This window comes from Primulina eburnea, chromosome 4, assembly GCF_022965805.1.
Source record: "Primulina eburnea isolate SZY01 chromosome 4, ASM2296580v1, whole genome shotgun sequence".
NCBI classification, from domain to species: Eukaryota; Viridiplantae; Streptophyta; class Magnoliopsida; order Lamiales; family Gesneriaceae; genus Primulina; species Primulina eburnea.
This window is the reverse complement of record NC_133104.1, coordinates 38,755,228-38,827,316: the sequence shown is the minus strand read 5'-3', so window position 1 is coordinate 38,827,316 and position 72,089 is coordinate 38,755,228. Positions and strand designations below refer to the sequence as shown.

Sequence of the window (72,089 nt, the reverse complement as noted above, 5' to 3'; positions counted from 1 at the left end):
AACGTATATTTGATAAACACTGACGCTCGGGCAGTCAAAAAATACCGCTCGGACGCCAGACTCTCTGTCCCCAAGTTATGCAATTCGTATACTTGGCTCGATTTGGTCTCGTAATGGCCCGCCCCTAATCACATTAGCTCAACTTCAATAATCTCATGTTAATATAATTAAAATCTCATATTAACAGAATCAAGATCTTGGCCCTTACATGAGGGGTGTATGAAACCATTTTCTGAAAAACAATGGAAGGCTTACAAAATGATAAGGTCGTAAATAAACATCAAACGATAAAATTTCAGAGTCATCTCATTCGAGGTTTGATTCAGAAATGGTTTTACTGAATATTTTTTTCAAAGATGGAAAATTCGAGAATTGAAGTATGGTTTGAATATTATACACCGAGAGCAGTTCAGAATAAATAATGGAATCAAATTCTTGAGTTTCCTATGAGAATTCACAATTTTCAAATCTAAGATTGGGGTGGATATGAATTATTAAGTTTTTGCCAAAATCTAACTTCGTCAAATTTTGTCTATCGAAATCCGCAGCTGGATTATGAACCTGGCAGCTCTGATACCACTTAAATGTCACTCCCCGAGACCGGGGTTAGTCGATACCGGTGTTGTTCAACAATCACATAATTTCCAAAAAACAAGCCTCGTAGTTCAGTATACACCAAAGCCAGTCTATTTCATAATTAACTCAAAATAATCTTGTCTTACAGTGATAAATTCCAAAAAAAAATAAAATGTGCGGAAGCGTTGTACAACTTGAATCGAAACTTAGGAAGAACATAAGCGAAAAATCTTCATATCTCGAAACTTCATCACCAACTCCAAAGCATGTTTTATTCATCCTCGTCTACTTGATCGTCATTCTTATCTGGGGAGAGATGTAATGGGTGAATGTTTTGGTAAACACTCAGCAAGTGGGAGCCGATCGATTACCACAAATATATATAAATAAAATTTAAAACCCATATTGCAAACTGATTTTCAAAACGTAGTATCTCATATCAGATCAGAAAAGGAATCGAAATGCGAAACAAAGATTATCAGACAATTTAGAACAGAACGAATCAGAACAAACGAAAACATTGTTATTCATCTCGTTCTCCATGGTCAAATGTCCACCATATGTTAGTCCTCTAAGGGTGAGGCCAGAACACAGTTTTATACCCACTGATAGTAGGGGTGTCAATCGTGTCGGGTGGGTCGGGTTTCGGGTCAACTAGCGAAATTTTTTTATTGTTTTTTTTCAACCCGAAACAACCCGAAAACCACTAATCCGAACACGAACCCGTCTAACCCGACTCAACCCGTCTAACCCGCTTAACCCGAATTTTATTTATTTTAAAAAAAATTAATGAAAAAAATTCAAAAAATTAAAAAATAATAATAATTTAATTTAAACACATAATAATAAAATTTTTTTATTTAAATTTGAAAGTTTGATTGTAGAAAATTAAAAGTGTATTTACTTAATAAAATAAACAATTATTAGAAAAATAAAAATATATACAAAATAAATATTAAATGATGAAAATTTATCATACAAATATACAATAAATTTTGTTCAAACATACAATATATAAAAATATAGGTAATATTTTCAAAAAAAAAATATTCAGGTCAACCCGTGACCCAACCCGAAACCCGTCTAACCTTGCACTAACCCGAACCCGAAAACCCCAACCCGAACATGATTTTTTCCGTATTGGGTCGTATCGGGTTGATGGGTCGTATTGTATTTTGACTCTCCTAACTGATAGGGGCCATACAGAACACAGTTTTGTACTCACTGATGGGGCTAGAACACAGTTTTATACCCACTGATGGGAGCCATATATAATTTACAATCGTCGTTCCATATTCCACTCGAATCATAACAGTGCACCACAGAATCAGATGTATCAAACAACACTTATCGGAATTTTTGAATGAACTCAGCAGAATCAAAGAACATCGGAAATAGAAGAACATATCGTACATCGATCGAGATTTTATAAAATATGTAATAGCATTTTCCGAAAATGATTTGACACACATATACGAATATTATGAAATACTTATACAAAGTTTAAGTTACAAAGAAATACATAGCAAATGCCCATTACTCTTGGTTCAAATGTACGATTCCAACTTAACCGATACTTGGGTAAAACTTGCGTCGAACACGAGCAGAATTTGGGTAGCACCTCAGTCACGATTTGGGCAGCAATTTGACAACGCTACAATGGCCGAATGCACCCTCTCCTCTTTCTTGGAGTGGTCGAGACTTATGAGTGATTTGAGAGGATTTTTTGTGTCATTTTACACTAAACCAAAGCCACTATTTATAGGTCTTCAAGGGTAAGGTGAAGGGTCACTACACTCAATGTCATTTATCTCACCTTAAATTTCATTATTCATGGTCATTAACCTCCTCTTAGTGACACATATTCATGACCATTAACCTTATATTTAAAACACCTATTCATGGTCATTAACCTCATCTTAATGACACTTATTCATGATCATTAACGTCATATTTAAAATATCTATTCATGGTCATTAAAATCTTCTTAATTATCATTATTTTACTTTTAATATAAGTAGTTTAATGACTGGTTTATTGTGGTCTAAATTAGTCATTAAAATGGTGATAAATTGTCAATAATGAAAGAAAAATGATTATTGAAATTTTCAAGATTATGATTGCATTGAACTAAAAAATTTTGTGCGAAAATGAGCTAAAATTTCCTATGACATATACAGGTTTTCTCGTTGCAAGATTTCGGGTTTCATAGCATGTCATAACCTTAAATCTCCATCTCCTTGTAATCGAATTGCAACGCGTAAGTTTATTAATTATTATCATATTCATATACGGATATATATTATATAATAACAAAATTATATTATCCATTGCACTTAATTATATGTTCATGTTGGAATATTATAAGTTTCAGAGTTTGACAAATTAATTCGTAAGAATATTGAAGAATCTAACTGATCGAACAATCGAGTAATAGTAACTAGGGGTGGGCAACAGTCGGTTTGGTCCAGTTTTACTCTACAATGGTTCGGTTTTCGGTTTTGAATATCTCTAGTCCAAAACCGAACAATTTTATTACTGTTCAGTTCGGTTATTTTGTAGAACGGTTCGGTTTATACGGCCGGTTATATACAGTTAGCTAAAATTTGTTACGAAATAAAATTATACATCACTTTATGCCTTTAAATTATAAATCATAGTATTTTTCAAACATTTAATTTGTGGGACTTAATTTTTTATATAAAAAATTTAAGAAATATATACAGAAAATAAAAGAAAACATCGACTGGTGAGTGGTGAGAAAGAAGAAAAAACGATCGGATTGAAAATTGAGGGTTAATGACACTAAGTTCTTAATCCTAATAGGCCCATTATACATAAAAAGTCTTATACCTAACAATAATACGACCCATTATACATAAAAACCTTCTACTTAACAATAATATGGTCGGTTCGATTTTTCGGGGATTCAAATCGAAAATCGAACCGAAAAACCGAATTTCATAAATTTTAAAATCATAACCGACCGAAAAATCGATAAAACCGAACCATTTAAACCGAATTATTCGATTCGGTCGGTTTTTTCGGATTTTATGCCCACCCCTAATAGTAACTGAAGACTTCATTTGAGCTGAACGGGAAAAAACCTTATCAACTGAAGAATTTGTAACTAATAGGACATCGGTTAGAACTGATAATATCCAGCTGAACTGATCGATTGATCAGTTGACTTCTAATCAGTTGGTCATGTCATCAATTGAAGTATCGTCAGACAGACTGACAGATCGTACCAAAGCAAAACAAATGAATCAGAACATGACAGTCTGAATATCTCTGACTACTATCAGATAAAGTAACTAGACGACGATTCAACATATATTTGTCATTAAATGTATTCAATACAACCGTTGAGATCGAAGACCATATGTAGCTGATTGAATCAGTTGGAGAAGGTTACTGGTAGTGAGTGAATATACACAAAACAATCAAGCTACAATCTTCAATCAGTTTCGATACATATTTCGAGTATTTTCTCAGTTTATAAATCGTACACTCAAGCTCCACATTCATTGTATTTATTCGTAGCATTCAAGCTACTTATTAAGAGCTTTTTCAGTTAATCACTGTATAAGTGTTGTTAAACTAAGAGTTTCAGTTTGGCTGTGTGTAAGACCAGTTGAAGTGGATTATTACAATCTGTTGTAATATATCAAAGTCTTTTAGTAAAATCATATCCTCGTGTAGAAGGGTTGATGTAGTAGCATTTGAAGTCTCCAAACATCCATAAAAATCCGTGTGTTCGTTTCAATTACTATTTCAGTTTTATACTATATGATCAACACTAAGTATTCAATATATATTTCAGTCTTATTCACACTATATTATCAGTTGACTGATTTATATCGACAAACAAAAATTTTAAGATCAGTTCCTCAAAGAAATGATTCACATATTTGAAAAGAATACAAAAATATCAAGTATTTATTTAATCCCTCTTCTAAACACTTGAACTACCTTAACAGATCCTATCAATTCCGGAATTCATATTATATTTAAGCATCCCTAATTTTTACAACCAACAATATGATTTTTAATTACATAATATATATTTTATTTTTTAGTTTCTTTTTAATAAAATAATATTTAATTTTTGAGTCAACATAGCGAACTACTTTAAACCACGAACGTCGTTGCAAATTTACCGCGTCTTTTGATATTTCTCACTTAACTTTCTTTGTTTGGAAGCCCGGAGATTTTCTTTATTGATTTGTAAATCTTGTGATCAATGATATTTTTCAATCTCAATAATATTATAAGTTTGGAGTAAAAAAAATATGTAATTTTTAAATTCCCTGAAGTTGTAATTATAGCTCGGCGTCAATAGTTATTAACTGAAGTTCATGAGTTAATAGTTATTAACTGATGTTCATGAGTTTTATATATATATATATATATATATATATATATATATATATTCAATTACAATCTGCATATTTCTGTAAGGAGAATCGCACTGTAAACTATAACCTAAAGGTGGGGGGAGAAAGAACCTTTTTTCTGTATCATCACATCCTTGACAATAAAGAGAAACCCCCACACCTTTTTATATTTTTTATTTGTATTCTTTCAGTCTTTTATTTGGGATGTCTTTCAACATTTTTTAGGGCTTCGTTCAAAAGATTCTCAAAAACTCCAACGGAAGTGATGTGACGACAGATACATCACTTCACATGGTGAAAAGACATTACCCCAACCTTTTCATTTCATATATAAATTAATATTAATTATGCAGCTACAGAATTAAACAGGTGAAAGGTGAAATTATTTGAATCTATATGTATATGTAGCTAAAGTATGACTTTCTAAGAATATATATTTTTTACAAACTCTCCTTTTGCATGATTTATGCAGGCATATTGACATTACAATATTTTTTATGGAAATTATACGTTTATCAATTTAATTTAATTATTTAAACAGAGTACAAGAATTAATCCACTTTAATTTAACATGGAACCGGTCTGTAACCCACCTTTCTAACTTACTGTATTAGTTTCACACATCACTGAAGTTATAAAGGTTAAAAATCATTAATGTTTTTAGGCACTGAATATATATAATATATTTTTAAAATCGCATCGAACAATTTTATAACTCCTGATTTTTTCATGCCGCCAATGTTTACAATAAAATTGATTAGTATAATGAAGATTTCTACGTATATTTCGTACAAGAGCTTAGTGGCTTCATGAAAAGAAGTTTGGAGCATAGTTTTCCACTTGGACTATGAACCTTTGAAATGGGTCGGAAGTAACAGCAACTTGGATACCGAAGCCATCTGTGTGCATACATGTGTTGTTTATTTAGCATTTAAAAAAGAAAAGAATACAGCTAACTTTTAATTAAATTGCATTTCATCTGTGCAGGAAGCCAGAGATGAAGAGGGACATTGTGGTAATTGCACCGGCCGAGCAGAAGACATGCCTGGGAACTTGTTGCTACCAGTGAGCTGCGAGCCCCCAGATACCACTGTCTTCAAAGAATTTGTTCTTCAGTTCTTGATCTTCACGAAACCCTAATTTGCAGATATTTACTGCTAACGAATATTGTTCATCATCTGCAAAGAAAAATATTCAAATATTCACTAGGGTTAATTGATTGGGTAATCAATACTCCTCAGCAAGATGAGTCTGTACACGGACAAGCAAGAAGTAGGACAAAACTCTCAATCTGCAGATAAAATTTTGAAGATTGTAAACCTGTGCTCCATACTGTCTAATCTGCAAGAAGATGCAAAGTTATTTTTTTAAAATAAGATGATGCAAATGCTTAAAAACAAGTATATGTATAAATAATAAGGAGACAAAGGATAATCCATATGAAAAAACCTAACAAATTAATCGAGGGAGCTCCCTTCAGTCCAAGAACAAGAAGTTTAAGATCCAACTTGACTCCCGCTTCATTTACTCAGCTACTGAATAAAACTGATCATGATATTCAGCATTTGGATGAATGAGTCGGCAGCAAATTGAATCCCATACACATCCCTAGTATTAGACTAAAGGAAGCTCTCTTCAAAACAAGAGAATCCATAAAAAAAAAAAAAAAAGAAGAAGAAGAAATAACCCTTTTGTCAAGAATCAAAACTATTCTTGGCCATCAGTTCAGAAAAAAATAAAACTAATTCGGCTTTGTACCCAAATTAGAGAATATAGCACCCAAAACCTCAAGAAACCCTGTAGTTATATAGGCACGGCGCGGGTTGAAGTTACCGGCCGGCCCATTTCCTATTATCTTTTCGAAGGTAATATTCAAACTTTACTTAGAAGTAATCAGAGGAATCTGCTTTGTAGAAGACAGAAGACAGAAGAAGAGCGGTGGTTGTTGTTAATGAAATATTGGACGAAACACTGGCTTTTATAGCGAGAGAAAGATGAGAATTAGACAACATTATAGCTAGATAATTAACAAATGGCAATTAGTAGGTGTGGAAGAAAGATTCATATTCTTCGCTTCTAGCTACTGTTTATAGTAACAGCGCGTCACTTCCATATACAGGAGAGCTTTATTAATTAAAACTGTATATAAAATAATGATTATTAGTGTGTAATTATTTTTTATAACAGAGTTGCTCTTACATGTGATCTTGCTTTCCAAAGTTACCGGTGATATCTGTAGAGTGATGCTCATGTGAGATCGTCTCACGGATCATAATATGTGAGACGGATCAATTATACTCATATTCACAATAAAAAGTAATACTCTCTGTAGAGTGATGCTAAGGTGAGATCGTCTCACGGATCATAATATGTGAGATGGATCAACTATACTCATATTCACAATAAAAATTAATACTCTTAGCATAAAAATTAATACTTTTTCATGGTTGACCCAAATAAAAGATCCGTATCACAAATACGACCCGTGAGCCTGTCTCACACAAGTTTTGCCATATCTGTATACACCTACATCATCTCTTCCCACTTTAATTTTTTTATCTTATTTTCTAGATATAGTTTTGGGGCATTTAATTAATTCTTAATTAGTATGATTTATTTATTTCCAGTTAATGTTAAGAATAAATTGATAAATACTATTGTTATATCAAAGTGTAAAGTCAACAGGGATCATCCTAATTAATGTTAGGGAAAACTACACTTGTAGTTTAAATTATTAACTTTTGGGATTTAATTATTATCTATTTTTTCAATTTTCAATCTTAGGTTTTTTTTTTTTTGCAGTTTTAATTTTTTATGACGTGAAACTGATGTGATGTTGACGTTTGTAGTAACAAATCAGCATTTCAAATGAAAAAAATACTAAATTTATTTAAAATTTGAAGATACAACACTAACACTGAAATTGGATAATATAGATGACCAAAAACCGTAAAAAAAACAAATATATATGACCAAATATACAATTTTATCTCAATGTTACGAATCATCTAGTGATTGCTTGATATTAAGAGAAAAAACATCAATGTTTGGCTACTGAGTATTAAATAGTAATTGTCTTCCGAAACGATACAAGGGTTGTGACGACCTATCGTGTAAACAAGTAGGCCGATACACAACAAAATTAATTATCTGGAGTTGCAAGGTTGAAGTGTGTTAGAGGAGTAAACTTGTTATACTAAATACAAATAATATTATGTATATACCTTAGTGATGGAGACATTGTGACTCTAAACATTAATAAACAATAGTAAGCCATCTATCTGTATTCTATTATATATATATATATATATATATATATATATATATATATATATATATATATATATATATATATATATGCAAACCCTAGATAGGTACAGTTCAACATTTTTGTAAAACCAAGGATGTTGAAAGTACATTTGTATCTATATTTTTTTTCATAAATAGGCCAAACTAGGATTTTTGTGCTGTGGCATACTCAAGATTCCATAATTGGAAATAGAATTTAACCCTTGCACATGACATCACATTTGAGAAGTCCCTATTTTTAATAACTAAAATTACAAAATTATTAAAACACAATTCATTTACCTTATCTCATGATATCCTAGAAATGTTAATGGAACTGATATGATTAGACTCAAGATCCATCCATAAAAAAAATTTTGACTCATTATCCGTCTCATATTCGGGCGTGTCTAAAAAATTAGACACGAGACCCGTCCCATAACCTATTTAGTATGCTCAAACTCTCTCTGAATGGTACGAGTTTATTGCGGATCTAGGTAAAACTCGAACTCATCAACATCCATGTATCTCCTTTGTCCCAAACATTGGGACATTGAAATTAACTACATGTTTCGATAATGGATCTAAAACAATGTTCTAACAAAAAATCGAATGTTATTTTGACATATGTATCCCTGAAGATTGATTGGTTGCTTGTTTTAATCTATCTTGAGTAAGAATATTCAGCAACGCATCAAAATTTGAAATGAATGTTAATTCCTTCGCTTGCAAGAATTGGTTTAAGTAATGAATCCTGCAGTTTCAGTCGAGGATAGATCGGAGAATATATGCAATAAATTAGGAAGGGCCGGGGAATAATTGAATCGAGATCAATAGGAAAGGGCCAATGGGAATAGTACTCGCATCACGCTGTCTTGTCAAACCAGAAAGGCTCCATGTCAAATGGTGTTTTTAACTTAGGCTTACCCTTTTCACTTTCATGCCATTACTTTTTTATCAAATGTACCTCCTCTTTTATCCTCTATCAAATCCATCCATCACAAGATTACAATTATATTTGCTATAAAAAAAATATTACAATCTGAAAAAATATAATAATAAATAAATAAACGTAAAACACACAAGTAAAAAAAAAAATCAACATGACGTGGACAAGCGGCTAGCCATCTATTTTTGTTGGAACTTGGAAATAATTATTTGACAGCCAAAATTATGTCGGGAGAATTTGTAAACTCGATGTCCCTACTCATAATTGTAGTTCTCCCGTTCATCCATTCCGATCTCTCCATTATTTATTTGTTTTTGAAAAGTCTTCTATTTTTTATTTTGAAATCCGTATATATGGTAAATTCTTTTGCCCATTTTTTTGCGGAGTTAAAGCTTGCACTCTCAATAATATGATATAATTAAATTTAATATAATCAAACCACATGATCAGTACTGATATGGTCTTAATCTCTCTCGAAATTTAATATAAAAATATTAATCTCAAATTTACTGAAAGTAACTGAATAGGCGGTGTTAAAAGAGAGAGAGAGAGAGATACTCCCTTCATAGACGGGAGGAGTGGAAGAGAGAAACTTGGATAGATTCAGACACAGACTGCTTCAGCTTACAATTCCCCATTCATTTTATTGGACAATCCGCTTATGAGATGACCTTGCTTCGAGTAAACAGCTGTTTCTTGCCTTTTTCTCAGTACAATTAATATAATATAATATATACATACGTACATTAGTCTGCAGCATCCATGATTCGTATAAATAATACATTACTGTTGTGTGGCTGGAGAGTTGTCCGATTTGATTGACCGAGGTTTTTCTGGCATTGTAAATTTTCAAATAAAATTACATTTTTATGTTCAAATAAATTGTAAATTTACTAATCGAATTATAGTATAATGTACTGTATATAGATAATGTCTAATAGATATCGTCTCACACAATTGTTATTTTCACAAATCAGTTTTAATAGAGTGTAAAAAATATATTGGTTTGTAATTTATTCCAATATCAAATTGAAATATGCTTCATATATTAAATGAAAATAATTGATATAAAAATAAATGTTAAGAATCAATTTAAAACGAATTTATTGGGAATTCGGTTCATTTACCCCCTTACTAGTTCATAAAATTAAACTCGACTTTAATTCAGGTTTTGGATAAAATTTCCTAAATTATTAACAATCTCTATCAATATATGTTAAACTAACTTGACATAATGAAATAATCAAACGTCTTTTAACTATTTATTGAAGGTAAGTTGCATACATGATTCATGGAATCCTCTAACTTTTGACTTATTGGACCGAGACTAACAACGTGTATTTAATTTCATATGTTTATGCAAATTGTAAATCTACAGGTTGTGTTACTCGTTCCTATTGCAAACTACTCTTTCGACTTTATTCACAATATAAGAAACATTATCAAAATTAGTGATACTTCAATAATTAAAAGAGAAATAATAATACAATCAAGCATAACTAAAAATTCGAATGTCTAATCATATAAAATAATATTGGCAAAAACTTGTGTGAGACGATCTCACGGATCGTATTCGTGAGACGAATCTCTTATTTGGATCACTCATGAAAAAGTATTACTTTTTATGCTAAGAGTATTACATTTTATTGTGAATATGGGTAGGGTTGACCCGTCTCACAGATTATGATCCGTGAGACGGTCTCACATGAGACTCACTCAATAATATTTGGGGTAGAATCTCTTAAATCCCAATAAATAAGAATTTTAGCTTCTAAACGATATAATAAAATCATAAAACAATAATTAAACTAAGATTCTTAATCTTGAAATACTAAAAGAAATAAAGAAGAAAAAGAACATTGTGCGAAATCCCAAGTTTTTCGTTTGCCTCATTGACTATGTATGTCTTTTTCTCTCCTTCATCTATCCCAGTGCAATCTTTGCGCATATGTATTTCTTCCGTGTCACTCACGCTGCTAGGCCGGCTGAAATGGCCCGCCCTAACGTGCTATGCTCGCAAATTCATTGTTTTCTTCTTATTCTCGTTTGGAACGAGTAAGCTTGACCTCCTTGGCGTCCACTCCTCGAATTTCAACTCTAACACTCGTCTTTTTTGATCAAATCACCTATAATTCAACCCAAACACATGAGGAACAATTACTATGCAGAATATTTAATAAAACAATTAAATATATACACAATACAAACAAAACATGCATGAATGAGATTCAAAATGACATAATAAAACGCTAAAAAATGATACACATCATTGTTGGATTATGTGTGCATTTGACGGTTGATCAGAAGTTCGATTCTTCTTACCAACATTTTTTCGAGCGAGATTTACCTACCTATCGTGGTTTACATGTTATTTCGTGATCCCAAGGTTTATCCCATGCGAACCGAAAAAAAGCGGCTGCGGATTTCAACGTAATCAAAAAAATATATTGTTATATGATTTTTAATAAAAAAAAATTAATTGAACATATATCGTCTGGCTATCAAAATAAAAGGAAAAATTAGGACAACTAATTCAGGAAGAATTTGATCAGATATCAAAACTCTTCGCAGCTAGAGAGTATAATATATTGTAGATTATATTTCATTTACAATGTAAATAAAGCTTATTTTTGTACCTGATTACTTTCGGTTACATCTTAAAAAACATATATATATATACATACATATATATATGTATATATATGTATATATAATTCATGAATTTCCCGTGACAGTGGACATGATGGGATCCCATGCTCAATTTGTATCAATTGCTACGTTGAAACAAACAGTGGCGGAGCTACAAAGTCCTCCTAATTTTTATTTTTTTAATTTATATGTAAATTTTTGTATAAATTTGATATTAACTCGAATAGATCAACTTAAAATATTAAAAGATTTTAGATTTAAAATTATAATTCGGATAGAATCGTATTCCTGACTCCACCAATGAAAACAAACAAAGCGCAAAATTTTCTTTTTACAAGTATATTTATATTTATACACACAAAGTGGTCAACCCTTACCATCACCAATTTGAAGATTAAATAATTAATTAATCAAAAATTCTAAATTCTAAAGATGAAAACTGACACAACAAAATGCAAGTAACAGCTTTTTCTTTAAACGTTGGAAGAAATATTTTGTTTTTAATTAATTTTGTCTTTTATATAATATGAAAATAAGAGTTTTGTATTATAAATATTTATTTGATTTAATCTAATCTTGACATTTATTCTTTATTATTTATTTTTGGCATTTATCCCTAGATATATTATCTTAGGTTTGAATAAATTTTTATTTCTATTAAACTCTTGTTCCCATATTTGTAAAATTGATTTTATTGGAAGATAAATAGGTCAAGATATAGGGAAATATGTATATTCAGAGAAGAGGCGTGTAGCTAGAGCTGCTGGAGTTTTTCTGAGCATGCATAGGTTACGTTATCGGTTTTCTCGTGTCCAAATCGCAGCTCAAGGTTTAAAATTAATATTAAAAATTTTTTTGTACACTCGTATGATTTAAATTAAATAAACATACAAATGATGTTTAGTAATTTACATTTAGTGAATTAATTCACTCGACTTCAACTATTCTGGTGTTAGCGGATATAGTTCTTGTTGAAAATCCCTACGAACTTTCTTCAAATTTCCTTCTTTAATCTTCGAATCAGGTCACGGTCGGATTACTAGTTCATCTTCTAACATGCACTAGAAAATATAGAAGATATTTTACGCAGAGATAGAACACGAAGAAGAAATCGACTCAATATTATTAATTAGTAGAAGCCCATTTTTTCTTGCAAGGGAAAATATATGACTTTTAGAGCTGAAATTTTTGTTTCGTTTTTTTTTTAAAAAAAAAACTTTCGAATGCTTCCAATGCAATAAAAATAATAAAATCCTCGTTATAATTCTAATCCATCATTTGCTTAATTAATTAGATTAATTAAATTAATTAATTCTAATTGCATGCCATATCAAAGACCAATCTCGATTTTAATGAATATATATATATATATATATATATATATATATATATATATATATATATATATATATATTGAGAATATCATGCATTAATATTATATTGCTTTGTGTGCAAGTTAACAAGTTTTTTAAAATTATGGTATCATGAATATTTTCATATTACATAAATCAATATAATATTTTATAAAAACTTAATGAGCTATATTTTAACTAAAGCAAAATATAATTTAATTATTAAAGTTCATTTGAATTTTAACAATTTAGCATGATGGTCTTATACTCTTACAAGTCCATGATCAATATCCATTATATTAATCTCGTCATAATCTCGATCGACGAAATAATATCATCGATATGACAATTTCAACTTGTTCATTATTAGGTTGCACACTGTAATTTCGAGATCACCAATATCTAAGTAAGACATGTGCACTCTCTTTGACTATCTTTAGCAGTCATGCTCTCAAAATTTCTATAAGCTTTTATAAACTTTATTTATAAAATTATCTATTGATCATATCAAATTCATTTCTTATAAATTCAGCTCATTGAATTTATTATCTCAAAACGAGAACAAGTAAGCCAGTGCTTGTGTGACCCTCAATGGTTCAGGGATACAGCTAGCTGTGGGTTCACAAATCTTTGTGATTCAAAACAATTTCTTTTATTCGGGCTTACCCTAATTTACCTCATTCCATGCACCAATATTTGATCATGAGAATGTCAGAAATAATTTTCTGATTAAACTAATTGAATCATGGTAAGAGCGTCTAGTAGGATCGCTCCATGATTCCCTAGGTATCACTTATAGTGTCTGCAAGAACCAGTCGATCATGATTAACGTACAGTACAGTCTCTTCATCTCATATATCCCGATCGAATCTGCAACCATTGGTTCATCGAGGGTTGCATATTAAATTTGATAATGTGATACAATCATGAAATATTCATATTGTCATCGCATGTACAATTAGAGAACTCTTTCCCTAATGTACACCTCATACTCTGACTAGAGATTTTATGCACTACTATTTCGTTAGATAATATAGGATATCCACATCCGTAGGTGTGAGTGAATCTCCTACTATAATGCACTGGCTCCTACACATTTCACAATTGCACCCAATCTCGCCATCTTGTGACCCTCGTGGAGTCGGTAAACGAGTCAAAGCACAATTTTAGTATGTAGAGCCTCGGTGTTGTCTCGGGTCGTAAGGACTAATCACGTACAATCACAACCACGGACTTTTCCTCTCGATAAATGTTAACCACTTGGAAAGTCCGAAGGAGTGTTGTTCGGTACAATCATCGTATGATTACACATCTGCATGATTGGACATCTCTATGCCCTCACCATGAAACATGGTATACAACATCACATATGCTAGTCTCAATCTCAAGTGACTTTTATCCTTGTTGTAGGCGGATGAATCGACTAAGAATGATTTAAAATATACAGTGTTTACAAATTACTTTCAAGATCTTATTACGATTCATTTGCATTAAAATATAATCAATGACTTTATCAATGATTATTGCATGAATATACAGATAAAGTAAAATGAAACCATGAAAAGTTAAATTATATTGAAATAAAGATTGTTTATTACACTCGAGTCAATAAATTTTCTAGCCAACAGTTGGCTTACAGGACATTTACTCTAACAACATAAAGTTCAAAGTTGGAGATTCTCTTGTGAAGTATTTGTGTGATTGATTCACTGACTTACTGTGTTGCTGATTGATGTTGACGACACTCAAGAACAACAATCCATGAAGTGTTGGGTGAAAAGTAGTTTCGTTTAGTTTTACGCAATACCTTTTCTTTTGTTTTTATGCATCTTGTATTTGGTTTGTGTTTTTAATGCATTTTAATTTCTTGGAGTGTCTAGAAATTTGGTTTTGTTAATCTCACTATTATTGTTTAGTGTAAACGATTTACATTTTTTTCTAGTGAATTTTTGAGACATTGTGCAAGTATTCGTATTTGTGCATAATTTAATCTGTATTATTCTGGTTGTTAAAATTTATGTGTGTTAAGTAATTAATTTTCGCTGCATGTTGTGTGCTGCTGTTGACAACACTAGAGCATAACACTAACTTCTGATACACACATTATTTTATTTCAGGTTCGTTTATGATCAACAATATCCTTTCAAATACAATAATTAAACAAATTCCATTAACTTAATTTTTAAAATTATTAATTTGCACCTCGAAAATTTTAATTTTTAGGATGTATATCACATACTGATTTTTCGCTCGTGATCACAAAAAATTCCCATCCATTCCTAACTCGGAAGAAAGAATAACGAGTAAATACTATCAAGCTTCCGAAAAATGGATTCTTGAGATGCCTTTCTTAAGCTATATATTACAATAATAAGAAGAATATCGACGTCTGATGCAAATTTCGATCCTACTATAGGGGAAGATATACCTAAGCATTATCCCCTAAGCTCCAGAATAATGGGCATAAAATTATAAATAAACCACCATTTAATTCTTCCTGTCGGAAATTATAAATAAATTATTTAGATCTCATTCCAAAGCACATGAGGGGACATCACTAAATTTATTTTTAATATTTTATTTAATAACAAAGAATACATGCAATAAAATATTACTTATAAATATATTAACTTGAGGAGAAAGGTGGAAGCCAACATCCCAATTAGCAATTTGCCAAGGATCAAACTTGGCAAACACAATTCATATATTCTATCCTAAATGATATTTAATAATCTACTTTGCACATCTGTCAAATCACACATAGAAAAATGGAATGATTAATGTAACCATATTTTTTTCAGAAACATATGTTAAAATTGGAACTTGGACTTAACTTAACCCCAAAAGCTAGCTCAAAGGGAGAGAATTGTCCAAGTCAATATATACAACTCCCAGGTTATCTATCCAACCGATGTGGGATAATTAACACACCCCTCTCACGCTCATGAATGAATATCTGGAACGTGGAGTTTACAAATTACCCAATTATGGGTAGAACGAGTTGGCCTAATTATAGGTAGTCCAACACATAACGGTGGAACCCGGGCTCTGATACCATGTTAAGATTGGAACTTGGACCTAACTCAACCCCAAAAGCTAGCTCAAGGGGGGAGAATTGTCCAAACCAATATATACAACTCTCAGGTTATCTATCCAACCGATGTGGGACAATTAACAACATCAATGTATACAAAGTCGTTAATGATGAAATCGGTGTACATGCGGCCATATTTGCGGAGTTTGGGGATTGACGGTGCGTAGGGGCAACAACATCAACGGCTGCTCATATGAGTTTATAAGCTGTATAATACAGTTGCATCAACAATAAATCTTATTTTTGTATCTCTCTTTGTCTCGGGATGAATTGTGTTATGAAACAGAATTTTGGGACAGTTAGGAGTTGGAAGCTCACGAAATCTATAGAAAAGATACCAGCATACCTAAAAAAAGAATTCATTTCTCGTGTCTTTTTCTTGATTTCCAATAACTTGGCAAATACATTGTTGCTCTACATGGACAACCAAAAAATATAAAAATATTTCGGTAATCCCTTTCTGCAGTTCCAACATTGTCCATACTGTAAGGTCTCGGATTCGACGATTGTCTTTACTGTACCGAGACGAGTTTTTCCATCGTATTTATGTCTCCATTCACACGGATCCTAAAAAACTTTCCACAAGGTCACTCATCCCAGAATTGCCACAAGTTAAGCACGCTTAACTTTGGAATTCTTATATGACGAACTTCTGAAAAAGAGATGCACCTTCTTGAGATGAGTAGTACTTATCAAATTTTTTTAAATACTCTTCAACCGCACAGTCTCATACCTGAACAGTATTGGAATTTCTCTTATTTCGATGTGAGATCGGTTCATTAATGTTCCCTTCACCTAGAAACATGCCGAGAGCCGATCATTGTTCATGCAACCTTATGGCATCGACGATCACCTCTTACCCTTTTCGGCACCCGGTATCACATGCCCACTAGCTTCCGTTTGGTTCGTTCCCAAACCATGCACTGTACTAAGAGAGGTCGCTTTGATACCAACTGAAACGCCCCAGATTCGACGACTGTCACCATTGTACCAAGACGAGTCTTTCCAGCGTGCTTATGTCCTCACTCATGCGCACCATAGGAAACTTTCCAGAAGGTCATCCACTCCAAAATTGTCCTAAGTCACGCATGCTTAACTTTGGAGTTCTTATGTGATAAGCTCCCGAAAAAAAGACGAATCTTCTTGATATGAGTAGAACCTATCAAATTTTTTCAAGCACTCCTCAACTGCACAGTCTCATACCTGAACAGTTTTGGAATATCTCTCATTCCAATGTGGGATCAGTTCATTCATGTTATTTTCGCCTAAAAGTCTATCATGAACCGTTAATTGTCCGTGCAACCACATGACACTGACGATCACCCCGAATTACACACACTGCTTAATTGACTCAAATAATTGTTGCCTGTGTAAATGTAACCGAGCTGCTGCCACAAGAGCACACTCAAACCAATCCCGATTGAAATACTTGTAATAAAAGGGTAAGCTAGAACAAATCCTATGGCCCGTATAGAAATGTCACTGTTCTTAAGAAAGCAAGAAATTAAAGTTGTCTTTTAAGAAATATGTGGATTGTTGGTCAGCAGCTTTTTGACGTAGAGCGGTAGAGGTGGCCAGATATGGAGCTTCGCGTATGAAATCATGGTGGTGGTATAATAAGTACTGATGACTGCAGATATGAGAAAGAAAATGAAGCTCCTGTGATTAGCCATGCAACATAGTTACCAATCTGCACTGAGGAAGAAACTATTGATATGGCAATTTACAATTGATATTATGTGAAAATTGGTCGAATAAAAATCTAGCACCTATGTATTTATTTCTGGTAATTTCAACTTTCAACATTTTCGGCTATGTTATTACAGAATGTAGCAAGTCACAAGAATCATCAGGTGTGGCTTCATTGGTTTTACCTTAATACTTAATGGGAACATCACTTATCTGATTTTCTCTGTAGTTAAATTACAGAGAGTTGCCTACTTGCCTTCAGCATCTCCATTTCTTTCAAAGAAAGTTGCCTTTGGATAAGTTTGTTTATTTCATAAAGGTTTGTTAAATACTGTCCTTTAGTTGCTTTAGCTGCTTTGTTGAGTGATTATTTTTTCAATGATAATATTTTCTGGTTTTTTAATTTTTTATTTATAAATTTGAGTGATTATTTTTTTAATGGTCTAATTGATTAAATTGTTGTGTACGTTCATAAACTTGAAGGAAATCTGTGTTAATTCTATATAAGTGGATTTCGAATAGAAGAAAAAAAATCTTTATCTCAACTTTTATTGTTTTTTGCTTATTTCTAAGTCTTATATTTTAATTTTTTCTTGATTGTCATTTTTCTTTTGTTTTACTAAAACGTGGTTGAGCATATTATATTATCATGAAACAACTTTCTGGATGTCAAAAAAGGAAATAAAGAAAAAAAAGAAGAGATAGTGTTAGCTAGTGTTAGTAGTAAGAATTGGGTCATCACAATAAATGTCATATTACGTTTCTTATATGGGTTCAGCTACTATAAATAGCTGTTGTTTATCTCTGTAAAGACTAATGCACGAATAAAAGATGTATTCTCAAAAATCATTTTTTTTTGCATTTTAACACGGTATCAGAGTCAGAAATTTTTCGTTTCTAGTGATTGATTTTTTTTTTCCGCCGGCAAGATCTCGCTCATCTTGCTGCAATTAGTTGAGTGTTCACCACATTGTATCGATTTTTGGAATCGGAATCAGGATCTAGCTCGCGATTGAGGAATTTCCTTTGGTGATCATCGCACAAAAAAATCTGGATCTAGCACGCGATTGAGGCGGTGCTCTTCACACAGCTTGATTGAAGTCCGACCTGCGCCGTTGTTTGCAGCCATTTGATTTATCTTTCCTGATTTCGTGATGGCAACCTCAAATACTTTCAATGATCCGCTATTTTTACATCCTTCGGACATGCCGGGGACGAATTTGGTGAATGATCAACTACTTGGAGTTGAGAATTATGGAGTCTGGAGTCGAGCTATGCTTATTGCGTTAAGAGCTAAAAATAAAATCAACTTCATCGATGGCTCATATCCACGACCGGAAATTGGACATGGATCTCTGAACCAATGGGAACGATGCAATGCTCTGGTTCTCTCCTGGATCATGAATACAATATCTAAAGAGATTTCTGGAGGCATTGTATACTGTGAGGTTGGTTATAGTAAGGCCTGGTCGGAATCGTTACTCGGTAAATTCTTTTTCCAGCCCGCAACAATGTCCCTGAGGGAGGAGTTTAGAGGCGGTAGGCTCGACCGGAAAGGCGGTGAAGGATGTTTACGAGAAGGACTCGTCGGCACTTTAGGGAAGAGGGTCTGCCTTTACTTTAGCAGCGTCCGGGTTCTTTCTGGTGCAGTCATAGTAGCGCCGGCCGGAAGTAGGAGGTGTAATCACTCTTTTTATAATGTTGTCTGGTTGAAAGCTGGCTAAGCCGACTTTCCCAAGATAACTTCTTCGGATTTGCGTGAACTAGCGGACCGATGCATCAGTTGTTTGGTCTGATTTGAAATAACAATTTGACAAGGTAAATGGATCACGAATCTTCTCTCTTCACCGTGATATTAGTCGTTTGGTTCAAGGAAATAATATTATCTCTGCCTATTACTCCAAACTCAAACATCTTTGGGACGAGTATGCTTCGTTAGTCACTCTTCCTTCTTGTGCGTGTGACACCGCAAGGCAGCACTTAAAACACGAACAACAACAGAGATTACTTCAGTTTCTTATAGGATTGAATGATAACTACATGCCAATTCGTAGCCAAGTTCTTATGATGACTCCACTTCCAACTGTTGGGCAAGCATTTTCTATTCTGTCACAAGAGGAAACACATCAATCTTTGGTTCCGATGGTTACACAACCAGCTTCTGTTTTCTATTCATCACAACACAAATACGAGGAGCCAAAGAAAAATCAGAATCAGAATCCAAATCACAATTACTGCGACTATTGCAACTGGACAAGACATACTAAAGCTACTTGTTACAAATTAGTTGGCTTTCCTCCGGGGCTTCGTTTATATGGGCAGCCACATCGTACTGATCATAAAAGGAATTTTAGAAGTTTTGGAAAGCCAATCATCCATTCCAACAATTAAGTACAATCAACAAAGAGAGTACACCTTCATTTTTTTTATTCTCGTTGTAATACTTTACAATTTCAGCATAATCTTGTTGTTTCTAAAAAGCTCTATTGACTGTGATGTTTGGCATAAGATATTAGGTCACATTTCACTCTCTCGAATGTTTTTGTTACCATTCTTATCAAAAGATCTATCGTTATCACATTGTGCGGTTTGTCCACAATCAAAACAAACAAGATTAACATTTCCTAAAGTAAGTACATCTAAGTCTTTCCATCCATTTCAGCTTATACACGCAGATATTTGGGGTCCCTTCCGTACACCTACTTATAATGGGGAGAAGTATTTCTTGATTATCGTTGATGATTTTTCTCGGGGCACTTGAGCATTTCTTATGCATTCTAAGTTTGATGTCTTTCAATTGCTCAAGAAAATTTTTGCTTTAGTAACATGTCAATTTTCTGCTCAAGTTGAGTCAATCCGAACTGATAATGCTATTGATTTTTTAAAACCCAAGTGTCGAGATTTCTTCTCTTCCCTTGGTGTGATTCATTACAGTTTTTGTCCATATACACCAGAACAAAATAGGGTTGTTGAAAGAAAGCACAGACACATTTTTGATATTGCACGAGTATTACGTTTTCAGTTTTCCCTTCCCCTTAAATTCTGGGGAGATTGTATGTTGACTGTTGTTTACCTTATAAAAAGAACACCAAGCCCATTTTTATGCAATAAGACGCCTTTTGAGTCACTCTTTCATAAAATTCCCTCTTACAATCATTTGAGAACACTTGGTTGTCTTTGTTACCTCCCCCAATCTTGATCATAAATTCTCTGCTCGTGCATCACCATGTGTTTTTCTGGGTTATTCCAATGTGCAAAAGGGATATATAGTCATGGATCCTCAGAGTAAGAAACTGCTTAGGTCGAGGGATATTGTTTTTCATTAGAACATATTTCCTTTTGCTCAAGATGTTCCTTTTGTTCCTCATTTTCCCTTTCATTCAACCAGTTCAGATTCTGTTGACTGTTCCTCACATGTCCTTTATCCTTCTGTCCCACCTTTACATGATCCTAATGCTTTCTCTCCTCTGCGCCGATCTTCTAGGACCCGCGTTCCCCCTCGTTGAACCCAGGATTTTTCATGTTCTCCTTTTCCCCAGAGTCATTATTCCCATTGTGATTATCCTCTATCTCGTCATCTGTCTTATTCTAAGTTTTCTCCCTCATATAAGTGTTTTGTGGCTTCCATTTCCTCTGTCCATGAACCTCGTTCTTATCATGAGGCAATTCAAGATTCTAGATGGAAACATGCCATGGATTCGGAACTTGCTGCCTTTGAATCAAACCACACTTGGGATGTGGTTGCTCTCCCACAGAATACTAAGCCCATTGGTTGTCGTTGGGTATACAAAGTTAAGTATAATCCAGATGCTTCAGTGGATAAATTCAAATTACGCTTAGTTGCGAAGGGTTATACTCAACAACCGGGTGTTGATTTCCATGATACATTTTCTCCCACATCTAAGATTGAAACTATTAGGTTCTTGTTGAGCTTAGCAGCTACCTATCATTGGCTTATTACCCAAATGGATGTGGCCAGTGCTTTTCTTCAAGGTGCTCTGGAAGAAGAGATATTCATGACACTTCAACTTGGTTACCATGTTTAAGACAAACGAAAGGCATGTCGATTGTGTAAGTCGTTGTATGGACTTAAGCAAGCCTCTCGGCAGTGGAATATCAAATTTGCTGGTATCATGAGTGTTGCAGGTTACACTCAATCCCAGCGCGATAACTTCTTATTCGTTTGAAAAAATTCTGACCATATCACGATCCTTGTGGTTTATGTAGCTTACAAATTATTACTGGAGTAATGAGCAAAGGATTTCTGCTTTGAAATACTTTCTACATTCTCAGTTGCAAATCCGTGATCTTGGGAGATTGAAATATTTTTTGGGAATTGAATTTGCTCGTTCCTGTGATGGCATCTATCTCAATCAACGGAAATATTCTCTTGAGCTTATTAACAATGTTGGTGTCTCCGGTAGCAAGCCTTTTGATACTCCAATGGAGCAACACAAGAAGTTAACCACAGTGGAATTAGATTCAATCATCACTCAGACTTCAGCTACACAACCAAATGATCCTTTGCTGCAAGATCGAGATGTTTATCAATGCCTGATTGGTCGATTGGTTTATCTTATCATCATAAAGCCAGATATTTGTTACGTTGTTAAACATCTCAGTCAGTTTATGCATTCTCCGAAAAAATCCCACATGGATGCTGTTGTTAGGTTGGTGAAGTACTTGAAAGGCTCCACTGGTTTTGGTATCTTGCTGCCTTCACAAAATTCTTTCACACTTTCTGCGTATTGCGATTCTGATTGGGCCTATTGTCTTATGTCTTGCCACTCGTTGACTGGTTTTTTTATTAAACTTGGTGGCTCTTTGTTATCCTGGCGCACCACGAAATAGAATACCGTTTCTAGATCTTCGGCTGAGGCTGAATATAGAGCCATGGCTACTACAGCTTGTGAGGTTGTTTGGATCTGTGGAGTTCGTACTGATATGGGTCTTACATTGTCCATTCCAGCAAGTTTATTATGTGATAATAAGGCTGCTCTGCACATTGCTGCCAACCCAATGTATCATGAACGAACTAAACATATCGAAATAGACTGTCATTTGATTGGAGAGAAAATCAAGCTGGAGATTATTCAGCCCATTCACGTTTCTACCGCTAATCAACTAGTCGATGTCTCACCAAGAGTTTGGGAAGAGAACAACATGCTTTTCTATTGTCCAAGCTTGGTATTTGCAATTTATACCAAGCTTGTGGGGTGTGTGTTAGCTAGTGTTAGTAGTAAGAGTTGGGTCATCACAATAAACGTGTTTTGCCATATTATGTTTCTTATATGGGTCTAGCTACTATAAATAGTTGTTTATCTCTGTAAAGACTAATGCATGAATAAAAAATGTATTCTCAAAAATCATTTCTTCCGCACTTTAATAGATATCCCAAAGCTTTAGAGGTTGAATAAAATTTTAGTAAAGAATCACTAACACAACTGAAAGCTTAGCTCATATTTATCTAATGCATCTGATGAAAAATGGATAATGTAAAAGTTTCTTTTGTAAGAAGCAGTGTTCAGAGTGGAAGACAAATTCTTGATTGGAAGATAAAAAATGGAACATAATTTATAGTTTAGTCCAGGGCTTATAAACGATAATGACTGACTCCGATACTCAGCCTTGGAGAAAAAGTCCTTCGATAGGTTTCAAAGGAGAAATCAGCATAAGCAAATATAGAGTTTTGCTTCTATAGTAATAAGATTTTCTAGATTATTGATATCTATGATAAGATTCGTCATAAGATCTATAGATATGATTGATTGAATAAAAGAGTTTATTTCCTTGTAAAAATTGTTTTCATATTTGTGGAAGATTCTATATAAGAAATAAACTCTAGGGCAAAAGAAGTCTACAAATAAGAGTGCATAGATGTTTTGTATGAGGGATGTGTAAGAACCAGGTTTTTTCAAACCTTTTTAATTAATCATGTGTAATGAAATTTAAGAGCATAGTATTTTGATTATTTTTTTAGGACAAGATATTCATATTGGAAAATAATTGTTTGGGAACCTTTATTGCCAAGTCAATAATATTACTAGCGATGGAAGATGTGGAAGTTAGCTTAATAATTAATTAAGTGGGAGAGTGAAACAGTCGGTTTAGTGAAAGAATTTACAAAACTGGCAGCTGTAAAAAATGAACAGTGGAAAATTTTGATATTCGAAATTTTCATTTTCATTATATGAACGAGATTTATACTATTGACACATATACGCTGCCTGATCATCGATCGGAGTTATAACGAGTTCACAATTATTTATTTAATAATTTTAGAATATACTAGTTAAATAATAATATTACTAGTGATGGAATATGTTGCAGAGCTTAATAATTAATTATATTAAGTGAGGAGAGTAAAATTGTCGGTTTTAGTGAAAGTGTTTGCAAAACTGACAGCTGCAAAAAATGAATTGGTGGAAAAAAAAATTATTCGGAATTTTCATTTTCATTATATGAACGAGATTTATACTCTTGACACCTAGGCGCTGTCTGGCGTCGATCGGAGTTATAACGAGTTCACAATTATTTATTTAATAAATTTAGAATTTAATAATAAATAATAATATTACTAGTGATGACTACTAAATTCAATCAATATATATATATATATATATATATATATATATATATATATATATATATAAATATATATATTGTATGTATGTATATATATTGTATGTATGTATTTACATTGTATTATCTAAAGTTGATTATGATTTAGTTATACATGGTATTTTTCAGAGTAGAAAATACATATATGAGATATTTTAAATAATGAAATAACAATGTGTTGATCGAAGTAGGATTCTTAATTTGATCCAGAATCAAAATTTATACCCATAAATTTTTGAAGAAAAATTTTCAGTCAATTCTTCCATTGTGCGCCGTTGCCAGTCACCAGATTTATGAAATTCCGGCTATTCAATATCGACGCAAATTTCATTTAGATTTCTAGTGCGATCTATACGAACAATCTAGTCTCATCGTTGACTTTATTTGATGATCAAATGAGGAAGATCCGTTCGTAGAGATTTACAAAAATGAAAAACTTTACAAATCTCGGACAGATTTGATATCCAGTGCCAACTGCTCTGAACTTGGGTGAGAAAGTCATATCTTATAAATGTCATGCAAGATCTAGTTTTCACGATTTTAAGCTTCAGTTTTTTACTGGAGATCTTCGTTTTAAAAGCCTGTTTTAGACAAAGTTTTAGGGGGGTGTATTCAATCTAAACTTTTAATGACTTTTATGGAATTTTAAAATCTAGAGGTATTCAATCTAAACTTTTAATGACTCTATATATGTTTAGTGGTATTCAATATGGATTTTGGTAGAGTTTTAAAAAGTCATGTGGTATTCAAACTTGACTTTTTAAAACTCTACAAAAGTCAAGAGGTATCCAAAAAATCCATAGATTTTCAAGGATTCTTATTTTATTATTCATGTACAAACCTTGAAAAATACGCTATCTCTCTTCTATCTCAAGCCATCTCTAGGGTTCTTCTCTCTCTCAAAATTTCTTCTATTCAAAGGTATGATTGGTCAATCTTGAATTTATTATATTGCCAATATTTATGTGTAAAAATAGATAAATTGTTGTTTTTTTCTTGAATCATTATGATTATTGTATTTCATAAATTGTTCATTTTAATAAAATTTTATTATGAACTTATAATTGTTCATTAATATGTTGAATTGACATAAAGAATTGAAATTTTGATTTCAATAAATTGGATAGTTCATTTGTCGTTTATCACAAATTAAATTTATTTAACCTTTAAATAAGTAAAATTTATTTACATTTTCATAAATAAAAAAAAATTTAAAATTTAATAGGTTATACATGTCCAATAATTATTTAAAAGAAATTAATAAAAAAAATAAATCACAATTATAAAAAAGTCTACAAAAATCTTGAAAAAAAAGTCTATAAAAGTCTTTGAAATTTGTTTTACAATTCCATGAGATTCTATAAAAATCAATCAAAATCCATCAACTCCACAAAAGTCCATCTTTTAAAAAAAGTCATTAAAAATCATTAAAAGTTTAGATTGAATACACCCCCCTTATATTTTCCTTTTAATTTATTCTTCAACGCCCATTGCATATTTACATTATGAAAACGATGTGAAAAAGGTTTATAAAATAATTATCATAATAATATTAATTTTAATGAAATTTATAAGTATAAATAAATGATATATATGGTAATTGAGCTTATGTGTAACATTATATTTATTGCGGTAAAACGTACGTATTCCATTTCTTGAATTGGTTGGATGCTTGTTTTCAGAATGCATCTTCCCCCCGAAAATTTCTTCAAATATTAATTAATTTTATATTTGGACCGCGTTATATTGTAACGAAATATAACAAAATTTATTTCCAAATAGTTCATAGTGTATTATTGTGTATATTATATATGTATATATTTACTATATTTTAAACAGCATCACGTTGTGTTCAATTATATAAATAATTTTTATCGTAAATTTTTTTTTGATCATACAGAAATTGCATGCACATGGAATATCGAAACAAGGAAATTATAACGAGTATTCATTGACGTATCATCATTCTCAGGAATTTTGATATGAAAGAATATGTGTAAATAATATGAACATTCTCAACTTCATTTCATTCTTTTGCTTGTTATAACTTTTGGAACGAGAACATCTATTTCAATGAGAATGTTTGTTTCTAATAACATGAGAATTGGCATTCCTACCATGCATGTTGGTTGAGTTTACTCATTAACATTCTCCAAACTTTCTAGTTACTCTGCACACGCGATGCGTGTGTGTACAATCTTTTTTATCATTATCGATGGACTAAAGTGAAATTTGACAAATTATAAAAGGACTAAATTGATATTTGAACGACTGAAATAAAATAAAAATGAAAATAAAAGTGTGTGTTGAAATTTAAAAACAAAAAACAAAATTGTAATATTAGTATCATATAAGGGTAAAATTGGAAAAAAAAAAAGTTGGTGTCATCTCTAGGTAGTTATTAGCATGTCCTCGTTTTTATCATTTGAAATATTTTGACAATAATTATTTATAACAAAAAAAATAAAATAAAATCCTTTCCATTTTTCCTCATGTCATATATCTTTTCATTTTTATTTCCATTTCATTCCAAAATAAATTTCATTTTTATCTTATTTCATTCAACTATATCAAACATAGCCTAAATTTTTTTATCACAGATCTATCATGAAATATCAAGTGATTGATACAATCTTGAAGGAAAAAAATTCACTTTTTTCTTATAACGAAATCTGCAGCTATTATCATTCGATACGCACTGAGTAAACCCTCATGATGAAATAATAGCTTACAAACTACATTAGTCATGTAAACTATATTAGATAAATCTTGTACAAAAAACTAACTCGAGAAAGTGTTGGTTGAGAGAATCAAATTCATCATACAAAATGTTTTCTCACCAACTTGGATTGTCACACGAGGGGTGGGAAAAATACCGAAATTACCGAAAAATAATCATACCGTACCGACATTTTTTTAGGTATACCACATTTTTTCGGTATATCGAATTTTTTTTCGGTATCATTATGGTATTGGTGTGAATTTTTTTCATAGAAAAATTTCGGAATTCCGGTATCGGTACCGGTATGAATTTTTTGATATCGATATTTTTGCCACGGTATACCGAAAATCCACCCCTCTCACACCCCTAAAAAAATCCCCTTTATCAAGTCAAAACAGAACAGGAAATGCTAACGACCAATTCCGTTCATTTTATATATGCGCACTTAATGAACCTGGTTTTAACATATATATGGACGGATTAATTCATCTGCAACAAAAATTTCGCGAGATTTATTTAGACAGATCTTTAAATTTAAAAATTACTCAATTCTTTTCTAAAATATATAGAATATTAATCACATTAAATTGGTGATTTACAAAATTTCTTGAAACGATTGATCTTTAAGTAATGATCACATAAAATTTCATTGGTTAACCTTTTAAGGATCGGAACTGTTTGGTAATTGGATTTGAAAGAGAAAACTAAACACAAGTTTCCATTTTGTCAAATTAAGACAGCGTTGAAAAAATAAATAAAACGATTGAATAACAAAAACATAAAAAAAAATAAAAGTGTCATAAATATGATTAAATTAGTGGTATAATTAAATATTAATAATTTCAGTTCTTATATCTCGAAAACTCTTGTGAGACGTTATTATCGGTCAATTTCGTGAGACGGGTCTTTATTTAAGTCTCTAATAAAAAAAATTGTTTTTTATTGTAAATTATCTGGCTGGCTAGCTTTCGGTAGCTCAGGATGAGCCTTTTGGTTTGTTTGAACAAGTACCTAAATCTAGTCAATTTTTCAACAAGGGATCGGATTAATTAATGAATTTTTCCTTCGCCACTTACATTCAATGCACTTAAGCTTTCCAGCTCAATTTATTAATTACCCAACCTATTCAATATTTTAGAATTTTGTGATTATTATTACTATTTTAAAAATAATGTGATTATATTTCAGCTAGGCAACTGAAATTATACATTTAAAATTATAATTTTTTTAAAAATCAATCTATCATTTTTTTTATTTTGGAAAACTGAATAATTGAATATAATGGAGTAGATTGGCGTTATGGAGGGTAAAAAGGGGTTAACTGTATATAATATATACTTTGAGAATTTAACATTGTCGATTAAATATGAAAGGAATATATCTATTCCTTAAGTATTTTCTTTTATTTGACAATATTGAAATATAGTAATTTATAGTTTTATTTTTATAGACTAACGAGATTAGGATTTATTCTTAGATATTATATCACTAGTGAAAAGAGTTTATGTTCTGATAAAACTATAGTTTTCATATAATGTAAGACTCTTTTATGGAATAGACTCTAGGTCAAAGAGAATATACCAATAAGAGATCAGCGTTGTGGTGGTTCGTGGTTTTTTTTAGAGAGAAAACAGATAGCAGAAAAACTTAGCACGAAGAGCGACGATTTACTTCAGCAAAGAGTTTACGTGATTGACTCATGTTCTATACTATGTTGCTGTGTTGTGTTGGAGACACTCGAAAACAACACTCGTGTTGAGTGTTGATTGAAAAATTATTTGTGGCTCCGTTTTAAGCGATCTTGTAGTTGCATATGTGGTTTTGGGTTTGATTGATTTTGGATGCAATTTATTTTTTTTGAGTTGTCAAAGATGATAATTTTCATAAGTGTCATAGTATTTGTTTTCGTAAACTATTTACAATTTTCTAGTAAATATTTTGCTATGAGGCTACTTGCGCATATTTTGATTTGTTGTATTCTATTTATTAAAGTTTATTTGTGTGTTAAAATAATAAATTCTGCTGCATATTCTAAATATATGTTGACAATATCTGCACAGGATACTTAAATTTGATACACACAATTTAATTAATTACTTTTATGTTAAACAACTCTACAAATATATTTAAAAAATTGATAAAATGATGAAAAATTCTATATCAAAACATGGACCACCGTACCCTGAAAAAGATTTCTTCGCGAACTTTCATTAAAGTTCTGAAAAAGTTCTGACTTTCCGTTCATGTTTTCTTTTAACTTTTCTTTTCCCAAGCTGACCAAAATTAAGTAAAATTAAAATATGACCCTCGATTCAAAAAATTGAAAACTGCACCTAATGGTTAAAAAATATTTAAAACAAAAAACAATGTATATATATTCGAAATTTATAATTCTAAGCAATTACACGTTGTATTTTAGAGAACTTGTACTAAGAAAAGATAACTTGTAATTTCACCAGTTCTTCTAGTTTTTTTATGTAATAATTTAATAAATTGTCTAAAGTGTGGATGGAAATGCAAATTGCCCTGCCAAATGCTATGTGATTTGGCTGATTTGAACCCTTGTTGGCTGTCACTCTTTTGTATTTGTGTGCTTTGCATAAACATTCCATCAATCTTTTTCTATTTATATATTTGTGCAGCTTGGGGATAAGAGCCATAATCCTTTTTCTTGAAAATAAAAATTCTTAAAAGAATTGTGAGCATATATGTAAGAAATTCAAAAGAAAAGTGTAGTTTATTATTATCCATTCCAATTGAATACTAGTTGTTGTTGAATTACACTTGGAAGTTTTGGTAGTTAGAAATTTTGTTAGCATTCACAAGAAACCAGCTCTCTGTCACGAGAAAACATCTCCAGATAAAGAAACCAAACCTCCCATACTCAACCCCTTCAATGATTTATTTACCTTTGAGAATAATTTGAACCATTCGTATAAATTATTGTTGTAAGTTTTTGGGCGGTACATGAAAGAGGATTTGAGCTGTTCATCAATCCATGTGCTCTTGAGATGGATCATTCAGCGGCAGATGGTAATCGGATAAGAGGTGTTGAAGTGATTAAGGATAAAAATGGAGTCTCTCAGGTTCTACTTCGGAGTCCTCGTGGAGCGTCAGCACGGGTTAGATCTTTTTAAAGTCTCTAAATTTTCTTGTGTAAATTTGATTTCTAATTGCAAGGGCTCTGCTTAAATTGGATATCGAGTTGATGTCTCGTGAATATTTCAATATCTTTCTCAGGTTAGCCTGCATGGAGGACAGATTCTTTCATGGAAAAACGAATGGGGCGAGGAGCTGCTGTTTACCAGTAGTAAGGTAAGATAATAATATCTAAGACTTCAGTGTAAAAGAAGTTTCTTTCTGTTCATCTGATGAAATTGACCAGAATATATAGAACTTGCGGAAACCACTCAAATTATTTATCGCTGTTATGCAAAACTTCTCCAACTGGATTTGTGTTTCGTTATTCTCAACAGGCCATTTTGAAGCCACCTGCAGTTGTCAGGGGAGGGATTCCTATTTGTTTTTCGCAGGTTTTCTAATCTTATCATCTGCAGCTATTATATTTGTACAATCTAGGAAACTTCATCTTTTTAATCATTTTTTGGTTGTTTTTGTTTCTCCCTTAAGACTTGAAATATAATAATGCGTTTTCTAAATTAATTGACCAAGTTTGGGAGCCGTGGTTCGCTGGAGCAACATGGCTTCGTCAGGAACAAAATGTGGACCATTGATGACAATCCTCCTCCTCTGCAGTCCGTTGATTCGAATGGCAAAACGTTTATCGACCTGCTTCTTAAACCATCAGACGATGATCTCAAGATTTGGCCTCAAAGGTATAAATAAATTCCATCCACTTCTTGGAATTTTGCCTGTCATAAATACCTTTCTTAGAGTGGTGAAAACATATTGTCTGAAAATTTTACTATGTTTTCGGGAAATTGGGTTCAACGATCTTTTGATTTTTTTTTTTTTTTAATCAGTTTTGAACTCCGTCTGAGGGTGCTCCTGTCTGCTGATGGATATCTGACTTTGGTATCACGGATTAGGAACGTTAATTGCAAGCCCTTTAGCTTCTCCTTTGCCTACCACACTTATTTCTCCGTATCAGATATCAGGTGAACATTTGAAATTTATGCAGGATCTTATCAAAAAATTGTATGTTTTATACTTTGAAGCTCGCAGAATATTATACCTAAAAGTTCATTTAAATATCAGTGAAGTACGAGTAGAGGGACTGGAGACTCTCGACTACCTCGACAATCTGAGTAACAGAGAGCGCTTTACAGAACAAGGAGACGCCTTAACTTTCGAATCTGAGGTAAACCAGGTTTCTCTAAGAAAAGGCAGATCGCCATTCTTTAAATGTTTATATGTTAAGGATGATGTTGATGTGCATTCTATCAAAGGTGGATCGAATTTATGTTAGCTCTTCAGATGCAGTTGCTGTATTTGATCATGAAAAAAAGAGGACTTTTGTGATCAGAAAGGATGGTCTCCCTGATATTGGTATAGCACACTTGAATTGACTCATGAGTACGTATTTTCATGTTCTTTTGAGAAAACTAAGTTCTATGAACGGATAATCACAGTGGTTTGGAATCCATGGGAGAAGAAATCTAAAGCCATTACAGATTTTGGAGATGAAGAGTATAAAGTCATGCTATGTGTAGATGCATCTGTGATGGAGAAGCCGGTTACTTTGAAGCCTGGGGAGGAATGGAGGGGACGACTCGACTTATCTGTAATGGCATCCATGTAAGAAAGGGTCGGAATAATCCGACAATATGATGATGCTAATGTAACTTGCTGCATATTTGATATTTCAAGTGACCTTATTTATGTGTCACAGTAAATAGTTATAAGGCCATTTTGCAGTGTTTGGTGTAGATGGCCAGGAATCTTGGTTGTAATAACTGCAAGTGACTTGTCACTTAGAGTCTTATGAAACAAGTAATTGATTTGTAGTAAAGTTCATGCATTCCAGAATATCTTCCAAGTTTTACTTTCAACTTTTAAAACTTAAATTGCCTAATTTAAAGTTTCAGGTAATATATTTTTTTTCTAGTTTGAGGAGGTATTTGCTACAATTGGGTCTCAAACCTAAGATTTCGTTTCAAACTTGGGGCTCTGACAAACGAGTTGTAATTCATAAGTCATTGGCTAGTAACATAGGGGTTGAAGTACAGATCAGGAACAAATTTTACATTATTGTCTTGGTCAGAAATCAAATTTACAAATGTTTTAAACTGTAGAGTGACTTTCTTAGCAAACAGACTCCTCTTTTGCACTATCCTTCAGGTTGTGCCATGTATATGGTCTCCTCTAGATCTCCATATAAAAATATGGTTTTGACATCTATTTTTTCTAACTCAAAGTCATGGACTGCGACCATAGACAATAGTATCCTAATATAAGTATGTTTGACAACCGGTGAAAAAATCTCATTGAAGTTTATATCTTCTTGTTGATAGTATCCCTTTGCTACCAACCTAGCTTCGTACATGACACTTTGAATTATAGGAATTGCATTCCTTTATCTTATGGATCCACTTGCAACCAACTATTTTCTGATCCTTAGGCTTATTTACAGGTATCGAGTGTTATTCTTGCTCAGTGTCTTTATCTCATCAACCGTTTCCTGGTTCCAAAGTGTTTCTTGTCGTGCCTATGGCCTCCCTAAGTGTCCTAGGCTCATCACTTACGAACTCAGCTGTTGTGGATAGTGCACAGACTGTTATCTCAGCATAGCCTAGCCTGTTTCGGGGGTCTAGTCTCCCTCCTAATCCTAACCTTGACAGTTGATAGTTACTTAGATCAGGTTGATCATCAACATGAGTTTCTTCATGACCTGTTCTTTCTCTGGTTTTATGCTAACTTGAGCTCCCCTCAGAATTAGATTAACTCATAGTGCTTGAATGCTCATCTTTATTTTCACTTAGGCTCATTTTGTTTTGTTCAAGACATGACTGAATCATTTCTTCCTCGTTAAAGATGACATCTCGGCTGGTAATAAACTTTGATCTAGTTCCATCATTTAACCAACATCTGTAGCCAGCTGACTCCCTCGGGGTATCCCAAAAATAAGCATTTCTTGGATGTGGGCTCAAGTTTTCCTTCGTTAACATGCACATAAACAGGGCAGCTAAATATTCTTAGTTTAAAGTAATCAATGACTCTTCTAGACCATACTTCCTCAGGTACTTTAAAACCAAGGGCTGTTGAGGGGTATCTGTTGATTAGGTAGGCTACCATTGAAACTTCCTTACCCCATAATTGTTTACCTAAGTTAGCAAAGTGTAGCATACACCTTACCTTTTCCAAGATTGTCCTGTTCGTCTTCTCTGCAGTTCTATTCTGTTGTGATGTGTGTCTCATGGTCTTGTGCCTAGCAATCCCATGGCCATTACAGTATTATGTAAATTCCTTAACAAGATATTCTAGCCCATTATATCAGATATGTACTTTATACTTACGGGCCACGCCGAACCACTCTCTAACGGCTGGCACTATGTTGGGATCTAAGTGGGAAGCCAAGACCTTGTACCACTGTCGGCCTTCTTCTCTCAATCGAACTTATTTGCTTTCAATTGCCTCGGTCTTTTCGATTTTTCTGCCCGTGTCTCAGGGGATAGGGCTTGGGACTCGTCGTTCTCCTCTCTATGGGTTTCTAAGGGCTTGGAGGGGCTCTGCTCGGTTCTAGAGTGTCCAGGCTCATCCGCTCCGAACAAGGTCTCTTCTAGGTAATCCACTCATTCTTGTACAACAGACTTGTCGGGGGAAGACATCCTATAACTCAGGTCTACCGAAAGCGAATCAACTAAGGGTGGGGTCGGAGGTTAAGTGATTGGAAGTGAGTCACGCTGGTCGGGAAAGCTCTCGAAATTTTGGCACAAAACAGCTCAGGGGAGAATGAATGTGAAAATGAGGAGAATCATTCTTCTATTTATATGGCGGTCAGGCTTATGACAGTCGTTCGATCAACATCAAACCAAGGGTCCGGATTTTATTGGGGAGACGTATGGTTGCCTCGAGAGACGAACCATCATAGAATCTCGGCCTTCCATTTATGTTTCACTCGGATAAACGTATGTGTCGTCCGATATGCCATGTAGGATCAAAGAAGCATGCCTTAGAAATGAAGAGCACATAGAGAAGGGCTCAGAATCTAACCAGATTTTCTTAGTCTAAATTTCATGCTTCTTTATACTAAGAGGGGAGATACTATTGATGTCTCCTAAAATCGTCACATCTGGGCGAATCCAAGCCTATCTCAAAACTAGTCCTATAAGAGCCAGACCTCGTTATAGGGCAAGAGCCCACTGTCGAGCCCAACCATACAGTTAGAAATCTGAACCCGTATGTGTGTGAGCCCATGAATCTCCAATATTTCCGATCTCCTCAACTCTGCCTACTAGAAGTCCGAGCCCAACAAGGGGCCGGGAAATCCGAGCCCTAACACTGATAGAGAATCTGAAGATATTCTCATTAATAGATAAAGAGTCCCTGTAAATATAGGATTCGATCAAATCTAATCAAGATAAGGCAAGAGTCTCAGCCGTCATGATCAAGGAATCCTATTGGTTGAGGTCCTCCTATCTCAGGTAGGATTCTACTCCAACAAGAGTCATGCTCCAACAAAATAACTAGCATCTCTTGCATCTATAAATACCACGTATTGGTCACGGTGTTGACACACTCACATTTTTTTGCTCACTAAGCATTACTATATCTCTTAACTCTTAAGTTTGCTCTCCGGACTGATTTAAGCATCTGAAGGATCACGTCGGAAAACTCTATGCCGCCCACTAACCCTATTTCTCTATGTGCATAGCCTAGAACGTTGATCCAATCCACTCAATCGTAAAGATTTGAAGACCCGCTCTCCAAACCGAACTCGGGGTAAAAAATTTGTATCATCATAGCCCATTATATATTGTTTTTTGATCCTCTCGACTGTTTGATTTTCGATGAAAGCTGAATGTCTTGAATGCTTCACTTTTATGCCTTAACACGTACAACGATACTTTCCTAGAAAAATCATCTATGAATGTAATGAAGTATCTTGCTCCACCTAGTGTTGTATTGGTTGTTGGCCCCATGGGCGGAGCCAGCTAAGGCCCAGTGTGGGCACTTGCCTACACTGGGCCTTAGCTAATTATGTATATATATTATAATTTTTAGGAAAAAAATTAAGTATATATATATATTATAAGTTGTAAATCAAAAATTTTAAGTTTTGATATTCTAATATTGTGTAATTCCCCATATTAACTTAAAAAACAACAAAAATATTTCTTTAATAATTTATAGACTCAAATTTTAGATTTTTTACTTGATAGTACTATTCTGATTGACAATATGTAATATTCTATACAATTTTTTCCACATAAGCCCCATACTTCATATGATTTGATTAATAATCATTCCAATTCATATTTACTAATGTCACATTTTTTATATTCCCAACAAAATCCAGAATTTTATGAAATTTAAGATCGTTTTTTTCATTTAATATTATTCGATCATTCAACTGTTTTATTTTTTTGCAATCGAGAATGAATTTATGCATATTTTTCGTTTGTAAAATTTATATTTTCTATCAGATTTTGTTTTGATTGTTGGTTTTGTACGCAATATTTTTTGTCATTTTTCTGATGTTTTCCATCAACTAACAGATGTTTCTGGCTTTGTGTAGCTTGTGTTCTAATCTTAGAACACATTTTTTATGGTTTTTGTTTAATCGGTTTTTTTTTTTGCTTTATTAATTATAGTATATTATTGCCTACACTGAATAATAATTCTGACTCCGCCCTTGGTTGGCCCCCGTATAATCAGAGTGAATTTAATCCAAAATTCCTTTTGTGGTATGTTGAGATGTCCCTCTTTATAGCAGTAGAAACACTTCTACTTTTCCCCTTCTTTTTTTCCTTATGATTTTCCCTATTATCCGATCGTCCCATTATGGTCAATCCTTATGCATCTCTTTCATCTTTCAATATCCTTTTTTGATATTCTTGCGCATTAATGATTGTTTGTACTTCATTAAGAGATAATGCATCTCTTGAGAATTCCGTAGTGTCTGCGAAAAACGAGTCAGACTTAGGGAGAGAATTTATTATCAGGATTGCTTTGCCTTCTTCCTCATCTTGATTTCAAGATTTTCCACAGCAATCACTATTTTGTTAAATTCATCCAGATTGTCTTCAATCGACTTTTCATCCGACATCTTGAATGCAAAAAGCTTGCCTTTAAGATGAATTCGATTGTAGAGTTTCTTTGTCATGTAGAGTAGTAGTTTAAGCCACACCCCTAATGCAGTAGTTTCTTTAACCATTTCTCGAAGGACTCGATCTCTTAGCTGAAGAATGATCGAGATGTAGGCTTGTTCCACTACGTTCAAAGTTGATGGTAAATTCTTTTCTCCCTCGCAACTCTCATTTGAACCAGAATTGCCTTCAACCTCTTTTGCCATATTGAGAAATCCGATTTACAATCGAAGCGTTTGATTTCAAACATAGAAATTGCCACTCTTGGTGCCCTTCATAATCAAGACTCGGAAATGTCTCTGATACCACCAGTTCGATTGTGAATCCGTCCTCAAGCTTGACACCGTCCTCGACGTTTTTCTACCAAGATTGATCAAGAACTAACATGCAGTATTGGAAGCGTCCATTCACATACACAGCAAGAATTAAAGCAGCAAGCAAAAAGTAAAGACACGGCATATTACAGTGGTTCGGCTCCACTTGAAACTCGGAGCAAATCTCTTTGATTCACTATAGATGGGCTACATTCTGACTAACCGAACGTCGAGTCCAACTCAATTTGCTTTCCCTTTACGTAGCCCATTGTATTCCTCTAAGTCTTGGACTATCCAGTGTTGATTTTTATCTTACAAATAGATTATCCACGTTGACCAATATTATATGTTACGTGTTGTATTTAGATGAAAAGTAGGTCAGAAGTTCGGAACTATACGATAATTTGGAAGAATTGTTGACTGGCGTTTCCGGTTTATATGAATTTCATAACCCGATCTTAGGCTCCGAAAAAGTACTTATTTAGTAATACAAGGATCAGACTTGGGAACTCTTAACACAATTTGTGTAGCCATCAATTATTGAAACAACCCAGAAATAATCTTAATCTTATAAGAAGTTTTTGAGAAATCCTAAAAATTTTGACATTCATATTTTTTTATCCTTCTTGTTACAACGGGGAGAATGGTTATTATTTGCTTGTGATATAAATAATTTAACCATTCTATATTATTTATCTTTACATTTGATCTTTACACAAAAGGTTTGTGAGGTAGTCTGACGAGTTAATTTTGTGAGACGGATCTCTTATTTGGATCACTCAAAAAAATGATATTTTTTATGTAAATGTTTTGCTTATTATTTTAAATATGGTAGGATTGACCCAATTCATGAATAAAGACCCGTAAAATCGTCTTATAAAAAATATATTATTTACTTTATACTTATTTTCAAAGTTAATGAAAATAAAAAATAAATGCAACCCATTGTTTGAGGGATCCAAGTTATTAAGTTCTGTTCAAATCCATGCTTTGTTAAAGGCCCAAAAGGGACTCACTGTGATTTAGCCCAATTGCAACAGTATGATATGCTGCTTCAACCAACCAAAACTAAGCCCATATGTATGTGTGTGTGTGATTAGACTCATTTGACATTTCGTTTTAGCCATATGCATAAACTCCTTTGTTCACAAATACAGAAATTATAATTGTCTCTTACACGTAATGAAACTAGGTTAAATTAAATAGGTGAAGAACCTACGTGTTTTTTTTCCTTCTATCCAATCGGAAATATCATGAAATATTATATATAATTCAATGGTCTTAAAAAAATATTATTTAATGTCAAATTTAATACAATTGAATGTGTCTTTATCTGATTTATCGAGTATTTGCTACGTCTAGATGAATTACTGGTGAGTTTCGGAACACGTATCAAAATTGAGAAACCCGATAAATAAAGAGATCATGAAACAAGTGTAGAGCTACAATTAAACCTTAATGCAAAGTAGTGCATGTGTGTCCTCGCCCTTCCCTCCTCAATAAATTAAATTGTGCCTTTTTGTTTAGATAATACATTTTAAAATAAAATGAAGGATTTATAAAAAAACAATTTAAAAATACTGGTTTGAGAATCCCAATCATATATAAATTTGTAATCTAGACGATAATGTTTGTGCATGACAGAGAGAACCCAAATGAAGACCAATACTTTTCAGCCAATTAAGGTCTGCAATATCGAATAAGTCTTTTGTGAGAAAGTCTCACGAATTTTTATCTGTGAAACGGATCAATCCTACTAATATTTACAATAAAAAGTTCTTAGTATAAAAAGTACTCAAATAAGATATCTATCTCACAAAATACGATCTGTGAGACCGTCTCACATAATTTTTTACCCTGCAGCAATCACTTGACTTGGATATAATATTTGTGTTGTTTTACTTCCCAAATTACTATCTAATATACAAACTGCAGTTTAAATTTAAATTAATGGATTTTCAGGTAAAAGTTTAGTTTCATGCCATATGATCACTAAATAAATGCAATAAGGCGACGAGCAAATCAAGATTAGTTGTATCTTGTCTTCTTTTTGTTTTTGGGACTCTGTATTTCGATGTCGTTCACTGTTCTATTTGGAATACATGTTCCGCAACAGTTTAAATTCATTTAATGGTATATTTGACTTTAGGTATTTTCGAACAGTTGATTTGAAAATATCACGTGCAAACCCAATTGCCAAAGTAAACATATGTTGTTTAGTCGTGGTGGAGATCGAACCTGGCTACCTCGATAAAATTAATTATTCAGTAGTGTTAATCACCTTCATGTGTGTACTTTTCATGCCTCAATTGGACACCAAGAACATGTAATTTAAGTACGTGTGAGATGTGAATTATATATATATCGCTTAAAAATGAAATTTATTGCAAAAGATTCTATTAGTGTAATAAATGAGCAGGTCTCTTGCTGTGAGACGGGTCAACCCTATTGATTTTCGCAAAAAAAGTAATTTTTTTTCATGGATGACTCAAATAAGAGATATGTCTCACAAAATACGACTCGTGAGACCGTCTCACACAAGTTTTTGTCATAATAAATATTGTCGAAAGGAGAAGTTGATGATCGTCAAATACTTACCATGATATTTAAAATAATTGTGTCTTGATTGAGATTTTGTATTGAATTTTTTGTGTTGTATAAATTTTTGTGTTGTATAAACTTACTCAAATAATTTATGATCCTTGGCCTTTTGAAGAGTCCATTTGAGGATGTCTTATTTTTTTTTCATTCACATAATGAGTTGTTATAGCTAATAACACAAAAATTTCTATGAGACTGTCTCACGAATGAATTTGGTGAGACAGATCTATAATTTGTCGGGTACAAGATGATAATTAAGTGAACAGACATTATAATTAAATTTGACGTGCATGGAACCATGTTCATAATTATTAGGGATTTTGAAGTATATCAGAGGCTAACAATAATAATGATATAGAATTGACTTCGTTAAAATAATTGAGCAAATCACAGACTAAATTAACTGAGAATGATAATTAAGATTACATTCATTCCAAGCGTGTGCAATTACAAGTTCCAACAACCAAACGGGACTGGGTTGCATGAACTCACTCTTCATGTTAACCGTTAATTAATGGCGTTAAGTATATTAATAAGGAATAATTAAAAATTAATAAAATAATTATTTATAAGGGTGTAAATATCATATGTTTCGAGATATCCTAACAATGTTGAAAATATTTTTTCTTTATAAATTAATTAAATAACTAGAATGCTATAAATTTATTTATTTATTCTCGAACTTTTAAATTGTTATATTATTTTGAGTGATTAATAGAGTGTTTGGAAGCTCTTTCGATTTGTTTGGTAACAATTTGGTCAAACAACTTATAAACGTCAAAACAAGTTGTTTAACAGCTTATAAACGTCAAAACAAATATGTTTTTAAAAAATTAAAGTGACTTTACTTCTTAAAAATATATATAATTTTAAATTTTTACTTCTACAAAATAACCTTGTTTGTTTCATAAATCTCCACCATGTCTTCTAACCATTAAATATTAAATATTTTTAAAAAAAATTCCAAAGAATCTCAATTTTCTAAATTAAAATGAGATTTTTTTTTAAAATATAAGTTTAGCATTTATGACAAATATTTTAAAATTATTTTTAAATAACCTTCATCGTGTTATACTTTGGCAAAAATTTGTGTGAGACTGATTTCACGGGTCGTATTTTGTGAGACATGTCTCTTATTTGAGTCATCCATGAAAGAATATTATTTTTTATTGTGAATATCGGTAGGGTTAACATGTCTCAAAGATAAAGATTCGTGAAACCGTCTTACAAGAGACATGCTCTTATACTTTTTTAAAAAAAAAATTTGACAATGAAAAAATTTTATAATGCCAAGGATATCAACAGCTTCAAAAATTTTAAAATAAATTTATTCCAAAACTTTAATTTATTTTTAAAATAAATCATGACAATTTATACGCTCCTAAATCAGCTTATGAGCTTAGTTTTTAATAAATTTAATTAACGTCCTCTAAATTTTCTTAAAATATTTTAATCCTCCAAGGAGCCACGTTGGCATCACGTGTAACGTCAGTGACCGTGAAAGGACGACGGAGTATTCAAAGAGAGTAAATGGACCCCAGTGGCCCAAATACGGGTCCAACTTAATTTGTCCCCAACTTTCCAGACAAGGCCCGTACTCTCCGCTTGTTCTTTGCGTGAACCGCACCTGCAAAATTAAAAATACTATAATAACATCGTTACTGTCCTAATGTGATTGCATTATCTAACTTTTATCACGGCTTCTTTTTGTTATTTAGGATGATTGAGTTTTCATAAAATTATATTAAGACTTAGACTAGATCTCTTGTGAGACGATTTTAAGAATATTTATCTGTGAGACGGGTCAATCCTATCGATATTCACAATAAAAATTCTATTTTTCATGGATGATAGATATCTGTCTCACAAAATATGACTTGTGAGACCGTCTCACACAAATTTTTGCTTTAATTTAAATTTTCAGCACAAAATTTTTAATATTTTTTAACACCGAAAAATTTGTGATATTGTATACGTGAAAAACCATTATTTCGTGTATGGTTACTCTTAAAACGTAATAACTAAATGTTAAATGAAACAAAAATATGTAATCAATTAACGTATCATTTTTCACATCAGACAATGGCTTAAAGAATATTTTAATCTCAAATACTATGATTGTTATTATACCGTTGATTATTGCAAGTAAACAGATGTTTATCATGGTTACATTAGGTGGTTAATTAACAATATATTGTCAACACTTACATATATTTATATGAAACAGTAAATGAATTTTTAGTTTATTTTATTTTTTGAAGAAGCACGGTAATGCCTAAGGTGTTGCTCGCACGTAGGGTCACGAATTTAATTTATTTAAAATTCAATTAAAAAGTGGGTGAATAATTGATAAATATTATAATCATCCAATATAATTATTATACCGTTGATTATTGCAAGTAAACAGATGTTTATCATGGTTACATTAGGTGGTTAATTAACAATATATTGTCAACACTTACATATATTTATATGAAACAGTAAATGAATTTTTAGTTTATTTTATTTTTTGAAGAAGCACGGTAATGCCTAAGGTGTTGCTCGCACGTAGGGTCACGAATTTAATTTATTTAAAATTCAATTAAAAAGTGGGTGAATAATTGATAAATATTATAATCATCCAGGGTTGATGAAGATAAATGAATTGAATTCCGCAGGCCCGAGGGGGTACCATGTGATTTCACCGTCACATTTCCCAAGTTTCGTGTACTGCAGAAATACTCTGAATATTTAATTCGATTTTTCCTAAATAAAATTTTAAATTAAGGATTTCGGACTGGGTGTGGTTAACTAGATATTCCGTTAATTATCCTCGGCAAGCATTTGTCTAAATGTTGACAAAAGCTTGTGTGAGACGGTCTTATGGGTCGTATTTGTGAGATAGATCTTTTATTTGGGTCAACCATGAAAAAATATTATTTTTTTATGGTAAGAATATTATTTTTTATTGTGAATATGGGTAGGGTTGACCCGTCTCACAGATTATGATCCGTGAGACGGTCTCACATGATACTCACTCTTAAATGTTATAGACTAATGGTAACATATCTCGAGCACAATATGGTCACAGGTCTGAGTTTTGGAATGAAAACTAAATGAAATCGGTTACAAGCGTATATAGGTTGTAACGGTATATGGATTTTATTGGACAAAGTTCAGACTAGGGGTGGGTACGGTACGGTATACCGTACCGAACTACGGTACCGTATACCGTACCGAAAATATCGGTATGAAATTTTTTCATACCGATACCGATACCGAAAATTCGGTATACTGCATGTGCGGTATACCGAATTTTCGGTATGAAAAAAACTCATACCGGTACCGTACCGACACCGAAAATTTTGTCGGTATACCGAAAAAATGTCGGTATACCGAAAATATTTTCGGTATACCGAACTTAAATTTAAAAAATAATAATAATAAAAAATTATTTTCGGTATTTCGGTATATACCGAAATACCGAAAAAAATTTATTTCATACCGATACCGATACAGAAAATTTCGGTATACCGATTTTTTCGGTAAGTTCGGTATTTTTTTAGGCCGATCGGTAGGTACAACGTAGAACCCGTGAGACAGGTTAACTTGATCCATAACTATAATAAAAAGTAATACTTCGAGGAAAAAAAGTGATACTTTTCAATAATTAAGTGAGATCAGTTATACGTCTCGTAAAATTGATCTATTAGTTGGTCTCATAAAAAAATTTATGTAAAAAAACATTATTTTACAGTCATAAAAACATCCATTAATATAATCACAACATAATTTATAACTGAATTAGGTTTCTCTGTTATTAGTTTGTCGGATATTTTAGGGAACAACTACGGGATATAGCCCTTGAAACTAAGCAATCTGTGTTACAGATATTCGTCGAACAATTTCTATTTGTGACAACTAATACAATTTTGAATGAGAATAAAAATTATATATAATACATTACAATCAACAATATTATATATTGATGATGATGATCGGGAGAATCGGGTAAGAGCTTGATGGACGATAGCACTGTGTCGGGTTGATGAGCTGGAAATGGTTACTTGGGTAATTGCACCTGCACTTTCAAGGAAAGAGAACGTTAATGGGCGTCCGGAAAATTCTCCTACGCTCAAGCTAGTTAAGGGTTTTTAGATAAAATCTTGTAATAAATGTTGTAGGCAATATGTAAGTGAAATCATCCTTTTAATGTTAAAAAAACCTGATATTTATAGAAAGAAAGTCAATGATAATTTTGTTTTCAATATCTGCTTACTAATTATGACAAGATGTTTACTCATACCCTGTTTTCTGACACCAACTTCTCCATCCACTATGTTCGCTGATTTGACAACGATGATTACCGAATTGAGGTATCTCATACCTATATACTTGAGTGAACTGCTGTTATCGAGGTAACCCGGACATGAAGACTCGTGCATGGAATCGTGACTAGGCCAGAAACAAAATCATGAAAACTTAACGAGGCCATGCAAGCCAAATAAGAGACCTTTGAAACCACCCAAAAATAAAAATTCCAAACAAGATTAAATTTTAGTCGTCAATGTAACCTAGCCATCTCGGGGTTGATGCCCATTGACTTGTATTAGCATCACCACTTGTATGTTTAAATTATTATAAAACTCGTCAACTGGCAAGTACCTAAAAATAAACAATTAAATTAAAATTCGGCGACCTGTGAATCCAAACAAAGCCTAATGCATCCTTCTGAGAAATTGTCGATTCTATTGTACTTAGGTTTCTTGTCTTCAAGTTTATGAAGCGTTTATCTTGTCCACAATAATAATAATCTCTTGTTCTTTCTCGAATTTGAGATATTGTTCTAAATTTAATTAGTACATCGATGAACTAAACAAGATGCATCTGTAATAAGTAGTATTGAGATAGCACTTCCCTTCTTTAATCATAAACTTTCTAACATATTAAGGTATATCACTATTATATCGAGAAATTTAATTGTAATAGATAAAAGACAATTGAAGAAAACAACCCAGAATTAAATATTTGATATTCCCATGAATATTCTACTTGCTTGTATGTAAACACAATACAAAAAATAATGATGAATTGGATGTTGTGTGTGTGTGTGTGTGTATCTATCTATGTATCTATAGGTTAAAAAAAGGGTTTTTGTTTGCGGGTGCTTGACATGTAGTGAAGCGAATGTACACAAAATCACTGCAGTCTTTTCTGGCTAAACCCCTATTTAGAGTTCATTGAAACATTCAGTGAGATTGTCTTAAATGATAACACAATAGGCAATTTGAAGTTTAAAATCATAATAATTTATATATGGTATAGTTTGGTACACTCGATAAGAGAGAGATTGATAAATAATCTTTCTTATCCTACGTTTGGTACCTTTTTAGAAAGCTCGTGATATTCCGGGATAAATAATTTTATACAAGGAAAAAATATTCATTTTACGATATGTGATAATATCAATTTAATGATAAAAAAACACCACAAATGACTTAATTGCTATCAATATATAAAAATCATAAACCATATCAAATATTTTTATTTATTTTTATATATTATCAAAATAATGGTGTTTTGAACTCGAGATAATTATATAAATGATTTTTATAAATATTTTAAGTTTCATCTTGTAAAAAGCCCTTGCCTTTCGACCTTAATATAAAATTAAAATCAAATAAATATTTTTATTTATTTTTATATATTATATAATATGATAATTATATAAATGAACTCGAGATAATTACATAAATGATTTTTATAAACCTCAATAAAATTATTAATATCACTCGATTAATTTTGTCATTACAATCTGATATATATATTTAATCACTCTTATTAAAAGCATGCCAAATATTAAATATAATGTTTGGTATCCTTAACTTATCCTTATAATATTATATATCACATGTTTATCACTGTATTATTAAGAATGTGACTATTATAGTAGCATGATTTAGTAGGTTGGTATGTCAACTTACTTATTACAAAAATAACTCTTAATTTTAAGTAATTTACCATTTATTCCATAAATATATTCCAAGATGCCCAATGGTCAAGAAATCATAGTGATGACAAAACTCGCCTAATTAGCCGTTTTATGGACACAACAAGAAATAATTTCTAAACACAAATTGATAAAGTATACTCCAAACCAATTAAAGTACAAATAGGCAAATGATTGAGAATTTTCACTATTTTAAGACAAATTTTTAAAGTTATCACATAAAATTCTTACGATCGATGATGAGAGACTCAACAACTAATCAATCCCCGACACCTGCTAAGACTCTGGCTTTACGAGGTGCCGGGCAAACCACATATATAATAAAAAAAATTCTTGTGAGACGGTCTCATGAGATAATTTTGTGAGACAAATTTTTTATTTGGGTCACTTATGAAAAAAATATTATTATTAATTGTAAATATGAGCATTGTTGATCTGTCTCATGAATAAAGATTTGTGAGACTGTCTCATAATAAACCTACTTCATGTATAATACATGACGTACCAGGTTACAAAAGCATTCTCTTAGTCTACGTCAAATATGTGGTTTTATCTTTTAAAGGACAATTTCGTTAATTAATATGAACTTACATTTAGTTCGAAAAACTTTTTTTCCTTTGTCTTCGACGGCACTAAAAAATAATTTTACATAATTTGTTATCAACATATTGTTTTATTCAATCTAGTACTATGTAATTTGAGGTAGACTGATTTTGTTTGCTTCTCCAAATAAATAAAAACAAAAAATGTTAATATATCACTTGGTCGAATCCATTATTAAAATGGACTTTGTGCAAACAAAAAGAAGAGAAAATAAATAATGATATCAAGAATCTTTTTTTCCTTAGAACAAACAAAAGCACAAACATTCCTAGATTACCTTCAGATACAGATTCATTCACTATATATATTCATAGAAACATTACACCAAAAACTTTTCTATATATATATATACATAAAAAAATATATAATCAATTTAAATAAAAATTATGCATGCAATGGAACCTCAATTTGGTGATCATGGAAACAGTAGCATCACTAAAATAAATAAATAAATAATTGTGTAATTTTTCAGGAAAAAGAAAAAAGAAATATGAGTTTTATATACCCCTACTAAAATTTGTGAATTTTTAACATAGAATATTTATATTATATTATATATTATTAAGTTTGAGATCCTAGAGTAACTAACTTTTGGTGTTGTTTTAATAATTATATATATTAATAAAGTGTTAAGATTTTAGTGTAACTCACATATAGCTTAGCAGATAGTGTTTTTGTTTCCTAAACATCAAGTTGTTGTATGTTCAATTCCTATTTGATATATTTTTCTTTTTCTTTCTCTATTTATTTTTGTAATTCATGTCTCAAAATTACAGTGTAATTCCTCACAATTTCTTATAATTATCTTTTGATCTTCATTTAAATATAAACAAAATGAATTACAAAAAAACATTGTACAAACACGTAACGCGTGCGTCGGTGCACTAGTATCATTTAATCATCAACCACCAATCCATAATTTTGAAAAACACCGACAGAAATAAACTAATTTGGCTGGTGAATCAATTAAATTCTCATTAATGAAATGAATTAACGCCAAATCTATAATGTGATAATCAAATAATTGTATAATAATTTAGAAACGTCGTCTTTCTAATTTTAGAAATAAATAATGTATTAGCAGTTGCCAACTATTACTGTTGCATGGCGAATAGGTCATATCTCTCTCTTAATTAATTATATTTAATTTAATGCAATCAGTTATTAATAACGGGGACTTGTCGAGTCGGCTTCTTTTGTTTGATTCGTTGGTGGGAGATATTTCGACCTCTTGTGGCCCAAACCGCTCGGGGCCGGCCCAGTGTCTTTTCGAGTACTAAGTGATGTTACCGTTTTGCCCCTAGGGTTTTTCTCTTTTGCTTCTTTCGGCCGTGCTCCTTGTTTTGAAACATGTTTTGGAATTAATGTCTGTAGTCACTCTTGAAATCTATTCATTTGAATTCTGATGTAATAAAATTTGAAACCCCATTCTTCTTGAGATTTGGTGTATCGTCGTCAGTAGAGAATCAGTCATAAGATAGACCATTTGAAATCTTTTTTTTCCGATACGACATCTCAATGTAGCGTCCGCAAGGTGGGTAATTGCCATCTTGTATGTGAATATCCGTCCCGTGCTTGCGTCTCCCTTTTTTCTGCATGAATTATGTAAACTTTTAATATAAGTTTGTTGCAAGAATGAATATAAGTTGAAAGCGAGCGAGAGACTGGTTGGTTACCTCACAATCAAACTTTGACACAAGTATTGCACAGATTGATTCGGGACAGAGGTTAGAAAGACTACGGTATTGGGTGGTCTGTCTGACCAGGCACGGTAAAACCTTGTATTTTTAATATTAATGGCATCGAATCCTAGGTTGCCTGCTACGCTTGTCCCTGACTAAACCAGTAAACGAAAAGGGAAAAAAACAATTATACGCAGTAATTAAATTAAATTTATAATGGTTAAAATAAAATAATATTTTTTTTGTTATTATATAAATGATACCTGATTTTATAAATTGTTCATAAAATCCCCAGGAAAATTAATTAATTTTGAATTCTAAAATTACGTAATACATGTATATATATATATATTTATATATCGGTAATGAGTATGTATTTAACATCTTTTTGGTCAAAGATGGACTGAGAGAATTAGCTTTCGTTCGTTTTGACTGACAAAGTTAACGGAACCGTCCACTCCGATAGTCACGTGACCTCGACCAGTTTACAAATTCCCAGTAAAATTGATTTAAATAGGAAAAGATATAACATTAAAACGACTGGCCAGGGTGAATTCACTAATATACCCCGGCCTAAGGATATGAGGTGTTGTTACACGTGTCGATATACTAGGTCGCCATCAGATGCGGCGCTTCGTGGAAAATATCTCGCCACAGGGACTATATACAAAATCCAGAATTATAGTTTTTTTTAAAAAAATAATAATAATTGTTATTTAATTAATTTATTTGAATTCAATTTTTTTAGTCTGAATATATTCTAAGAGCATTCATTTTACATGGAATTATAAAAATCTGAATATGCAGATTTTCAATTTAATTTTCTTGTAGTAAAAATTTGTATGAAAAAATAATATTTAATGCATGCACAATGTTTGTCAATACTAGCTAATAATTTAAATTATGATCAGTCTGCATATAAAAGTCATGGCCTGAAGACATCTTAATTTAAGTGTTTTTATATTTTGTGAGTTGTTTTTAAAGAATTTTTAGAAAAAAAGCCAACGAAAGGTCCTGAAGCTATAATTTTTCATTTCTGATAAAAACAACATTTGTGTAATTTCCAATCCAAACACAAGCTTTTCTTTTTTAATTAAATATTTAAAAAAATTCCATTATTTTTTATTTTTCAACGTATACAGAGTTCAATGGCACGTGTATTTGAATCGATAAATCTGAGATAATTAATTTCAAATTCATTTGAAATACAAAAAATATTACTCAAATATAAAATCATGCACTTTTAATAATAATTGTGATTAATTTAAAAGAAAAAATTTGCGTGAGACGGTCTCACATGTCGTATTTTTTATTTGAGTCATCAATAAAAATATATTACTTTTTATGTTAAACGATTACTTTTTATTGTGAATATCGGTAGAGTTGACATCTCTCACAGATAGAGATTTGTGAGATAATTTCACAAGAGACCTACTCAATTTAAAATATAACCATCATATCATCTGAATCCATATCTCAAATCCTTGCTCAAATCAAATCTATTTGGCCAAAAAGTAAAAATAAAAATGGCTTTTCAACATTAACTTTCATATCGTGTAAATATATATACAAATTATATAATTTCCTCCCTATTCGGATCCTGTGTTTTGAAAGGATAAAAGCTGGTAAACTGGTGCAGTATAAACATGTTGACACATTAAATTAAATTATAATAATAATAAAATTAAAGCTACAGTAGTGTAGTACCATTTCCAGCTATGAGATCCTATAAAAGAGTGGCTTTGCCTCACATTTTCGGTCTTCACCGTAACTGAAGAAGCAGCACATTCAACATACACGCACTCTCTCTTCTATCTCATAAAACACACACTAAGCTCCCTCTCCTCCTTAAGGGAAGAAGGCTCAGTTTCCTACTCTTTCTTCAAGAATTAGACCCAGGAATCCAAGTTCCCATCTACGTTTTACTCTAAATATCCACCCAAAAGTCACTGCCTCAGTGAAAGGAATTAATCCTTTCCTTTCATCATATATTCCTTAGCTTATTCCCTTTCCCCCTTCAACTTTTCTTGATTTTTCTTCTTTTTTTTCACTTTTTCTTTCTGATTTCACGCTCAGTACTGTGTGGCTGTTGTCTACCGGTGTCCTTTTTTTTTCCTGGTCCGGCTACACTTTAGCGTTGCTCTTTCTCTTTATCTCGTCGAATCTCTCAGTGCAAGCTCCTTTTTCCACCCATAACGCTCTCAAACCCTTTCGTTTTCAATGCGAATCTGCTAAAACTTTCGAGCGCAAATCTCTCAGCATAATGATGCCTCAAGAAGAAAAAACTATGCTGTCTAGTAGAGTCAAATACAGTGAACACATAAACCACACTACAGCTGTAAGCAAGCCGGGATATTTCATTTTCGGCAGAAGTAAGCCGGGAACCACCACCATTTGCCCCAGAACCATAAGAATTTCTGTTACAGACCCCGATGCAACCGACTCCTCAAGTGATGAAGAGGATGGCTTTTTTGTCAAACGCAGAAGAGTAAGAAAATTCATCAACGAGGTGAAGATCCAGCATTCTTCCAGAGACAATGAAAGTGTCGAAGGAAATGCCAAGGTCACCCGCCCGTCGGTTTCTGTGCTGAAGCGAAAGAAGAGCAGTGGCCGGAAAATCGACAGACGGGCGCCGGAGGTAGGAAATATACGAAAGTTTCGAGGTGTCCGGCAGAGGCCTTGGGGTAAATGGGCGGCGGAGATTAGAGACCCCTCGAGGCGAGTACGACTGTGGCTGGGCACATACGATACCGCAGAAGAGGCTGCCATGGTGTACGACCACGCGGCAATCCAGCTGCGTGGACCAGACGCGCTCACAAACTTCTCAACTCCTCCTGCTGCTGACAACAAAACCAGCTCAGAGTACAACTCCGGCGAGGATTCAAACAACGCTGCCAAGTCCCCGAAATCCGTCCTCCAGTTCGTCTCCGCAGCTGACTCCCAAGGCGAGGCTGAAGCCGAGTCGTGTTCCGGAAATGATGCGTTGTCGACGAAAGAGATCGAGGATGAGAATTTCTCAGATTTTTTTACATTTCCGCCTAACGACGACGACATATTTCGCGAGTTCGAAAACCCGCTACCACTACCCGACTTGTTCGAGCAAACGGGTATCTCTGATAACATTTTCGGATCCGACTTTGACCACAGCTGTGATATGCTTATCGGGTCAACTCTCGATCTCGGTTTCGATTTCGGATTTGGATCATCGAATGGGCAGGTGGATGATTACTTTCAGGACTTCGGGGACGTATTCGGGTCGGATCCTCTGATAGCACTCTGAGCATTATTATATTTTTCAATATATATATATAAATAAATAATGTAACTTGAAAATCAGCAAATTACTTTGTTGATTTTCGGCAGTTTTGGGAATGATGGAGTCTTTTTTCTTTTGTTTAATCTTCCTTCAGTTTTGTTATTTGTTATCACTGTTAATTTGTATTTTATTAAGTTAATTATTATTAAAATAAATTCTGAATTAGGTTCATGTGATTGTTGTGTTTGTTGTACTATGATACTTCTGTCCTCTGCCAGGCACGTGACTCGCAATGTTTTGAATTAGGTGGAGCAATGAAATGGAATGAATTCCCATTAAAATACCTACGCCTACTTGAATGATAACTAATTGTGTGAGCCCTCAAATTTGTCAGTTTTGAATATTCAAAAAAAAAAGATCGAAACATAATAAGAAACGAAAAAATTTGTGTGAGATGGTCTTCTAAGTCGTATTTTGTGAGACAGATATCTTATTTGTGTCATCCATGAAAAAATATGATATTTTATTGTGAATATAGATAAGTTTGACTCGTCTCACATATAAAGATTCATGAAACCGTCTCACAGAAAAACTACTCTATGAAAAATTTAGGTCCACTCCGCAAACCATGCTCGTTTTCGTTGGGACACACAAAATTATGGAGAGTGCTTAGTATTTTCCCGGTTGGGATGATGCTTATTGGGACCCCTCCCCTGTTATTGCTTTTGTCCCCTGCCCTAATTTAGTAAATTACAGCTCGAAATTTATCTTCAATCATCCGTAATTTGGTAATGTCATATAAAAAATTGAAACTTTCTTGGCATTACTTGAGACAGACCATCCCACCCTATCTTTCACAGAGCCTGAAAGGGAGAAGGTTGATAGTCCAACTCAGTGGTCGAGACGAGGTTCATTTCCATAATCCTATTTTGTGAACTCAAATTATTATAAGTAAAAATAAAAAAAAAAGCATATGTTAAAAATACTTATGCAGGATACATAATTTTAGAACTTAAAATAAACCTAAACTTTTAGATTTTTAGTTATGTTTTTTGAGCTAAAATATGTAATAAATAAATTTTGAATATAATGTAATCGGAGTGTTACAAAGTTCAATAACAATATAATACAATATGAAAAACAAATAAAATATTTATATACCCAAGAAAAATAATTAATTTAACCGATTTGGTTCGTTATTTTTATTTTTAACCAAAATCCGAATAAAACTAATTTTTACGGTTTGCTTGATTTAAAACCAATGCAAATTGTATTGAGTAGGTCTCTTATGAGACGGTCTCACGATTCTTTATCTGTGAGACGGGTCAACCCTACCGATATTCACAATAAAAAGTAAAACTCTTAGCATAAAAAGTAATATTTTTTCATGGATGGTCTAAATAAGAGATCCATCTCACAAATGACTACCCGTAGTTTTTATCAATTATAATTACCTGAAAACCGATCCAAATCCTACCATTTAGTTTGAGTTTACAATTTGGTTCAGTTTCGAACACATGAGTACCTATTAATGACCATCGATGCGACGCAAGCCGAAACGAGCAATCGCCTCGAGTGCTAGACCGGGTAATTATCTCAAATTCTCAATCATACGAAAAAACTAGGATCTTGGCCTCGAATCAGTTAATTAAAAACACACAATCAAAAGAGCCGTCCCTGCATGCAGAGGCCAATTGACCAGAGCTTTGATGACAGGCAGCAGAAGTACTGATTGTGGTCCAAGGATGAGCTAGCTGGGAGTCGGACATGACACAGATTTGGACAAACAACTGGGGTTTATCGAACCATTGCAGCACCAGAAAATCTTTTAACCTATACCGTTTTCATGTACTTGTGCCAAACCACAAGAATCATTTAACCATGCTTGTCATTGCCCGATATCTCTCTGCATCCCCATCGTCCCAAAATTAATTCTCGTTGGACTTTTCAGAAATTGGAACTTCACATGTATCTTTTAAAGGTGCATAAATTTCTTCGATCATGAGCACATCTTCATTAATTTTATGCTAAGGCATAGTTTGGTACACATGATAGGATAAACATGTGATATATAATATAAAGATAAGTTAAGGATAAATAAGGTGTAGGATATTATATTTAATGTTTGGTATGATTTTAATAACAGTGATTAAATTTATATATTAGATTGTAATGACAAAATTAACATTATCATAATAAATTTTATAATTTCAAAGTTGTTGCTTGAGTTCATATTTTTTATTTGTTTATGTGCCGTGATACTCACGGAAAATCTAGGGTCCGATCCCAACGAGCGTCACTAGTTCAGACGTGGGCTTTAAGATGACCTTGAGCCTGAAATCAAGAAAAAGACCGTTAAGAGGGGGCCAGGAGGGTGTCCTGGCGTAGTCCCTCCGACGCTCAAGTCAGTGACTGAGGTTATATGGGGGGAGCAGCTAAGGGTGCTGCTGAAAACAATATAGTGAATCCAATCCCTTATCATACGCTAAAACCTGGTATTTATAGGAGAATACCTGGGCTTGCCATGGGTCAGTCACCTGTGGGCCTCAGAGATGGGCCGGGAGTTTGGGCCGGATCTTGATGGGTTCATCCCTGGGGTATCACCAGTCTCCCCCTCCCGAGTCGAACTGAATCGCAGGTTCGAAGTTCGATTAGTCATACTGTCCTCGGGTTACCGGGTACGAGTTGTATATTTTCTTCCAGCCGTTCGTCAGTCTTCCAAAATTTGAAAGCAAATCAAATTGCAGTCCTGCTTTGAAAGGAAAGATTTGGTTGGGCTTCAATCTGAGATCCCCGACTCATTTCAATCTCACTTCTCCTCTATTCACCAGCTCTCTCCTGTCTACGTGTCACCTGCGTGTTAAGCCTAACGCCGCTTCATCATCGCCTCATTGTCACCGCCGCGCACACCCTAGCCACCGCCTTGTTCGAGCTGCCGCCAGAGCTTCGCCCAGCCATCACCTCACACCGCCACACTCTCGCCCAGCCACCACTCCACACCGCCCGAGCACGCAGCCAGCGCCTCGCCTTAGCCCAAGCCAACGTCTCGCCCAAGCCCAGCACCTCGACGCACACCGGCCCTAAGCCCCTGCCCACACGCTCGCCTTTGCCCACCGCGCGCACCACGCTCGCCCGGCAAGCCTCTCCCCTGCCTTGAGCGCTCGCCTCCTCGCCCACCACACTCGCCTCCTCGCCTTCGCCCACCGCGCGCACCACGCTCGCCCGGCCAGCCTCTCCCCTGCCTTGAGTGCTCGCCTCCTCGCCCACCACCCTCGCCCGGCCGAGCTAACTGCCGCTCGCCTTACCAGCTCGCCCCAACACTTCGCCCCACCAGCTCGCCCCTGCCCCACCAGCTCGCCCCAACACCTCGCCAGCTCGCCCCAACACTTCGCCCCACCAGCTCGCCCCTGCCCCACCAGCTCGCCCAGCCTCGCCCATCATCTCGCCCCGCCGAGCCCCCAGCCTCGCCCATCATCTCGCCCCGCCGAGGTGCTTACACCAGCGCCTGCTCAGCCGTGCCCCTGCTCGCCCGTGCCGCGCCACGCCAGCTCGCCCAGCCATGCCATGCTCGCCCCTCACCCCAGCGCCCAAGTCCTCGCATCGCCCATCCTCGTCCAGTACGTTGAGAATTTTGATATATTTCCTTGGGAAGGGTTGTGTGAACTCTGCTCCCCCAACAACTTTCGTTATCGACTAACCAAAAAAAATGTTCTTCCTCCCTAACCCTGCTACTCTGCTAGACGATGTCTTAGCAGGAAAATTTGATTCTCCTCATCCACTCTGCTCCTCTGCTAGGCGGCGCCATAGCAGGAAAATAACAATTCACAACCTCCACCCTCTAACTCCTCTGCTAAGTGACACCATAGCAGGAAGATAAAATTCAACGCGCCCACCCTCTAACTCCTCTGCTAGGCGATGCCTTAGCAGGAAAATAAAATCAACGCCTCCACCCTCTAACTCCTCTGCTAAGCCGGGCCTTAGCAGGAAAATAAAATCAATGCCTCCACCCTCTAACTCCTCTGCTAAGCCGGGCCTTAGCAGAAAAATAAAAATTCAACACCTCCATTCTCTAACTCCTCTGCTAGGTCACACCTTAGCAGGAAGCCGGGCCTTAGGAGGAAAATAAAAATTCAACACCTCCATTCTCTAACTCCTCTGCTAGGTCACACCTTAGCAGGAAAATAAAAATCAACCACCTCTTCCCTCTAACTCCTCTGCTAGGTGACACCTTAGCAGGAAAATGAAAATCAACCATCTCTTCCCTCGCTAACTCCTCTGCTAGGTGACATCTTAGCAGGAAAATGAAAATCAACCATCTCTTCCCTCGCTAACTCCTCTGCTAGGTGACACCTTAGCAGGAAAATAAAAATCAACACCTCCCCCCTCTAACTCCTCTGCTAGGTCACACCTCAGCAGGAAAATAAAAATCAACCACTTTCCCCCGCTAACTCCTCTGCTAGGTGACACCTGAGCAGGAAAATAAAAATCAACATCATCACCATCTAACTCCTCTGCTAGGTCACACCTCAGCAGGAAATTAAAAATCAATCACCTTCCCCCGCTAACTCCTCTGCTAGGTGACACCTTAGCAGGAAAATAAAAATCAACACCTCCCCCTCTAACTCCTCTGATAGGTCACATCTCAGCAGGAAAATAAAAATCAACCACCTTCCCCCGCTAACTCCTCTGCTAGGTGACACCTTAGCAGGAAAATAAAAATCAACCACCTTCCCCCGCTAACTCCTCTGCTAGGTGACACCTTAGCAGGAAAATAAAAATCAACACCATCTCTTCCCTCGCTAACTCCTCTGCTAGGTGACACCTTAGCAGGAAAATAAAAATCAACACCTCCCCCCTCTAACTCCTCTGCTAGGTCACACCTCAGCAGGAAAATAAAAATCAACCACCTTCCCCCGCTAACTCCTCTGCTAGGTGACACCTTAGCAGGAAAATAAAAATCAACATCATCACCCTCTAACTCCTCTGCTAGGTCACACCTCAGCAGGAAATTAAAAATCAATCACCTTCCCCCGCTAACTCCTCTGCTAGGTGACACCTTAGCAGGAAAATAAAAATCAACACCTCCCCCTCTAACTCCTCTGATAGGTCACACCTCAGCAGGAAAATAAAAATCAACCACCTTCCCCCGCTAACTCCTCTGCTAGGTGACACGCTAACTCCTCTGCTAGGTGACACTTTAGCAGGAAAATAAAAATCAACACCATCTCTTCCCTCGCTAACTCCTCTGCTAGGTGACACCTTAGCAGGAAAATAAAAATCAACACCTCCCCCCTCTAACTCCTCTGCTAGGTCACACCTCAGCAGGAAAATAAAAATCAACCACCTTCCCCCGCTAACTCCTCTGCTAGGTGGCACCTTAGCAGGAAAATAAAAATCAACATCATCACCCTCTAACTCCTCTGCTAGGTCACACCTCAGCAGGAAATTAAAAATCAATCACCTTCCCCCGCTAACTCCTCTGCTAGGTGACACCTTAGCAGGAAAATAAAAATCAACACCTCCCCCTCTAACTCCTCTGATAGGTCACACCTCAGCAGGAAAATAAAAATCAACCACCTTCCCCCGCTAACTCCTCTGCTAGGTGACACCTTAGCAGGAAAATAAAAATCAACCACCTTCCCCCGCTAACTCCTCTGCTAGGTGACACCTTAGCAGGAAAATAAAAATCAACCACCTTCCTCCGCTAACTCCTCTGCTAGGTGACACCTTAGCAGGAAAATAAAAATCAACACCATCACCCTCTAACTCCTCTGCTAGGTGACACCTCAGCAGGAAAATAAAAATCAACCACCTTTCCCCGCTAACTCCTCTGCTAGGTGACACCTTAGCAGGGAAATAAAAAACAACACCATCACCCTCTAACTCCTCTGCTAGGTGACACCTCAGCAGGAAAATAAAAATCAACACCTTCCCCCGCTAACTCCTCTGCTAGGTCACACCTCAAATCAACACCTCCCCCCTCTAACTCCTCTGCTAGGTCACACCTCAGCAGGAAAATACAAATCAACCACCTTCCCCCGCTAACTCCTCTGCTAGGTAACACCTGAGCAGGAAAACAAAAATCAACACCATCACCCTCTAACTCCTCTGCTAGGTGACACCTCAGCAGGAAAATAAAAATCAACCACCTCTTCCCTCTAACTCCTCTGCGAGGTGATACCTTAGCAGGAATATAAAATTTCTCCGCACCCCAACTCTGCTCCTCTACTAGGCGATGCCTTAGTAGAAAAATAAAATTTCTCCCCGTCCTCTAACTCTGCTCCTCTACTAGGCGATGCCTTAGTAGGAAAATAAAATTTCTCTCCTGCCCTCTGCTCCTCTACCAGGCGATGCCTTAGTAGGAAAATAAAATTTTTCTCCTTCCGTCTCGTAATACAACAACATTCATGAACTGAAAAGAGGAACCCAGAGTTTCCATCAGTAGCACCCCCCGAGATCATATGAATCATTCCTCTCGTAGGGTGGTTATCCTCATTCATTCCCCCCTCGGTTCGACGGGTCCCTGAGGAGCATCTTGACCTCGACCTTCCCCTCTCTGCTCCCCGACCCTCTGATTTATCCATGGAGGGCCTTGACCACGTCTAGGAGACGAGCGAGACCTCTGTCGACTCCTAGATGAGGATCCTTCTCGTCTATCCCGCGAAGGCAATCTAGCACTGCTCTTAGCCCTTCGCGACTTCTCCCAGCTCTCCTCGGGCTCCCACACCTCCGTCACCTCGTCACGACTCCTATCCAGAGGAACATGTGATGAGAATTGTCTTATTTCCCTAGCTTTAATCTCCTCTCTTTCCCCTGCGCCCCTCTTCCTTCCTCCTCTCTCCGCTCCCTCAACTCCACTCCTCCCAGGTCGCTGCTCCATTCTCTTATGCCGCTGGGCATCTTCAAGATTTATATATTTCTCAGCTCGAGCCAACAGATCATCATAGCTCGACGGAGGGTTCTTGACCAGCGACTTGAAAAAATCCCCTCGTCTAAGTCCCTGGGTAAAGGCACTTATCATGATGTCAGGAGTGACCGCTGGTATTTCCAACGCTACGCTGTTGAAGCGCTGGACAAACTCCCGTAAAGTTTCACCCTCTTGCTGTTTCATTACAAACAAACTCAAGTAGTTTTTTTGGTGCCTTTTGCTACTAGCGAATCGGTGCAAGAAAGCAGCTGAGAAATCCTCAAAAGAGCGTATGGAGTTGGGCGGCAAGGAATTAAACCATTGCTGGGCTGACCTCACCAAAGTGCCCAGAAACACTCTGCACTTGACTCCATCTGAATACTGATGCAACAGAGCTGTGTTCTCAAACCTCCCCAAGTGTTCTTCGGGGTCCGTATGTCCATCATATTCTCCAACGTTTGACTGTCGGAAATTTGGAGGAAGCCCCTCTTCCAAAATGGCGAGGGAAAAAGGACTTCCTTTCTTGGGGGCTGCATCTCTGTTTCCCAATTGCTGCCTCAGCGTCCGTATTTCCCTCCACATCTCTTCCATCTCCGGATTCTCCCCACTTGGGCGGGGTCGCGTCTCCTCCACCCTACTCTGACTTCCCTCCACATTCTCCTCTCGCTCCTGGCGAGCGGTCTGATCTTCTGCAAACATAGACTCTTGATTCCTCTTCATGGCCTCATCCACTATTCGGGTGATAAATTGACCCAACTGTTCTAGGGTCAAGTTCCCCACATTCTCATTGGGACGGGGTTGCTCGACCCTTGCCTCGTGAAGGGGCTGCTCGGTTCTTGTCTCTTGACGAGGTTGTTCCTGTCTCGTCTCAAGATGCGGCTGTTCCTGTATTGTCTCAGCACGAGATGGTTCAGGTCCTCTCCGAGGACGTGATGATGCTGAGGTAGCTCTTCCACTCCCTCTCTTACCTACCATATCTACGTCTTAACTCAAACTTCCCACAGACGGCGGCAAGTGATACTCACGGGAAATTTAGGGTCCGATCCCAACGAGCGTCACTAGTTCAGACGTGGGCTTTAAGATGACCCTGAGCCTGAAATCAAGAAAAAGACCGTTAAGAGGGGGCCAGGAGGGTGTCCTGGCGTAGCCCCTCCGACGCTCAAGTCAGTGACTGAGGTTATATGGGGGGAGCAGCTAAGGGTGCTGCTGAAAACAATATAGTGAATCCAATCCCTTATCATACGCTCAAACCTGGTATTTATATGAGAATACCTGGGCTTGCCATGGGCCAGTCACCTGTGGGCCTCAGAGATGGGCCGGGAGTTTGGGCCGGATCTTGATGGGTTCATCCCTGGGGTATCATGCCGATAATTCTTGCATGATTTATTTATTTTTACCTAATTTTATATATTATATAATATGATAATTGAGCCCTTGATTTTGTGAGTCAAGTCAAATATCAATTTTTAAGGATAATCGAGTGATAATAATAATTTTATTGAGATTAATAAAAATTATTTATATAATTATCTCAAAATCATTTATATAATTATCATATTATATAATATATAAAAATAAATAAAATATTTATTTGATTTTAATTTCTACCTACTAGCATAGATTTATAAAAAAATCATTTATAAACTGAGGGTAATTAAGTCATTCGCAGTGTATTTTACCATTTGATTAAAAATATCACACCTTCTATTAGGGATATTTTATCCTTCTAAAAAATTATTTATCAAGGGCCCATGATATTATCATGAGCTTTTTAAAAAGGTACCAACATGGGATAAGAAGGATTATTTATCAATCTCTTTCTTATCCCATGTACCAAACTATGCCTAAGAGTATTATTTTTTATTTTGAATATCGATAAAGTTTACCTATCTCACAGATAAAATTCGTGAAACCCTACCACAAGAGACCTACTCTAAAAAAATAATACACATATAATAAATTGAAAAAATTAACATATACGCTTGTATATTTATATGGAGTACCAAATGTACTTACTGTCGTAAAATATTAGGTGGCGGCAGTTTTCGTACCTGAAAAATCTCTGTGAGTGGTGGCTGTTACATCGCCACGTAAAGATCTGCGTCATGCAATTGGCGGTGAAATTTAATCTGTATTAATGATACATTATAATTGTAGTGTTATTTAGTTGGGCAAGTAATAAAGGTCATTTATTTTTACTGTTTGTCTGATTAAAATGGTAGATGAGAATGAAATTACACATCACTTATTTTTCCCAACTGAGAATTTTGATTGCAACGACATTTTTTTTAATTACTGTCATATAAATTGAAACTAGTAGAATATATAAATTTTTATCGTTTTACATTTAACATTATGTTTTAAAATGGTGTTCCTAGTAACATCTCATTACACAATATTACTAAACAAAAACTCATGTGAGAAGGTATTACGAGTCAATTTCGAAAGACAAATATTCTATTTGAGTCATCCATGAAAAAATATTATTATTTTATATCAAAATTATTATTTTTTATCGAAAATATATGTAGAGTTGATATGTCTCACGAATAAAGATACATGAGAATATAAAGAAAGCTACTGTTATTAGTATTACTTAAGTTAGAAATCACTAAAATAATTAACTTTGGTCTGATTTGTGAAACATTTTTTGTTTAACCTAAAATAATCTCGTTACTGTAAACTTCCTCTCCTATCCTAGACTAGTAAATATTAACTATTATATTTGAAATTACTTAAAATAACCCACTATTTATGATTTTATTTATTTCTTCTGTTCTTTGTATTTTTTAGTAATGATTTTTCTTTAATTTAGTTTTAGGTTTTAAAAAATAAAATATGAATTAAAGTATATAATTTTATATATTTTCTATTATTTCACACAACGACGAATGTGCCGAATTACTAATATCTAGATTAAAAGTAGGTCTATTGTGAAACGATTTCACGAATCTTTATCTGTGAAACGGTTCAGTTTTACCGATATTCACAATAAAAAGTAATACTTTTAACACAAAAAGTAATAATTTTTCATTGATGACCTAAATAAGAGATTCGTCTCACAAAATATGATCCGTGAGATCGTCTCACACAAGTTTTTGTCATAAATTAAAGAGGTCAATATATCATACGAATTCGATATATTTTGAGATCCGGTGCATTTATCCGTTAATAAATATAAAAAATAGTAAGATTTATAAAATCAGTGTCAAGCATAGATTAACGCATTGGTCGTGATCTTCTTCGGTCACAGTAACAAGCAGCATCAAATCATGGCCGTACGTTTCAATTACGGCCCGAAAAAATCGGGCTATGGTCCCCCAGGGGCCCACGATCCCACTTGGACTGGCTCAGCCACCACTGCGCGAACTGTGTACAGCAGGACTGCGCCTACCGGTGGTGAATACAAAAAGCAAAGGGTGATGCATGCTAGCAACTTTGCTTGCATATTATTGCCCCTTCTTTTCTTTCTAAAGCAAAACTTAAAATGTCCCCAAAATGGTCCCTCAATATATACACACAAACAAACAAACAAACAAACATACATATACATACATATGTGTGTGTGTGTGTTTTTCCAAGAAATATAAGCGATCAAATATATTTCATGCAGGTCAAATTATATAATATTCAAACGTTAATTTTGATTAATGATTATACGACACATCGTGTGTCAATCGAAATTTAGTAATGATTTGATAATGAAAAGCCACGCTCCAAAATGACTGTGTTCATAAAACGTAGGGCCCGAAATGTGATCTTGGAGAGTGATGGATCAGATACTGTGATCTTTTGGGTCCAACATCCTATTTTGCTCGGTTGTCTCTATATATTGTAATATATAATTTCGAGTTAGGAACTGAAAAATAGAGAAAAATTATGGCAATTAAGTAGAAATATGCGTGGGACTATAGGGTGTAGCCATTATATGTTTCATGGAAAAAGGGTGGCGTAGGGGACAAACATTCAATGCATTCACGCCTCACTTGCGCTACTTGTTGGACCTAAAGTTGGCAACATCGATAGCCCTTCGAATTCAAACACACAAAACACACATGCGCATTAAATTTTGGAAAACTAGCCAAATGATCCTTTAGTTTTCTCTCTCTTTATACATATATATCGATCAACTAAGTATTCAAATTTGAGTTCCAGACATGTAAAATAGGTTATATTTTGGTTTCGGGCCCTTTTTATTCATAATACAAACTCGATTTCGGAAAATACTGATATAACACCGTAAAAAACTGATGTGTCTAAAGGGACATCAAATAACTATAAATTTTTAAGCCTGTGGGAAAAATTTGTTATATATATACAATTAAATATAAAATTCAATTTTAGTTGCGGTTAATAAATTTTTCAAACATCAAATTTATCAATATGAATTTTGTATCAACAATAGAAACACTTTTCCTCTTAATATAAATAAATATAGTATCTGTTAGAGATTATTTCCCATCATTTAACTTATCAGAATAAAGTGATGATTATATCATACAATCAAACTATATTGGCGCAATGGTGCATCTCCTAAAATGCAAATATTATTTAGCACGATTTCTTTTTTAAACCATTTTTTTTTTTTGTTATATTGCGCCAAATTCAGCCGTGTAATTGAATTAAATAAGCCTAAACCCAACTTAAAATCTGATAATATAGGTCGCAAGATGTTGACCCTAAAAAATTAATTTTTGCCCCAGATAAACTTGGGTAAGTTCGATCCTGGGTGTGGGGGCAGTGCCCACACCCAGGATCAATGGCAGGGATTCAATCTCATGGGGAAAATTTTTTTTAAAAAAAAAAAAAAAAATTGGGCCAGAATTTTTTCTGGCCCTTGGATGTACCACACTGCCTGCAGGGTAGGAAGAAATAATTCATAAACTTGTAAGATAAGCCCAATAATATTTATGGTCTGTCAAGTCAAGAAAGGAGATTTGAATTGTAGCTGAAGGATGAGTAGGTCGTGGGCTCACAACTGACCACCAAGCCTGTTAGAATGGATGAATATGCAATAGAAGAGGTGAAAAAACACTTCACAATTTTCTTTTATTTTGAATATCTAGTGACCTCCACCGTTGAAAAAGAAGAAGTCTGATCTCGACTTTCAAAGTTTAGCAAACAATTGATATACAATGCGTAATAAGTATACCGAAACTATGTGAACATAAGTAGAAATAACTGACTAAAACACAAGAATTATTTCTGAAAGTTCGAATTATAAAAGACTTTTATGTCTCTGCTCCTTATGTTTTCCGAAAGTTTTAGCTAAAATATATTAGTTTTACAATGCTTGTAATCATCCACTTCAATAAGACCTATCACACTGTTAACACAATACTTATCAAAAAGACTATTTCTGTCAGTTACATAACTCACTTCAAGAGTTAGAATGAATGCAATAAGAACAGTTAGTAATATAACACCACAATATGATCACGTAGAAGATTTGATCCAACTTGATGAATGTGATTCTGAAAGTTTTCAGCAATGCTTTTAGAATGATACTAGTTAATGAATCTTGTAAAGTTTGTTTTATGCTGAGATGACAGTTGGATTTCATAGAAGATATTCAACGTTCGATTTTGAACGGCTATAAATGACTTGAACTAAGGCCATGTACACAATCATACTATTTTTTCAAGATTCTACATAAATAGAAGGTGACAATTAATATTTGACACGGCTGTCACAATAATTTCTATAAACAGCGTACTGAATATTCCTTGAGTTATATCACCAAAACTTTATATGTTCAAACAAAGACACAATCAACCGACGTGCGAGATTCAAGGGAAAAGAATTGAACAAAATCAGAAACAAGAAATCGAACAAGACACGACTCAATCTATCACAAAAACCGCAAACACATGCAAATATTTTAGCTCTCAATTTTTATTATCGTTTTCATAGTTTTTTTAATCTACTTTTAATGTCGATATTTTTTTCTTCATTCAAGTTTGTAAAAATATGTTATTTTTAATTCTTGTTGGCATAATCATGTATTCATACCACTTGAATAATTTCTCTTATTTCCAGTAAATTCGTCCATTTAGTCGCATAAAACCAAAGATAATAGAATCAATGTTCGAATCGAAATCCACTTCGTTTGATAATTTAGAAGTTATATATAGTTTGTGTTTTTCACATTAAAATTTTGTACCCTGCGTACATGGCACACCCGCAAAATTCCCGGCAACAAGTTTTAAGCTTCATACTATTGAACATCATTTTTAAATTAATAAAAGTATATGTTCCGCCCACTTTTGCCCCAAACAAGTAACGTTCTTGCGTCTCTGGTGTCATATCATCAGCCTATGTAAAAATTGATCAAAATCTAAAACACAAACATTGTTTACACATCCAAAATGAAAATTCGAAAACTTACAGGACTAAAATGCAAAGTAAGCAAACTATAAGACTGTTTTGAATATTTTATCCCTTTAGTTTATCACATTCGATTTAAAAAAATTATTTCTAGAATACTGGTTCCTCTAGTAATTATACAATGTTTTTAAATCTAAATTAGATTAAGTATTAATTCCTCGAGTATTTAGGCTTGTACCCGGGCTTAAGCTCTCGAAGTTATATTTCTTGCTGGCCTTAGAAGTCAGTTTTAGCCCAATTAGATATATTAAAAAGAGAGAAGTTGAAGATATTAAAGAAAAAAGATAATTGAAAGTGAAATAAGTAAATAAACTAGAATTACATAGCTTTTTGTTACTCTGAAATATATTGACAGTTTAAGCTTTACGTTCCGATGTTGATCCAGTTGTTTATAAAATGTTCTTATGCTTTCAGAAGGCGAAGAAGTTCTCTGGCTGAACAGACCAACAAGAAGCAGATCCATTTGGCCAGGGAGGATCAACTTGAACAATCAAATCATTGCTGCTATTTTGGGACAGATATAGGTGATTCACCCGTTGAAATTTAATTTTGATTTTACAGGAAAGAGACCTTGTCTGAGCAGGGTGAGTGCTGCTTATTACTTTGAATATTGGGTGATTGGATTACCTCATTGTTCTAATTCAAGTCAGATTTTAAAATCCTTTAAGTATATTTTAGCAGGAGAATTGAGCAACTGATGCTACTCTTTTCTCATCGACTTTGTTCGTGAAATCACAATAAGTGTGATATTAGTGGTTTTGGCCTGTAGTTTGATCCGGTGCATGGATTCTAATCCAAATCATATGGATTGTTTATCTTATTGGCACTGATTCAATCACATCAATGACCCGTTCTTAGGTTACCCTTTAATCTATCACGACCTCCTCCTGGAGGGATAAGTCCAACCAGTTTCAATCCCCCCGTTGAGAGAACTAATCTAATGTGGGATGTCTTAGAGTTTATTGTCTAAAACAATAAATTGTGTGTGTGTGTACCTTTTCAGCGAAAATAAGTCATACTTTTGCTTGTTCCTTCTGCGGTCGCTAGAAATATTTCGATCACGCGCATAATTTAAACCCTTGGAGATAACTCGTGATTCTCCAAGAATTACCAAGAGAGAATATATGGATATTTGTGTGTTGTTGTGAACATATGTCTAGCAATTGGACGCAACTTTTATATTTATAGGATTTTCAGTCTGGCCTAACTAGAGTTCCACTTCACATCAAATTGTGGATGCATTTGTTTGATATACCAAAACTATAGATATCAAATAATATATTTTTAGGATTTTATTAGATAAATATAACATTTTTGTAAAGACCCGAAATCTTACAATGAGTAGACCTTTATATGTCATAGGAAATTTCAGCTCATTTTGGCACAATGTTTTCGAGTTCCATGCAATCATAATATTGAAAATTTGAATAATCATTTTTCCCCATCATTATTGACAATTTATCATCATTTTAATGACTAATTTAAACCACAATAAATTAACCATTAAACTACTTATATTAAGAGCAAAATAATGATAATTAAGAGAGGGGTTAATGACCTTGAATAGTTGTTTTAAATATGAGGTTAATGGTCATGATATGTGTCATTAAAAAGAGTTAATGACCATGAATATGTGTTTTAAATATGAGGTCAATGGTCATGAATATGTGTCATTAAGAGGATGTTAATGACCATGAATAATGATATTTAAGATGAAATAAATGATATTGAATAGGGTGATCATTTACCTTACCTTTGGAAGCCTATAAATAGAAGCTTTGGTTTGATATAAAATCGCACCAAAAATCCTCCCAAATCACTCATATCTCTCGACCACTTCAAGCAAAGAGAAGAGGCTGCATTCGACCATTGTATTGCTGTCAAAGTACTTACTGCCCAAATCGTGACTGAGGTGCTGCCCGTGTTCGACCCAAGTTTTACCCAAATATCGGTTAAGTTCGAATCGTACATTTGAACTATAAGTAAGTGGGCTTTTGCTATGTATTTTTTTTGTAATTTAAACTTTGTATAAGTATTTCATGATCACATGCTTGTATGTGTGTAGAATCATTTTCGAAAAATGTTAATATATATTTCATAAAATCTCGATCGATGTACGATATGTTCTTTCTATTTCTGATGTTCTTTGATTCTGCTGAGTTCATTCAAAAATTCCGATAAGTGTTGTTTGATACATATGATTATGTGGTGCACTGTTATGATTCGAGTGAGATATGGAACGACGATTGTAAATTCTATATGACCCTCATCAGTGGGTATACAACTGTGTTCTGATCTTCATTGGTGGGTATAAAACTGTGTTCTGTCTGGCCCCAATCAGTGGATATAGAACTGTGTTCTGGCCTCACCCTTTAGAGGACTAACATAAGGCGGACAATTTGACCATGAAAAACGAGATGAAGAACAATGTTTTCATTTGTTCTGATTTGTTCTGTTCTGAATTGTCTGATAATCTATATTTCACATTTCGATTCCGATTCTGATCTGATATGATACACTACGTTTTGAAAATCTGTTGCAATATGGATTTTAAATTATCTTTATATGTACTTGTTGTAATCGATCGGCCCCCACTTACTGAGTGTTTGTTTCTCAAAACACTCACCCCTTACATCTTTCCCAAATAAGAACGAAGATCTAGTAGACGATGATGAATAAGACATGCTTTGGGGTTGGTGATGAAGTTTCGAGATATGAAGATTATCGCTTATATTCTTCCTAAGTTTTGATTCGAGTTGTACAACACTTCCGCACATTTTATTTCAGTTTTGGAGTTTATCGTTGTAAGATAAGATTATTTTGAGTTAATTATGAAATAGACTGGTTTTGGTTTATACTGAACTACGATGCTAGTTGTTTGGCAATTATGTGATTGTTGAACAACGCCGGTGTTGACTAACTCATGTCTCGGGACGTGACAATTTTAGTTATGATATATCTAAAATACTACTAACTCATGTCTCGGGGTGTGACAATTTTAATTATTATATATCTAAAATACCACACATGTAAAAGATCTCAAAATATATACAATATCTCTCACTGATGTACATTTAAGTGAAACAACTAGCTTCCACATATTCTCTTGTATTATGACACATTCTTTCATGCATGGAATAGAACGTGCGACCTTGCGAAAAAAAGAACATTCTGGGGAGAGTTATATTAAGTTATCACCAAACTAACATAAGTGATAAGTCCTAACTCAAGAACTCGCTGTGTACCCCAAGTGATGTAGCCGCACCTAATAAGCATCTTTGTTCCCTCAATAATACAGCATGCCCGGCTCTTTCGACATAATACATATATATAAATACGAGCTCATGACTATACCGAACCTGTTATTTCGACTTAGTCGGGCATGTCTATGAGCCATATTATAACTTTTCATCGGACCACATGTCATTAATATTAATGTGAATAAGCTAATCACACCATAAAAGAGACAAACACGTAAATTAAAATTAATAAAAACAACGCACATCCCAAAAGTTTTGGGAAGATTGAGTCAAAGCCTTTGATATCATTAATAGAGTTTATTGTATAAAACAATAAATTGCGCGTAACTTTCGGCAAAATAAGACACATTGATTTTTGGATCTCTGATTCAATCTACAAGTCACAAACAAATCTTATGAACCTGCTTTGTTCTTTTTGTAGTCATTGAAATATTACTAGAATATTTCGATCACATGCATGTTTTAAACTCTCGGAAATAATTAGGGATGTAAATGAATAAAACCGTTCGCGAGCTATTCAGAGCTTGGTTCGATAAAAAGCTCTTTTGAGTTCGTTTGTTAATCATATCAATCCAAGCTCGAGCTCGACAATTTAATCAAATCAAGCTAAACCCTAAAGATATTCGGTTTGTGAGCTCGCAAACATGTTCGTTAATAAGTTTACGAGCTCGAGCTCGGCTTTTTTAGTTGGCTCGGAAGCTCAAGCTCGGCTCGTTTGTATATTTTTAGTTGTTATGTTTGTCATTATTTATGAATTAATTTACACTTTTATGTCAAATTTAAAATTAGTTCATAAATATATTGAATTTTTAATCAACTCAAACTCGAGCTCAATAGTACGTATACTTCACGAGCTTGAAAACGTGCTGAGCTTGAGCTTAGTAATTTCTAGATAAATCGAGCTCGAGCCTGATAATAAAAGTTTGAATCAAGCTCTCAAGCTTCTATCAATCTTAAACGAACCAAGCTCAAGCCTGATACTGTTGGCTTGGTTTGGATCGTTTATATCTCTAGAGATAATCGATGATTTTTCAAGAATTACCAGAGAGAGGATATGTGTATTTGTGTGTTGTGCTATCTATATTTGTAGGATTTGCAGCCTAACCTAATCAGAAGTGGGTCTCATGTGATACCTGTCTCACGGATCATAATCAGTGAGACAGTTCATCCCTACCCATATTCACAATAAATAGTAATACTCTTAGCATAAAAAGTAATACTTTTTCATAGGTGACCCAAATAAGAGATCCGTCTCACAAATACGACCCGTGAGACCGTCTCACATAAGTTTTTGCCCCTAACCAGAACCGGAGTTCTAAATAGCCTAAACTTATGGATGCACTTCTTTGATGCACGAAAACTCTATATATCAATTGATATATTTTGGGATACTATTAGATAAATCTAATCTTTTAATTATTTTTAAAGAAAATCAATATATATCTAATAGGATCCAACCTATCACCAATATAATCCATAGCTATCATAGATATGGATTAAGAAAAGCATACGATAAAGCAAGCATGTGATTCACATTTCATGTTTACACAATCCAAAAGCCTTAAATGTCATTAAACGTACATTTGAAAATCGAACCGAGAAATATGCATCGACAAGTTCAATTATTCAACGGGGAATTAAAGGTGTGGATGAGATAGGTGAGAGCCAAAGCCAATAACATCAATCCACAAGCAATGCCCTGATCAATTGTAGTCCCTGCAGGTGAGGTCAATGAACAAAGTAAGTATCATAATCCCTGCACTTGAGCTAGCTAAGAGTAGATGTGAATCGGATTATATCTGAAGTGATTGCAAAATTCATACGATGCAGCTACTAAACCAAGTTAAAAAGTCAAACTCGAATCTTCAAAATAAGCCAAGAATCTTAAATTTAATACGGGAAATATTTCGATAATTATGAAGGTTCCCAACGCTATATATGAAGGATCAACCAATAGTCAATTAAAAAGGGTATGTAATTCTAATTCTCCAAAGCTGGATGTTTCCAATCAGCTTTGTCTGGTGTGGAAAGATATCAAACCCCATGCCATGGAAAACTTAAATCGGACTCAACAAAATAACCACTCGCACCCAAATATGTTCACATAATTGTATTTCTTGAAAAGTTATACATTAATATATGAAGGGATTTTTCCTATCTGGGATATTGACTGGTGTCGCTTTGCAGTCTCTCCCTTGATTCATGTACATCTTAACTACAGACAATGCCACTTAACTAAGATACATTCCCACAATTTCTCAATGAATCAAGATCTTTTTTTCCTCCCCTAACTACAGGTTTATCATCATCATTCAAGCCACAAAGAGAACACGATTTCACAAGCTTTCCGGAATTCATCAATATATATATATATATATATATATATATATATATATATATATATATATATATATATATATATACATCAGAACAGGAAAATGACAAAATTAAACAAGGCTTCACATGTAATAAATCCCCAAACATGATCACCTACATCTCCTAACAAAAATAATGGCTTAAAAACAGAAGAAAAACGAAAAATAAAGAAGCAAAACTGACCATCACTGGGTGCTGGAGCAGGGGCTGCAGGGACCAAAGGCTGGGCCTGAACAGAAGCCGAAAGGATTGCAAAAGCAAGACTAAACATTGCGTATACCCTTAAGGAAACCTTGTAATCCATTTCCATTTCTTTCTTTCTTTCTTTCTTTCTTTTTCTCTCTCTGCTATAAAACCTTCAAAGGAATTGCTTGGCCCTACGCAGAGATAATAATGCAGCAAGAAATTGTCAAAATAGTAAAATTAAATGCATAGTTTTGAATAAATGGATGATGGTGGTTGGGTGGGGGAGAGGGCTCCGTAGCATGTCCGTTTGTAGCTTTGTACGTTGTCATTTCATGTGTATTTGTCTCCACGGATTCCACTTACGGAAAGGTACCCTGTGCAGCCGGTGATTGCTAAAACATTATTACCCAAATTGGGTTAACGAGATCTTATTTATTTCGATACTATTTTCACATTATTTCAATAGATAAGATCTTGTCACACATACAATTTAAAAAAAAAAAAAAAAATAGGTCCTAACTTCTGTTACGTTGAGTCGTTGACATAAATCTTTGTCAATATTGACATGGCCGATCACCGAAAAAACCCATCACCCATGTAATAAAAAAAATTTGACATTAACCATGGATCGACCAAATATAAATTTACCCCACCTGTATAATTTTTTTCTGTAAATTATTAAAATCGATACAGAAGGAAAATCGTGTACTCGCTCCGATGCATTTATGTTGACGGATGGTGGTTGTTCAATATTTTATAAATTATTTTTAAATACTAATAATAATAATAATAATAATAATAATAATAATAATAATAATAATAATAATACACATTTTTGAGTATTTTGAAATTTATTTAAGAAATTATTTGATAATTAAAAATAATTTCATTTCATTTTTCTAACCAATCATTTGAAAAGAATAAACATATTATTCCGTTCTTATTTCAATTTCATTTCAAATTTATTATGTTACAACTTTATTTTATTTCGGTATATGAATCCTATTGCATAAAGATATTGATCTGTTATTATTCATTTAGATATTAAATATTAACTATGTTTATCCCTTTGGATGTCTCTGTGGATTCATGGTGTCTGCCCAAGTCAAGTGATAAAAATCGACTCTTTTCATTCTTCGACAACTTTGCACTTTTAATTTGATTAACAAAGTTGTAAAATAAAAACTGATTTTGTTTTTGTTTTAACAATAATTTAACGATTTAAAATCATTTACTTATTTACTATATAAAAAAAAGTCAAGTTATATTTATACAAAACTATAAAAAAAATTACCATAAAATAATTAACAAGTATTCTTAAACAAACTTGTCGTCGCAAAGCATTATAGGAATGAATATAACGAAATTCTGAACAAGTGTAATAGTCGGGGAAATTGTAGAATGAGTTTCTAAAACAATATAAAAAATTTCAAAATTATTTTATTGACTATAAATAATTTTCTCTTTATTTCTTTGCCTATATTCATGTGTGTGTGTGTATATATATATATATATATATATATATATATATATATATATATATATATATATATATATATAAACTAGTAGTGGTATATCGTACTGTACCGTACCGAAAATCATATACCGAAGATTCGGTATTTTTTCCCACCCCTACTCTAAACACCATGAGTCGGCTATATATATATATATATATATATATATATATATATATATATATATATATATATATATATATATATAAACTAGTAGTGGTATATCGTACTGTACCGTACCGAAAATCATATACCGAAGATTCGGTATTTTTTCCTACTGTACCGTACCGAAAATCATATACCGAAGATTCGGTATTTTTTCCCACCCCTACTCTAAACACCATGAGTCGGCTATATATATATATATATATATATATATATATATATATATATATATATATATAT

The 72,089-nt window shown here is 34.0% G+C and overlaps 2 protein-coding genes and 1 long non-coding RNA gene across 3 annotated transcripts; 2 read left to right on the top strand and 1 right to left on the bottom strand.

Moving 5' to 3' along the window:
• Positions 1 to 5,890: 5,890 nt before the first annotated feature.
• On the bottom strand, positions 5,891 to 6,987 carry LOC140829858 (uncharacterized). Its single transcript, XR_012117568.1, has 2 exons — positions 6,234 to 6,987; positions 5,891 to 6,154 (listed from the first exon to the last, which is right to left on the bottom strand). It is a non-coding gene; the product is annotated as an uncharacterized lncRNA (long non-coding RNA).
• A 22,972-nt stretch (positions 6,988 to 29,959) lies between these two features.
• LOC140831188 (putative glucose-6-phosphate 1-epimerase) lies at positions 29,960 to 32,312 on the top strand. Its single transcript, XM_073194996.1, has 8 exons — positions 29,960 to 30,462; positions 30,581 to 30,655; positions 30,817 to 30,873; positions 31,013 to 31,176; positions 31,324 to 31,458; positions 31,559 to 31,661; positions 31,750 to 31,849; positions 31,933 to 32,312. The coding sequence occupies exons 1-8, from the start codon at positions 30,352 to 30,354 to the stop codon at positions 32,100 to 32,102; spliced, it is 915 nt and encodes a 304-aa protein (XP_073051097.1). The 5' UTR covers positions 29,960 to 30,351; the 3' UTR covers positions 32,103 to 32,312.
• Positions 32,313 to 49,535: 17,223 nt separating this feature from the next.
• On the top strand, positions 49,536 to 51,300 carry LOC140831187 (ethylene-responsive transcription factor CRF1-like). The gene has a single exon (XM_073194995.1). The coding sequence runs from the start codon at positions 50,062 to 50,064 to the stop codon at positions 51,076 to 51,078; it is 1,017 nt and encodes a 338-aa protein (XP_073051096.1). The 5' UTR covers positions 49,536 to 50,061; the 3' UTR covers positions 51,079 to 51,300.
• The last annotated feature ends 20,789 nt before the right edge of the window (positions 51,301 to 72,089 follow it).

Bases quoted from the DNA above. Each gene is read 5' to 3' on its own strand.
- LOC140831188 (XM_073194996.1), top strand. From the start codon at position 30,352: ATGGATCATTCAGCGGCAGATGGTAATCGGATAAGAGGTGTTGAAGTG. The intron at 30,463-30,580 runs GTTAGATCTTTT...TATCTTTCTCAG, and splicing joins CTCGTGGAGCGTCAGCACGG to GTTAGCCTGCATGGAGGACA. The intron at 31,177-31,323 runs GTATAAATAAAT...TTTTTTAATCAG, and splicing joins CTCAAGATTTGGCCTCAAAG to TTTTGAACTCCGTCTGAGGG.
- LOC140831187 (XM_073194995.1), top strand. From the start codon at position 50,062: ATGATGCCTCAAGAAGAAAAAACTATGCTGTCTAGTAGAGTCAAATAC.